Source organism: Urtica dioica, chromosome 4 (genome assembly GCF_054948205.1).
Source record: "Urtica dioica subsp. dioica isolate 48M chromosome 4, U.dioica_male_clone48M_v1_H2, whole genome shotgun sequence".
In the NCBI taxonomy this organism is placed as follows: Eukaryota; Viridiplantae; Streptophyta; class Magnoliopsida; order Rosales; family Urticaceae; genus Urtica; species Urtica dioica.
This window is the reverse complement of record NC_142759.1, coordinates 14,008,503-14,080,214: the sequence shown is the minus strand read 5'-3', so window position 1 is coordinate 14,080,214 and position 71,712 is coordinate 14,008,503. Positions and strand designations below refer to the sequence as shown.

Below are 71,712 nucleotides of genomic sequence, written 5' to 3'. Positions count from 1 at the left end.
TCCAATCGTTCGAGAGTCTAAGAATTTTTCCCCGACTCAATAAGGTGAGAATAATCTCACTACAATACGGATTAGTTTAAAATTAATTACGATGAGTGTGTTATCTGAATTGGTTAATATGTGTTATATGATTGATTGTGTGATATTTCTTATATGCGTGTATGTGTTATTGAGTGAATTGTGATTATTATGTTATGTCTTGTTATGATGAGTTTATGTATGGGTTTAGTACAGCTTTGGCATAACATGTTCTAATTATTAGCATGTTTTTATTTATGTTTATGTCATATGTCATCTTTGTACGTAACATAACTAATCAAGTGATAGGATAAGTAAGAGAGTCGTACCGCCTCGAGCTACGGAGGTATTAAGAGAATTCTCTCGAGCCGACCTACGGGCTCATAAAGGGGAGTTTTCTCATATGATATGTTTATTAGATGGTGCGAACTATGGGAGGTCGCATCCCCGTAGTTCGTTTCCAAAGTGTACACTGAAATAGGTAGGACTACTATAGGGGCACCCCGAATAAAATATAATAAGTTTTATGATACGAAAGACCATGACACCGTTAAAACTAAAACACTAATTAATCGGTCATGCATTGCATTACTCATCTCTTTTTGTGAGTCATAGTTATTCTCGCTGAGCGTTAGCTCATATTATGTGTATTTGTACGTATTGTAGGTAAGTAACAAATGAACAAGTAAGGAGGGTGGATCAGCGGCGTTCGTTGGCTAAGGGGTTGGGTTGTGGTTCCGCTCGCTTATTTAAAAGACTTCCGCTACGAAATTTTCTAAACTCTCGGTTTGAGATTTTATGCTTAAGACACTTTCCAACTTTAATTAGTTTTGCAAAACTGAAGTTGAATTTTTTTATGGTTTTATTTCCACTGAATATTCCAACCATCTACTTTAGTTTGGAATTCCGAATCAAGTATTTCTCTTATTTTCATCAATTGTTTTTGTAAGATTTCAAGTGTTGGTTATTTTCAAAGTTGTTTTATTTTAAAGTCTAAACTTTATAAATAAATGAAATGATGTTTCAAAAAAAAAAAAATACCCATTTTTTTTCTAAGAGAAAGAATAAAGCTTAGTATGAAGGTCCGAAAAGTCGGGTCGTCACATGATCTCAATACGATTGCTAGGAGAATCTATGATGTCTGGTTATGGGGCATTGAGAGTTGGAGACTCTATAGTTCTTCTAGATATCTTCCGAAGGTACTGAATTGACCAGTGCACTTCTAGAGACAAGATAAGAACAAACCATTTAACCTCTTATGTCTCGAAGTCACTACGTATGAATTGCATCATGCTTACCTTAATCCTGAAATGAGACATGTCATTTCACAGCTTACATATTCTCATTTGAGAAAGTCAGAGTTCGGACTCACTATGTGATTCTGAACAGGACCTATTGGTGAAGTACTAAGTTGTGAAGATGTCATGAGTAACTTTGTGAAGTTCTCATAGATATGGAATTCATGTACAAGATTACTGAAATGCAATATATATCACCTCATGCTTTGTTCCTTGAAATGTGAATAAATGAACTGGCTAGTGTCCAAATTGAGTCTTGACTCTTTTGGATGAAACAATGTGACTTGTTAGCTCCTCGTCAATACATTGTTTTTAAATTATTCACAAGCGACAAATGAATTGAGGAAATAACAGCTAGAAGGGTAAAATGGTAATTTTGTAAATCTCGACTAGCTGATGATATTCATGTAGGTTAAACATAGATAATATTCAGTGGATCCACTCATTACAATTAGGTTGAATTCTTGAGTAGAAAATAAATTCATTTGAACCAAGAGATTTTCAGTGTCAACTCTTTAGTGGAGTCAGTTGACATTAAGCTAAACTTGGAAAAGGTTTGTGAACTTTTGAGTCCAAGTATTTAGCTCAAGCTTTGTTCATTTGGATCCATGAGGTCACTGTCACTAATCATATCGAGTAGGAATAGTTAAACTAGAAGCTAAGTCAAAACAAGAACGAGACAAGTTTTACGAAAATTGTCAAAAGCGTAATTTTGTCTTTTTGGACATAGCATGAAATGAATGTCAATAAATTTTTTGACATGGTCATATGATGACCTAAATCACTCGGCCATGATGTGTTCATTGGGCCTTGTAGATTAATTTCATTTCAAAGAATTTTACTTGAAAATTCCTAATGGGTTTTTCTTATGTTGTCATGAACAAGTGAAGAAAATCTAGAAATGCTTTCTAGAAGGCCTTCTTGGCCGCCCAACCCAAAGGAGAAAAAGGGAGATTATTTTGTGCATAAATGTATCAAGATACTTGCCAAAAGAAAAAGAGGAAACAAATTTCCTCAATGAGGATGGTGGGATTTCGGCCAAGGCTAAGGGGGAAGCAAAAGAGGAAACAAATCCAAGGCTTCTAGAAGCCCTATTTGGCCATGTGACTCATGTGGAGAAGGATGCGATTTTGCTCATTAATATCTATAGAAGAGGAAACTACCTTATTGAAGGTAAAACCTCTCCTATAAATAGAGCTCTCATTCTTCACATTTCATTCATCCCAAGTTTTAGAGATTGAGAGCTTCTCTCTTTACCTTGGCCGACTTCTTATCTCTCTCTCTAGTTTTCTTTCGTTTTTGTTTTGGCACCTAAGTCCTCATTTGACCTAGTAATTTTAGCTCTTCGACTTTGAGACTTGTTCTCGAGTCGTCGTGTTTAAAAGTGCCCACTTACTAATTCATTTTCTATCGAGTGATTTTAGTGATAGAAACTGTCGTGGTTGCTCGAGTTGCCGAGGAAAGAAGAGAGACGTGCTACGAGGGGAGACGAACGTTTCAACCTTCCGAAAGCTCATCAACGTTCAAGCTTCTCAAAGGTTAGTAAATTATTTAATGCTCATAATAGTTTTTATTTACATGTACTTGCTCTATGTCTATGTTAGTAAAATCGTTTTACTTGTTTTAAAGAAAATTTTTAAATTTCGCCGCTTGCTCGAAGTGTCAAACTTTTTCTTAACCCTAGATCAATTCCAACAAGATGTGTCACAGACTCACCCACTTCGTGACCGATGTGTCACGAAGTGAGTCAGTCCATGACAGATCTGTCACGAAGTCAGCAAGTTCGTGACACATCAGTCATGAAGTAGGTGAGTCTGTTACCGATATGTCACGAACCAAGATCCAAATAGGTTTGTGACACTCACCTTTCGAGAAATAAAAGTGGTAGGACTCTCCGAGGCCGCCGCAACGCCCGAGGACTCGGCTTTGTTTTTGGTCTATATCAAACACAAAACAAAACACGGCGAAATAATTTTCCTTTTCGAAGCCGTCCTAGGGCTTCTTCGGACACTTTTTGAGGCCTCCTCTACCTTGGTTCCTTTAGACTTCATCATTGAAGATAAAACCTAAAACAAATCAAGTCAGAAACACTGTTACCATAAGAGAAAATTTAGAAGGAATACCGATTCACCAACAATGTTACCATACGAGAAAAATTACGAGCCAAAAAAATAAAATGATAAATTCCCTAAAATAGGTAAAATCTGATAACCAAAACAATTATGCCGAAATGAGCAGTTATTCTAACCCAATTATGTCACGAAGTGAGTGACAGAATTGTATTTCCAAACAAGCTTTACAACACATATTATCAAAATGTGAGCTCACAACATCATGCCAAGAACATAAAGTTAATTAACACAACAAGGCAAACCATAAAAAACTCTTAACACAACAAGTTAATTAATCTCACACACAAACAAACACATACAAAAATTAATCCGGAAACAAATTAATCCGGCAACAAATTCAGTAATCCCAACAATACCGAAATGGGTCGCCGAAACAAACATGCAACTCAACAATCCGGCGACCCATTTCGGATAAAAAATCATACCTAATCTCAACAATCCGGCGACCCAAATCAAACACATACCAAAATATTAATCGCCCAAATCACAATCATACCTAATTGTTGAGCCAAGATCAAACACACACAAACAAGGCCATACCTAATCTCAACAACCCGGCGACCCAAATCAAACGCAAACCAAAATGTTGGTCCCCAAATCAAAATCATACCTAAATGTTAAACCAAGATCAAACACACACACAAATCAAGTCATACCTAAATGTTGGGTTGCGCCTGGGTTGATTTCGCCTGGGTTGCGCCTTCGCTGAGATATGGGTTGCACGTGGGTTGAGTTGCGCCTTCGCCGAGAGCTGGGTCGCCGACCGAAGAGAGAGAGAGAGTGAGGAGGATGGGTTCCATGTTTTTTCATCGAGAAAGAAAGAGAAAGAGAAAGAGAAGGAGAGAAAGAGAGAGTGAAAGAAATCTGTGACCGAGTGAAGAAGATAAAGAGAGAGCGAAATCGTGGGTTGGGTTGAGCGAAATCGTGGGTTTGGTTGAGCGAAATCGTGGGTTGGGTTGAGCATGGAGGTTGAGTTCGACATAGAAGATGAAGAGGTGTGCGAGGGAAGTGTTGAGAAAAAAGAGGGAATTGGTTTGGGATGATTTTTTCGTTTAAATGAATTTTGAGGGTATAATAGTCTTTACCCATTGGTCTAGGTACTACATATGTCAAATTTTGGGTTTTGGGCTATATTTGGTAAGGGACATTCATTTAGTATTATTAGTGTCAATATCCTCAATATTTATTGGGAGAAAATAAAAGATATTTAAATAATATGGAAATGGCCTCTTGACACTTATCGCAAGAATAACGTGTATTACGAAAATAATTTTTCAAATCATAAATATTCTTTTTTCTGGGCCTATTTAATTTTGTTTAGCGTTTATAATTTTATTATTGAAAATATCACAAAAAAAAATATATTTGTAAACAACTAGCCTACTTATAGAGTGGACTTTTAAATTATAGTCCAACTATCTATTTATTTAGGGATATAAATAAATATTTCTCATACTTCTCATTTTCAAAAAAAAAAAAAATTAGGGATATAGCCCATATTTCTCATACTTCCAAAATTGCCCTTGGTTTCATAAAACTTCGTTCTTATTATTTGTTTGTTAATTTCAAATTTTTTCCAATTATTCATCATCGGATTTGAATCATGGAATCGTTCGCCAAATCGGAGACATGTATTTTGCTTTTTCGAATGGTAAATAATATTTACTATCGAATGACCCGACTGTAAATATAATTTACCATTAAAATTATCATGCGATTTACAACTAGGATATTCGACGACTCATTTGGAATAGATGTTTAGGATCGTCGATTTCGTAGATGTTCTTCTATTGTTCTTATATTATATGTTCGTCTAGGTTAGTCATTTAATCATTCTTAGATTATGTTTGTCTAGTGTAGGTGTTTAGGTTCTTTGGTTTCATAAAACTTCGTTCATATTTTTTTGTTAATTCCAAATTTTTTCCAGTTATTCATCATCAGATTTGAATCATAGAATCGTTCGCCAAATCGGAGACAAGTATTTTGCTTTTTCGAATGGTAAATAATATTTACTATCGAATGGCCCGACTGTAAATATTATTTACCATTAAAGTTTCAGAATTTCGGTTATGGTGTTCTATGGGTTAATCGAATTGGAAATATTATTTACCATATTTTATAGTTAATCTAACAGAGAATTGATCAGAGTTGCGGGTTATGATTTCGATTATGGTGTTCTATGGGTTAATAGAATTGGAAATAATATTTACTTACCATTTTTTCCAAGTCTGAGAACGGAGATGTCTTCGTCGGCTTTGGAAGTGGCGAAATCAAAAAATTGGTGGCGGAAAAGGAGGTCGGACGCAATATCGGATGATTGAAGGATTCGAAATCGACGTAGAGTTCGGAGGCAATATCGGATGATTGAAGGATTCGGAGTCGGATGCGAAAATTTTGGTGTGTATTTGATGAGGGGTAAGATAGGAATATAATATTATTTGGTAGTGAATTGAGCTAGTTATCTAATTTAAGTAATAGTTGGGTTAGAATTTTAAGGAAAGTGATCAATTTAGGTTAGATACCTAACCGGCCCAAAAAAGAAACAATATTGTTCAATAATTTAAAACAACTATTCTTATAATTTTTCATTAAATAATTGCAGGCACGGACTTGGGCTGCTCATGTAAAACAGTGGTTGTTTATGTACTTCGGTGCAATAAGACTCCTTCAAAGGATAGACAAAAAATTGCTATCTTTATCACAAATGTAAAGATGGCCATATGGAATATGAGAAACGCTGTCTTAATTTGTTTAAAGAAAAAAAAAAAAGTTGTTAAAACTTGAAAGTATCTTTTGTTATAGCTAATCGAAAGACCTCAAGTCACTTTGGAGAGAAAAAATAATAAAAATTAGGTAATTAGTCAATTAAAACGTTTGAGATTGCTATATAGTCAACATTTCGAAAAACTTAAGTATATAGTCATAAAGATGACGTACCATTCCCGATTTGCCCTTTTATTGAAATAAAAAAAGGTGCAAGTGATATTTACTCAATTTATACGTGTAAATACATGGACGTAACTATTTATTTAAGATTTACTAACATTCACTATATAACAATATAAAACTGTAAATATGGTTATTGTGAGGTGTAATCTTGACTTGGTCAAGATGTTAATTTTTTTATTTGTTTTACTGATTGTTTGTTAGTTTCGGCAAATAATACACGTTCAAACTGTGAACGTTTCTAATGGACCAAGTATTTAGGATCATGGCCAAGAATATAGGGCCACTAACACCATGATTTTTTATCATCTTTGTACGCTTGTTTTTTGTTTATAAATAGCAGTAAAAGAAACTCAGAAAAGTTGTGACTTTACACAGCACCAAAACTCTTTGTTGTTCTGTATATTACTACCTACATATATATATATATATATATATATATATATATATATATATATATATATACTTCTTTTCAGGTTCTGCAACAACAAGTGGTATCAGAGCGTCTTGGTGTTCGATCCAAACCTCTGTAGCCGATCGGTGTTCGATCCGCTTCGGCAATGGCAGGACAAGGAGAAGAAGGCAACAACAGCAAGGCAGTGATTTCATCATCTCCGCCGAAGGCATGACTGAGCAGCGGTGGCGGTGACGAGCTGCGCACCGTGGAGCGGGTCGTCAAGGAGAGCGACGGTGCAGCGCACTTTCCGCTCCTCACGCATACAAATTACGCAGATTGGGTGATCCTCATGAAGGTACAACTGCAAGCCACTAGTACAAAAAGCAGCATTGGGTGCGACTTTTTTCGCACCTAAAGGTCGAAAGTCGCACCCATTGATACCTTTAGGTGCGACTTTAGGTGCGACAAAGTCGCACCCGAAAGTTCGCACCTAAAGGTCATGGGTGCGACTAGTCGCACCCGATGGTCATGACTTTTAGGTGCGACTTTTAGGTGCGGATTTTCGCACCCATATTCGCACCCATTAGTCAGAAAAGATGTGCGAAAAAGTCCGCGGGAAAGCCATTAGGTGCGACTAGTCGCACCCGTTGGTCTACCCGCCAAGTTTTTGGGTGCGACTAGTCGCACCCAATGGCCTTCGCGCTAAGTCTTTGGGTGCGACTAGTCGCACCCAATGGCCTTCGCGCCAATCTGATGCAGTACAGTCCCACATCGAACACGCTTTGACATTTCTGGAACGATTTGAGAAACGGTCCACGCACGCGCGACTTTGAGGGGGCGCACCGGTTGACTCGAGCATCAGTTTTGCTATTGGTGCCATTCGTTTCGAAGCTACGGACGTTATCTACATGGAACGCTTTTCGAGTCTATAAACGAAAACTTTTCGGCTCCTAAAAACGCCATTTACTGCACTTAATTCGAGTTTAATGTTTTGTGTTAATTGTGTGACTTTTCGCTTTCTTATCTTTTGATTTTCTTTGCCTTTTCGGTTTCTCTTTTGGTTTGTATTTACTCCTCGTTTTCAGACCTGGGGAGGCAGTTTAATGGATGAAATATTATTACATGTGATTGTATTGTATCCCTAATCTAGTTTACAATTTTAATTTCAGTAAACTAATTTTAAACTAAACAACCTATTCATGTAATTATTAACAATTAGACTAATTATACTAATTACAATTAATTAAAAACACAATTAAAAGGACTACGAGAGGCTAACCTGTAGAGCACGGCGAGGCTGCGAGAGGCACGACGGTGCTGCGACGGGGAGTTGAAGCGCGCGGGTCTCGAGCAGCTTGGCGGGACAACGGCGGTGCTGCGACTTCTTGGCTGAGAGACTCACGGCCGGACTGAGACTTCTTCGCTGAGAGACTCACGGCCGGACACACATAAACACACCACACACATACATGGGAACATACATAAACACACACCACACACATAAACACACACACCACACACATAAACACACACACACATACCTAAACACTGAGACTTCTTGGCTGAGAGACTCACGGCCGGACTTCGACGGGTCGCGCGAGGAAGAGCGAGACTTCAACCAGGACGTGGCCGGGCCGAGGGTTTTGTTCTGCAATAGAGCACACGGGAACACACACCACACACATAAACACACACCGGTACATAAACACACACCACACGGGAACACACATAAACGAACATACACACACACATAAACGAACACACACACACACACACATAAACGAACACACACACACATACCTGAGAGACTCACGGCCGGACTTCTTGGCTGAGGCTTCGACGGGTCGCGCGAGGAAGAGCGAGGCCGGCTGGTTCAGATCGAGCCTGGCGCGAAGAAGAGCGAGGCCGGCCGGTTCAGATCGAGTCTGGCGCGAGGAAGGAGCGGTCCGAGGCTGAGAAGTGGTGGCGGTCGGAGCAGGCTGAGAGAGAGAGCGGTGGCGGTCGGAGGCTGGGAAGAGTGGTAGTGGTGGCGGTCGGAGTGGTGGCGGCGACAGGGGTGGGAGAGAAGAGAAATCGGAGAGAGAGTTTTTTTTTTACCCTAAAAATAATGTTTGGCTCGGATAAAATGAAAACCCGAGCGGCTGTATAATTTATACAGACTTTTGAATTTGGGTGCGACTTTGTCGCACCCAATGACACCTTTGGGTGCGACTATGTCGCACCCAATGACCTGTGTCAGTGGTTTCGGGTGCGACAAAGTCGCACCCATTGACATTTTCTAAAAAAAGGGGGAAGTTTTGGCCGCCGAAAATTTTAGATCATTTAGGTGCGACTTAGTCGCACCTATAACTTTAGAGAAAGTATTGGGTGCGACTAAGTCGCACCCAATAGTGGTACCACACTTTTGGGTGCGACTAGTCGCACCCAAAGTCAAAAAATTTCGCGAAAATTTTCCAGCGCTTAATTGATTTTTGGGTCCGACTATTCGCACCTGAAAGTCTTATTGGTGCGACTTTTAGGTGCGAATAGTCGCACCCAAAAGTCATCCGCACCGGAAAACTGTTTTTGTAGTAGTGAGCGCAAGGCTTGTGGGATGTCGTTGAAGACGGTCCTGGTGATCACCGCGAAGACAGGCGGGCCATGTCGGTACTACTCCGGGCAGTGCCGCCGGAGCTGATCCGTACCCTTGGCGTCAAGGAGACGGCCAAGCAAGCTTGGGACACACTCAAGATCATGCGGGTCGGTGTCGAGCGTGTTCGGGAGGCTAAGGCCCAGACACGCTGGACCGAATTCGAGAACCTCACGTTCAAAGATGGCGAGGGGGTGGAGTCTTTTGGCATTCGACTCACGGCGATCGTCAACGACCTCGAGGTGTTGGGCGATCCGGTGACCGAGCACAAGGCGGTGCTCAAATTCCTTCGAAGCGTACCGCGCGCATACAAACAGATGGCCATGGCGATCGAATCGCTGGTGGATCTCAAGTCTTTGTCCATCGAAGAAGTCACGGGGCGGCTCCTAGTCGTAGAGGAGCGCGGCGAACTCGACGACCCTCCGCCTTCCGGTGGGCACCTACTCCTCACAGAAGAAGAATGGCAAGCCCGACAGCGACAACGCGAGCGTGGGGACAAGACAAAGTCGTCATCGAGCGGCGGCGACAACGGCGAACGCAAGAAGGGTAACTGCCGCTATTGCGGCATAGCCGGCCATTGGGCTAAGGAATGCCGCAAGGCAATGCGCGACCGAGAGCAGCAAGAGCAGGCCAACCTTGCTCGTGCCGAGTCGGAGGAAGATGATGAACCGGCGCTGCTCATGGCGCAGACCTGTACATTGGCTCATGAAGTTGGCGAAGACGCGCCCAACAAGCTGTTTCTGAACGACACGACGTTCACAACCCTCGACGAGACCACGCACAACACTGTGCACTTTGGCGACTTCTCGGAGTGAACAAGTCGGAACAAGTCAAGCTTACGGGGGAGATTGTGAGGTGTAATCTTGACTTGGTCAAGATGTTAATTTTTTTATTTGTTTTACTGATTGTTTGTTAGTTTCGGCAAATAATACACGTTCAAACTGTGAACGTTTCTAATGGACCAAGTATTTAGGATCATGGCCAAGAATATAGGGCCACTAACACCATGATTTTTTATCATCTTTGTACGCTTGTTTTTTGTTTATAAATAGCAGTAAAAGAAACTCAGAAAAGTTGTGACTTTACACAGCACCAAAACTCTTTGTTGTTCTATATATTACTACCTACGTATATATATATATTTCTTTTCAGGTTCTGCAACAACAGTTATATACTTAATAGACCAAAAAATAATTTATCCAAAAAAAAAAAAAAGAGTTAGTGGGTAGATTCGATCATACAATCAGCTTAGAACAATTCGGCACAATCAATACAGTTATTTTAAGTGACTAAAAATCTTCAATGTGTCGTTTAGTTGCTTTACATATGTTGTAAATAGCCTTATTTTGTTGTACTGTTGTGGTTTCAATACGTTGGACAAGTGTGAAAAATGGTGCGTGCCCTTCATGAGATTGAGTTGTGTTTTTTATCGAGCATAGATGATCGTACGTGCGATCGGGTTGACGTCGTTAATCCTTTTATTTACTCGAAATTGCAAGTATGTTATGTGACTGATGAGATTGCAAACTATCTATTAAAGTGAGGAACGCAACAAAATCTATGGGTCATTTTATAAATATAAAAAAAAATTATGCTAATTATTTTAATATGTAGATAAGCAAAAGACTTTGATTTATTCAACATAATGCTTTTTAAATATTATATCTATATACTTTCCTGTAATTTGTAATGGAGTTGAATTACCTGTATTCATTCAGATAACACATGAAAAAATTGAATTACCTTTGACCTAAAATCTATGTGCAGTTCCCGGTCTTGGCTTGGTTCCTAGTCGAGAAATCCTTTTGTGACTCGAAACTTGATAAAGACTATCTTCAATTGATAAGCACGGCATATCATATGTGATCATGTGCAACGAATTTTAAGCCAAGTGATATTGCGTGCTGTATGCAATATTTGACTGGAGTCTGGAGATGTATATATTTTAAGACTTCGGACAATAAATATATATAAACCACCCTCGTAAATATGCTAGCATTCAATAACGCTTTATAATGGGAGCTACCATCTCATTTCTGATAGCGGGAAAAAAATACCTCGTCCACAAGAGTAACAAAAGCTGATAATCAAGACATACATCCTTGTCGCGACTTGTGAGTCACCACTTATATATCGCCAATTCGCCATACCCAAACCATGCACGAGTCAATATTGCGTATGTATATATATATATATACTATAGACATACATTGGGTCAAAGTCAAAACAGAACAACGCCAGGTTACCATTTTCTGTTGTTCAATCATTATTATAATCCTGATATTATCTTTATATCTTCACAGACCGCTATAAAACAACACCCTCGTCCGCAACACTAACTCACTTACTATCCAAAACTCACAAAAAGAAAAAAACTGAAGAAAATGAAGAATCTCCTCCTGGTCTCGGCCTCCGTGTTGCTAGCTCTGCTGGCGTGCCTCGAGCCCGCCGGTGCCGCCACGTGTCACCCTGACGACCAGGCCGGCCTACTCGGCTTCAAGGCTGGCATCACCGCCGACCCGTCGGGAATGCTTGCCACGTGGAAGGCCGGCACGAACTGCTGCGCGTGGGAAGGAGTCAGTTGTCTGGACGGGAAACGGGTCAACGCGGTGTGGCTCTCCGGCGATCTGAGCAGCCCCAAGGCATTCCTGTCCGGCACGATCTCGCCGGCGCTCTCGAAAGTCAGCAACCTCGATGGGATCTACTTGTTCAGCATGCGAAACCTCTCCGGTCCTTTCCCGGAAGTCTTGTTCCGACTACCCGCTCTCCAATCCGTCTACATCGAGCGGTCCGGGCTGTCCGGTCCTTTGCCGGCCAATCTCGGAGCCTTAGCCAAGCTCAGCGCTCTCGGCCTCACCGGAAACCGCTTCACCGGTCCGATCCCGAGTTCCATATCGAAGCTCACCAACCTGGGCCAGCTCCAGCTCGGAAACAACCGCCTGACCGGCCCGATCCCTGCCGCGATAAAAAGCCTGACAGGCCTCATTAACCTGAACCTCGAACAGAACCAGCTCAGCGGTCCGATCCCCGACTTCCTGGGGTCGCTCCCTCAGCTTCTGTTCCTGACTCTGTCCCACAACAAGCTCTCCGGAAGCATCCCGGCCTCGCTATCTTCCCTGGCCCCGCGGCTAAAGTTTCTGGAGCTGGGCCACAACTCTCTGACCGGGACCATCCCGGCTTTCCTCGGGAACTTCAAGACCCTCGACAAGTTGGACCTCTCCGGGAACATGCTGACCGGGACGGTGCCGAAGAGCTTCTCCAACCTCACGAAGATATTCAACCTTGATCTCTCGCGCAACAAGCTCGTCGACCACTTCCCAGCCCTGAACGTCAAGGGGATCGAGTCTCTCGACTTGTCGTACAACCGATTTCACTTGAACACGATTCCCAAGTGGGTGACCTCGTCGCCGATCATCTTCTCGCTGAAGCTGGCGCGGTGCGGGATCAGGATGAGGCTCGACGACTGGAAGCCCGCGAAGACGTTCTTCTACCACTTCATCGACCTGTCCGAGAACGAGATCATCGGGAGTCCCGTGAGGCTCCTGAACAGCACGGAGTTTCTGGTGTCGTTCCGGGCCAAGGGAAACAAGCTCAGCTTCGACTTCGGGCGTATGAAGTTCCCCAAGACGCTCAGGGACTTGGACTTGTCCGGAAACTCTCTGACCGGGAAAGTACCGGCGGGTGTGGCGGCGCTGAAGACTCTGAACGTGAGCTCAAACCGTCTCTGCGGTCCGCTCCCACGGACGAAGTTCCCGGCGAGCGCTTTTCTGAAGAACGCCTGTCTCTGCAGCGCTCCGTTGCCGCCGTGTAAGAAGGCCTGATATGCTATCCACGGAGATATCTAACTCTGGGAAATAGGCATTATATGTGTTTAGTGATTACTGTGTCAGCTTTGATTGCATTATCTGTTTTGATAAATGGGCAGTACTTAAATAAAATGCCTAATCTTTGTCTGTTGTCTTTTATACGATATGTGTCTTTACTGCTTCATTTGTCGTGGCTATGCCTAATCGACACTTATCGCAAGAATAACGTACGAAAATAATTTTTCAAATCGTAAATATTCATTTTTCTGGGCCTATTTAATTTTGTTTAGTGTTTATAGTTTTATTATTGAAAGAATAAATCTCATTTTTACCCCCTAAACTCGTAACTCAGTTACATTTCGTCCCTTGGACTCGAAAATATTGCAAAACTCATCTCACAACTCAAACACGTGTTACAAGGCTCCACTTCCGTCAGTATCTGGACGTTAAGTTTAACTTTCTAAGTCGGAAATTAGTCTCTTTCACTCTCGTACTCTCATATCCATAAGCAAAATGATATCAATTTGAACGTACGTAAACGTCAACACATCATTGGGACATGACTTGCCCTCGTGGCTCAAGCTGATCTCCCTGATCCCACACCGAGCTAGCTTCAGCGAGAAGATGACCGGCGACGAGGTCGCCCACGCCGGGATCGCGTTCAAGTGTAAGTGATTGTACGACAAGTCCAGAGACGCGATCTGATCCACGTTCATGGTGGGAAACGGGTCGACCAGCTCGTTGCGCGACAGGTCGAGGTTGAATATCGTCTTCAGGTTCGAGAAGCTCTTCGGCACCGTCCCATTCAGCCCGTTCCCGGAAAGGTCGAGAGTGTCCAGTGACTTGAAGTTCCGATGAAATCTGGGATCGTCCCGGTGAGCTTGTTTTGGCCGAGCTCCAGAAACTTCAGGGTCAGGGCTAGGGCTGATATCGACGCCGGGATGTTCCCTCTTAGATAGTTGTGGGAGAGAATGAGATGCGTGAGCTTAAGGAACGAGCCGAAGAAGTCGGGTATCGAACCGGTGAGCCGGTTTCCTTCGAGGATCAAGTGAGTGAGGTTCGTCAGTTTCTTCAGCGCGGTTGGAATCCGGCCGGTGAGGCGGTTATTTCCGAGCTTGAGCTCGCTCAGCGTGGTGAGCTTTGACATCGACCACGAGATTGGACCGATGAAATGGTTCCCGGAGAGGCCGATATCCTCTAGCGGGCCGGTAAAGTCTCCAAAATCTGCGGGTAAAAGACCCGATAAGCCAGTGCTGGTGATGTTGACTGATTTCAGAGTATTAGAATGTCCCACATCGATTGGGTACTGGAGCAATGTGCTCCTTATAAGTGTTTGGCATCCCTCCACTCTTGAGCTAGCTTTTGAGTGTGAGTTAGGCCCACACTTCTAATATGGTATCAGAGCGGGGCCCAATTTCGAATGTGGGACCACCCGTGAATGTTCATTCTCACAAACTTCACGCTCCAGTTGTCCATCCTGGGCGTGAGGGGGGTGTATTAGAATGTCCCACATCGATTGGGTACTTGAGCAATGTGCTCCTTATAAGTGTTTGGCATCCCTCCACTCTTGAGCTAGCTTTTGAGTGTGAGTTAGACCCACACTTCTAATACAGAGCGGGCGGTCGGAAAAGGGATCTCGGGAAAGAGCCGGTGAGGTTCGGGTGGTTGAGCAAGTTGATTCTGATGAGTTGTGTGAGTTTGGAGATCGAGCGCGATATCCTTCCCGACAAGAAGAAGTTGGGTCTGTCTGGATTTCCATACAGACCGATCGATATAACCCGTCTGTCGTCCAGACACACGACGCTCTACCAAGCGCAGCAGTCCGTGCCAGCCTGCCACGTGGCGAGCATTCCCGAGGGGTCCACGGTGATGCATTTCTTGAAGCCCAGTAAGCCAGCCTCGTCGTCTGGGTAACACGTGGCGGCTTCGGCGGACTCGAGGCACGCAAGCAGCGCCAGCGCCGCTGCGGCGGAGGCCAGGAGGAGATTCAGGTGGTGGTGACGTGGCTGATGTTTCATTCTTTTTCTTTTCGAGTTTGATGGTGTTGTGGATGAGTTGATCATGGGACAGTTATATAAGCGAAAATGATGATCATGTTGTTGTGATTATATTATATATTAATAATACCACTTGGCGGTGTTATTTTCCAACTTTGACGCGATGTATATTAAGCGTGTGTGTTATATCAAACGTTGGTTTTTTAGCCAAACGTTGGTTATTTAGCAATATCAAACGTTTAAGTTGGCTATTTTCCTAACGGGCCCAGAAAAAAATAATACAAGTATTCAATCCATCGCTCGAAATAATTTGTTCTAAATAGGAGAGGCGATAGAGAATGAGACTAAAAATCAAAATAAGATAATAGTTTTTGCAAAGTGGGTTCTATGGACAGAATTATATAATTAAAAAAATTCACCAGATGGTATTAGGGTAATTTAGTAAAATAGTCAATTTAAACATTGTGAATTGCTAAATAGCCAATGTTTGGTAAATATTAAGTAAATAGTCAATTTTATATATTTACAAACATAAATATTAAGTAAATAGCCATTGCCATATTAAACCACATCATCATTTATGGCTATATACTTAATATTTACCAAACCTTGGCTATTTAGCAATATCAAACGTTTAAGTTGACTATTTTTCTAATTTATATTTATATTTATTGTATTTATGTAAAATTATTTGAGTCTTTTATTTATTTGGTATTATATTATGATTATACTATAATCTATCTTCTCTTCATGTATCATTATTATTTATTCAAACACTTCATTTTCTCTGAATTTCTAAATCTTCGTATATTTGTTAACTGTACACTTAATAAAAAAAAATTATAGTGATGTTTCATTTGAAAGTATCTGTTGGAGTTGATCTCATCTTCACGGTGAAGCCAAGTCAGCAGTGAAGCCATCAGTGGAGCCACGTCAGCAATCAATTAGTTTGTTAGACAGTTACGTGTATAGGAAGTAATCTGGTGTTGTAAGTTCTATCGTGTAACTTGCTTATGCTATGGTCTATAAATAGCAAAGCAAGGTAGTTTAGGACTAATGGGATACAGAAAAACAAACTTGAGAGTTTGAGAGATTAGAGATTTGGGGAAACACTTTTGAGTGAACTTTGTACGGGTTTGGGAAAGTGAGAATTTCTGAGAGTCTCAAGAACTTGTGTATTGTTGATTGTTTTTCATATAGTGGATCATCGTGACAGAGAGGCTGGATGTAGGCAATTGCCGAACCAGGATAAAAAAAAACCTTCCTTCTGTGTTTAAGATTCATTGATTCAGTTGCTTGTGTTCTAAGTCATATGTTCTTATCTGTTATTGAAAGAACTGGTATATCCGCTGCAACAATTGGTATCAGAGCCTACACTGATCAATGGGATTCGCGAAGATTGAGGTGGAGCGTTTCGACGGAAAAGGCGATTTCAGTCTCTGGCGACAAAGAATGAAAGTCGTTCTTGTGCAAATGCAGATCGCGAAGGCTCTTCAAGGCGACAAGGGTTTTCCAGAAACAACGTCCCCCGAGGAAAAGCAAGAAGCCCTAGATCTTGCTTACAGGACGTTGATTCTCCATCTCGGCGATCGCGTGCTGAGAGAAGTCTCCAAAGAAACCACCGCAACTGGAATTTGGCTGAAGCTCGAATCGCTCTACATGACGAAATCGCTATCGAATTGAGTCCTGCTGAAAGGAAAATTGTTTGGTTTCAAAATTCCAGAGGACAAACCCATTTCTGAGAGCCTTGATGAATTCAATCGTATGATCATCGATCTTGCCAACATCGAAATCAAAATTGAGGATGAGGATCAAGCCATCATGATTCTGAATGCGCTTCCAAAGTCCTACTCGACGTTTGTAGAAGCCATGAAATATGCAAAGGAATCTCTCTCCTTGGAAGATGTTCAAGCTGCGTTGAAGGCAAATGAGAGAGAGTCCAGATCAGACAAAAGACCTGCAGCTGAAAGCTTGAATGTGCGAGGAAGGTCAGAGAAAAATAAATCAAAGCCGAAGAAGAAGCAATCTCAGCAGGGCAAGAACAAAGAGGTACAAGATGAAAAAGATTTCCCTTATAAGTGCTATCATTGTCATGAAGTAGGTCATATGAAGAAGGACTGTCCAAATAAGGACAAAACCTACAAGAAGGAGGGCAAGAATGGAAATGCAGCCATAGCTGAAGATCAAGGCTATGAAAGTGCAGAGGCATTGAACATTTGCACTGAAGACTCGTCCAAGATTTGGGTTCTTGACAGTGGTTGCACATTCCATATGTCTCCAAACAGAAACTAGTTTGAGGACTTCTCTCAAACAGATGGTGGCAAGGTACTTCTTGGGAACAACAAGGCCTGCAAAGTCAATGGAACAGGAAATATTCGGATTCAGCTTCAGAATGGGGATGAAAGAGTTCTTGAGGATGTCAGGTATGTGCCAGAATTAAAGAGGAATCTAATCTCTCTAGGCACACTAGAAGAACAAGGCTATAGTTTCAAATCTGAATATGGAAAACTGGTAGTATCAAAAGACACTTTTATCTACCTGGAAGGCATGAGAAACAATGGCTTGTACTATCTTCTAGGAAGCACAATCATAGGATCTGCATGTACCCTAGATGGCCTGAGAAATGATTGTGACTAGGACATGTCAGTGATAAAGGCATCTCAGAACTAGCAAAGAAATGATATTTTGGCACTGAGAAACTAAGGAAGTTGGAGTTCTGTGAGGACTGTGTTCTTGGAAAATCTGTCAGGGCAAGTTTCACCAGAGGTGTACATAGAACTGATACTGTTCTAGGATATGTTCACTCTGATTTGTGGGGTCCATCTCGGATTCATTCTCATGGAGGCAACATATACTTCATGTCCCTGGTTGATGACTTCTCAAGAAGAGTTTGGGTGTTCCTGATCAAGCACAAAAATGAAGCTCTTCAGGTGTTCAAGGACTGGAAAAACAAGGTTGAAAACCAGATTGGCAACAAGATAAAATTCCTCAGGATTGACAATGGGTTGGAATTCTGTTATGAAGAATTCAACCAGTTTTGTAGAGATCATGGCATCTCAAGGCACCTGACTGTTGCAGGAACCCCTCAGCAAAATGGTCTTGCTGAGAGGTTCAACAGGACCATCATGGAGAGGGTCAGGTGCATGCTGATACATGCCAAACTGCCAAATAGTTTCTGGGGTGAAGCTGCTTCAACTGCTTGCTACCTCATAAACAGATGTCCCTCTACAGCACTTGCTTTGAAAACACCTATGGAAATGTGGTCAGATCACAAGGTAAACTACAAATGGCTCAAGGTTTTTGGCTGCACTGCCTATGCTCATATCAGACAGGGAAAACTTGAGCCAAGGGCTTTGAAATGCATTTTCATTGGGTATCCTGAGGGAGTCAAAGGGTACAGGCTGTTGTGCACTGAAATGGGGCACAAAAAGGTGTTTATCAGCAGAGATGTGGTCTTCAAGGAAGATGATTTTCTGGGAAGAACTATCCACACTGAGAATGAGTCCTTGCTTGGAACTGAAGCCAACACAGATGCTAACATTGAGGTGGAGCTTGGCGAAGCTGAACAACCTCAAGAGAATCACCCTCAGCCTCAAGATGATCATTATCAACCTCAAGAGAATCTATCTTCTCTTGTCATGTATCATTATTATTTATTCAAACACTTCATTTTCTATCTGAATTTCTAAATCTTCGTATATTTGTTAACTGTACACTTAATAAATAAAAAATTATAGTGATGTTTCATTTGAAAGTATCCTATACGTATGTTGCACCCAGAAGACAAATTTAACAAAGTCAGACACACACAAAAATGAATTTAAGGTGCCAACAAATCTGTAAAGTCAAGATCAAAATAGTATGGATCGATTCGTCGCATGCAATACGTAAAGTCGATCTACACATACTCCAACAAGCCATAATTAATTAATGAAAACACACATGCTCGTCGTCGTGAGATTAGTTGCGACAACTTGTATATCGCCATGCCCAACGCCGAGTAATAACACAACTTATCGGGTCCTTTGCCCGAAAACATCGGAGACTTTGCCGGCCCAATCCGCGATCTCGGCCTCTCCGGGAACTGCTTCACCGGACCAATCCCGAGGTCGATATCAAAGCTCACCACGCTGAGCGAGCTCAAGCTCGGAGGTAACCACCTCATCGGCCGGATTCCGACCGCGCTGAAGAAACTGACGAGCCTCACTCACCTGAACCTCGAAAAAAACCGGTTCATTGGTTCGATACCCGACTTCCTCGGCTCGTTCTCTCAGCTCACACATCTCATTCTCTCCCACAACGACCTCAGAGGGAATATCCCAGCGTCGATATCGGACCTAGCCCCGACCCTGAAGTTCCTTCAGCTCGGCCGGAATGCCTTGAAGGGGACGATCCCGGATTTCATCGGGAACTTCACGTCGCTGGACACTCTCGACCTCTCCGGGAACAGGCTGACCGGGACGGTGCCGAAGAGCTTCTCGAACCTGACGAAGATATTCAACCTCGACCTGTCGCGCAACGAGCTGGTTGACCCCTTCCCCGCCATGAGCGTGGAGGAGATCGCGTCTCTGGACTTATCGTACAATCACTTCCACTTGAACGCGATCCCGGCGTGGGCGACCTCGTCGCCGATCACCTTCTCGCTGAAGCTGGCTCGGTGCGGGATCAAGATGAGGCTCGACGACTGGAGGCCCTTCAAGATCTACTTCTACGACCACGTCGACCTGTCGGAGAACGACATCACCGGGAGTCCGGAGTGGTTCTTGAGCAACGCGGAGTTTCTGTTGTCGTTCCGGGCCAAGGGAAACAATCTCAGCTTTGATTTCGGGGGTCTGAAGTTCTCTAAGAGGATGAGGGACTTGGACTTGTCGAGGAACTCCGTGCACGGGAAAGTTCCGGCGGGTGTGGCGGCGCTGATGACGCTGAATGTGAGCTCGAACCACTTGTGCGGTCCGCTCCTGGCGACCAAGTTCCCGGCGAGCGCCTTTCTAAAGAACGACTGTCTCTGTGGCGCTCCATTGCCACCGTGTTAGGAGGCATGCATGATCTGCGGTCGATTGAGATAATAAAGAAATTCAATTTGTGCCTGTGTTTCGTAATGAAAATAAGTTGTATTCTTGTTGCGTTTTTTTTTATTAACTATTGTTATGTGTATTATATGAATATATTTTATTAAACAATTAATTAGCAAAATAGCCAAATCAAACCTTTAAAATTGCTAAATAGCCAAGGTTTTGTAAATACTAAGTCAATAGCCATTGCATTTTAATTACAAGCGCAATTTTACCAAAATACCCATAATTTTCATTCCCGCCCATTACAAAAAAAAAACCTAATCAATCAGTAAATTAAGATTGCGTAAATCAAGGACATTTACTGAACAAATCCATTATCCCACGTATAACCAATTCGACCTCATTTCATTTCAAAGAAAAAAAAAACAAGAAAACGATCGTCCTCGCCCCGTTCATCAAGCGCCCCTCTCCGTAGTGACGATCTCCAGTGCCTCGATCCTCTCTTGCACGAGGCTTCCTCGACGCGAAGGACGGACTTGGCGGTCACTTTTTCCGAGCGACGAACCAGTCCGGCGACAGCAATTTTTTCCGACGAGCCAACTTTTGTCTCCGATCTGCGTAGCAAGTCTTTGCGTCTTAAAGATCCATACCTCTTCCTTCGGACCTGGGGTTCCGTCGTGACAATCTCCAGTGTCGCTTCTCTTGCAAGAGGCTTCCTCGACGCGAAGGACAGATTCGGCGGCCACTTTTTCTGAGCGTCGAACTAGCCTGGTGGCATAGCCAACCTTCGTCTCCGATCTGTGCGCAGCAAGTCTTTGCGTCTTCCAAATCTGGTCAATTCGTGATCCTCGTCTGTAAATAGTTGTAAATAGCTATACATAATAATGTAAATATTTGTTCATTTAGCAATAAAAATCAATATATCGTAAATAAGATAACAACCAATTGGAAACTTTCAAAATTTGAAAATATTTTCACCGTAATTTAGTTCAGATTTACTCATATGTACTCAATATTATAAGTTTATTTACGTGTATTTTACACAAAATATTAATAGAAAAATATGTAAATATTTGAGACTACCAAAGAAAAAAAACACAAAAAAACATCGAACGTCTATATTGGGCAAAAAAATTGAAAAGGAATATTTAGAATAACCACCGTATAAAATAATAACAATTATAAGATACTTTTTAATTTTGAAAATCAATTAATCATGATTTCGAAATCAGTTGCTATAAAATAGGGATTTAATTGACAACCGATTATATGTTTAAAATTTGAAAGAAACTGTGAAAAAAAAATTAAATTTAAACTAAATTCGGAAATAAAATGAGGGAGACAAAGCTGGTAAATAGATTTATTCATATGTACTCAATATTATATGTTTATTTACTTGTATTTACACAAAACGTTAATAGAAAAATATGTAAATATTTGCGACTACCAAAGAAAAAAAAGGGAAAAAAATCGAACCTCTATATTGCGCCAAAAATTTGAAAAATAATATTTAGAATAGCCACCATATAAAATAATAACAATTAAAAGATACTTTCAAAATTTGAAAATCAATTAATCATGATTTCCAAATCAGTTGCTATAAAAAAGGGGATTTGATTGGCAACAGATTTTATGGTTAAAATTTGAAAGAAACTGTAAAGAAAATTCAAATTTAATACTAAATTCGGAAATAGAATGGGGGGACAAAGCTGGAAAGTACAAAATTTCTGATTGGGTCACGTCATCCGAGTGGCTATTTACTTAGTATTTACAAAACCTTGGCTATTTAGCAATTTTAAAGGTTTGATTTGGCTATTTTGCTAATTTACCCTTTATTAAATGCAGAGTAATTCAATAAATATTAAATTTATATCCTTATCCGATTACGTACGACATGATATTGATAGTTATTTATATAATAGTGATAGAAGATGTTTCCTGCTGAAATAAAGGAAAAAAAACGGCCTAAAATTAAGATATATCAAATTCACACGCCTATGAACACTTTATATTAATCATTCCAAGCTTGTTTATCAATTTCGCAAATATTGGTGCATGCAATGCCTTTGTGTTGAGCTGTTGAAATGTAGAATACATTGGGCACTCGTTCGTCAATTTTTTTTCTTTGATAAAATAATGATCTACTTCAAAATATTCATTGGTGATGACATTCGAACATGTAACTCGTCAAGCAAGTGGTTGAGCCAGAGCTTCATAAACTCCATGAGTAATGTAACTCAACTTTGGCATTGCTCTAAGATACCACTAGTTGTTTCTTGCTATGTCATGCAACGAGATTACCAAAGACGGAGAAATCAATTGTAGAACGTCAATCATTTGGGCAGCCAGCCACATCATCAACAAATACTTCGGTTGGTGAATGCATATACTTGCTATAGATGACCGCAAAATAAATATATTTCCGTTTGTGCGCAAGATAGACGGTCATCCCACAAGATGAAATCTCCCATTGTCGACGGGTGGACTATTTGTATTAGTCAACTTAACATTCAGTTCTACAGGAATCGAAGTTTGATATGAGGTCAATTGTATATTTTCCTGAGAAACACTTATCCCTTCTTTGAAGCGAGCTATTTCGATCCCCAAAAACCATCGTAGTGGACCAAGATATTTCATTTCAAAGTTTTGGGTAAGGCGCTGTTTAATTCGAGCAATTTCGAAAAGATAATTCCCGGTATCAAGAATGCCATCTATATTCATAATGACAATAGAATTCGTACCATGAGCATATAGAGTGACCATCGTATGATTGGTATGCGCCTGTTTATAGCCAAACTGAAGCAGCGTATGAGTAAACTGATCAAACACGCCTCCGGAGATTGTTTCAAGCCATATATCGATTTCTTAAGACGAATAACCAAGTTGTAGTCGGAGTTTAAACCCGGGAGGAGCTCCATGAAAACGTCTTCATCCAAGGTACCATTAAAGAGTGCATTTAGGACATCGAAGGTAATGAGAGGGTCAATATTTAGGTTTTCTGCAAGGGATCATAAGACTTGGGTGGTATTGATTTCGGCAATCGGAGGGAACGTTTTTTTAATAATCAATACCATGAGTCCTTGTGTTTCCCTTAGCGACGAGTCTTACTCGAGTAGAATATAAAGGAATGCTTGTTGACGTATGTAGAAAATCAGTTCGTCAACTCGTCTCAGTTCAGTTCATCCCTCAGTACGTAATCCATCTCAGCTCATTCCGAACTGATCTCACCATCTTGGAACCAGCCGGTTCCTTGGAACTCATCTCTCTTTGGGAAAAGTGTTGCATTCATTGTTCATTCTATTTTCTATGTCTTGTTCTATGTGTATATTTATTATTCTCTATTTCCTAGAAGTAGTTATTACGCACATTTATTACACTGATCATGTATCTAGCCTAGTCTAATGTATCAACCATATCTATAAATAGGTGATACAATTCATATCAATATGATAAGAAAATATATTACACTCTATCTCCTCTCCGATTCTCTCTTTCTTTATCCTTTCAACATGGTATCAGAGCCCAGAAAATCAATCACCATGAACACCACTTCGACCACCTTTCAGACCTCGCCCACTCAGTCTCAATCTGAATCCTTCTCCCAACATATCACGAGCCACAAACTCAATGGCCACAACTTCCTACAGTGGTCTCAATCCGTGCTCATGTTCATATCGGGACGAGGTAAAGATGACTACCTCACAGGCGTGGCCACATCTCCTGAGATCTAAGATCCGAAGTTTAAGAGTTGGAAGGCAGAAAATAACATGGTGATGTCGTGGCTCATAAACTCTATGCATCCCGAAATCGGAGAAACCTTCCTCCTTTATCCAACGGCAGCGGAAATCTGGCAAGCAGCTAGAGAAATCTTCTCCAACTCCGAAGATGTGTCCGAGCTGTTTGAGACTGAGAACACTCTCCACGACCTACGTCGAGGAGAGATGTCTGTTACTCAGTTCTTCAGCTCGCTCACGCATCTATGGCAGAAGATCGACCTCTACGAACAGCACCAGTGGACCTGCTCTGAAGACTCAAAACTCTACCGCGGGATAGTGGAGACCAAACGTGTGTTTAAACTACTATCCGGTCGAGTTCGGATACTTAGTACAAAACCACTACCATCGCTCCGTGAAGCCTTCTCCGCGGTCAGACACGAGGAAAGTAGGAGGAAACTCATGCTTGGAGTTATCCAATCGAGCTCAATTCCGGGCTCATCCTCAGACTCGTCCGCCCTCACCACGCAGGGAGACGAAGTACTTGCAGCCCGCGTCTCAACAGAGAGACCTCGCAAACCTCGCCCCTACGGCGATCATTGCAGACGACCTGGAGAAACCTGCTGGAAGCTGCATGGGAAACCACCGAGCTCGAAGTCAACCCGAAACACTAAGGATCCGAACTCAGTCGGAAACTTAGTATCCACTTCGTCCGCTGCCTCGATCTCGACCTCGACCTCGGACTCTCCCTTCAGCAACAACCAGCTCGCTATTCTCCAAAAGCTTATCCAACATGTCCAACTCAGTGGAGAAACCTCGGGCATTGGTCCTCTAGGTAACTCTCCTAGAGCCCTCCATGTAAGCTCAGAGAATCCCACAACATGGATTGTCGACTCCGGTGCCTCTGATCATATAACTGGTAATCGAAGTCTATTCACAACTTACTCCGTTTGTAATAGAAGCATATCAGTCACCATCGCCAGCTGAGCCAAAACTCAAGTCACTGGTGTTGGCACCGTGGTCTTGACGAAGTCTATGAGGCTAGAATCGGTGTTCTTTGTTCCCCAACTACAATGCAATCTCTTATCTGTGCATAAGATCAACAAAGACTCTAAGTGCCGAACTATTTTTGATGAAAGTTCATGTGTGTTTCAGGAACAGGTCACGGGAAGACAGATTGGTAATGCCTAGCTGAGTACCGGACTCTATGTCATCAAGCCAGATCAGCCCGCCATGTGTCAGCTCGCCCAACAATCACCCCAGTATAAAGAGATCATGCTCAATCACCTTAGACTAGGACATCCAAATTTCATGTATCTCAAAAGACTATTTCCTTCTTTGTTTATCAATAATAATATCAATTTCATTCAGTGTGACATGTGTGAGTTCGCTAAACATACTCGAAGTTCATATCACTCCACCTCGTATAAACCATCTCGCCCATTTGTCACAATTCACGGTGATATATGGGGACCCTCAAAAGTTCTCAATATCACTGGAGTTTGATGGTTTCTTCTCTTTGTTGACGACCACACTAGACTCAGTTGGATATACATGATGAAACAAAAATCCGAAACATCCAACCTATTCAAAATCTTTCACAAAATGGTCCAAACACAGTTCGACACCTCCATCCAAATTGTCCACACCGACAACGCTCGAGACTACTTTAATTCCGAGCTCGGCCATTTCTTCAAAACACATGGCATAATTCACTCCAGCTCGTGCGTTCACACCCCATAACAAAATGGGGTAGCCGAAAGGAAAAATCGACACATACTCGAGGTCGCTCGAGCCATCATGTTCTCCTCAAACGTTCCATCTCATTTTTGGGGAGAAGCAGTCCTCACAGCCACCTACCTCATAAACAGAATGTCATCTCGTGTCCTTGGCTACAAAATCTCATCCCAAGTCCTTCTAGAGTCATACCCTCACTCTCGACTCATCTCAACTCTACATGCGAAAGTATTCGGTTGTTCAGTCTTCACCCATTTGTATGACCAAGGTAAACTTGATCCAAAATCTCTCAAGTTCATCTTCCTTGGCTATTCAGCAACTCAGAAAGGCTACAAATGTTATGAACCCCGATCACGTAAATTCATAGTCTCCATGGATGTATCCTTTCATGAGTTCAGTCCTTACTTCGCCAATTCAACTCGTCAGGGGGAGAATAATGGAGATGACTTCCCAAATTGGCTCATCATAAACCCAGAATTTACCTCGCCTCTTAATCCACCCAGTTTGCTCCCAAATCCGACCTCACTTATCCAAAACACGATCACCTCGCCCCAAAGTCCGACCTCACCTGTTCAAGATACTTTCAGCTCGCCCAGTCCGTCTCTGACTCCCAGCTCGTAAGCATCTGAACCCTCTCTATGCGAACTAAACATCATCCAGAGTCTGGTACAAGCTCGCGAGCAAGATGTCTCTCCGAACCTGAACCACGACACTATTGAACAAGGTAACACCTCATCTCGGGATTTACCAATTGCGTTGAGAAAACTTGCTCGGTCGTGTGGTCAATACAGGATGGAGGATTACGTGTACTATGAGAACTTATCTACAGGCTACCAAGCCTATGTGGCGAAGTTAGATGAAGGAAAAATGTCAAACTCCATTGAGGAAGCCCTTCAAAGTTCCGAGTGGCGAGATGCGAGTCATGCCGAGATCCAAGCCCTCGAACAGAATGATACGTGAGATATCGTCGAACTACCACCAGGCAAGCGAACTGTTGGATGTAGATGGCTCTTCACCATCAAACATAATCCAGATGGCACAGTGGAGAGATACAAAGCCCGCCTTGTCGCAAAAGGGTACACTCAGGCATATGGCATCGACTACCAAGAGACGTTCGCTCCAGTCGCAAAATTCAATACCATCAGAATCCTCCTTTCACTAGCAGCCAACTTAGATTGGCCTCTTATTCAGCTCGACGTCAAGAATACTTTTCTAAATGGCGAACTGGAAGAGGAAGTCTACATGCAACTCCCACCGGGATTTGACAATGATCAAGGTAACAACAAAGTCTGCAAACTCAAGAAGTCTCTATACGGCCTAAAACAATCCCCTCGAGCATGGTTCGGGAAATTCACCAATGTACTCAAGCGTTGCGACTACGAGCAGAGTCAAGCCGATCCATCACTATTCTCAAAGATCTCAACACAAAGCAAGCACACCATCCTGAGTGTGTATGTGGACGACATAGTCATCATCGGAGACGACCTAGAAGAGATCAGGAGACTGAAGCAAACTCTGTCATCTGAGTTCGAAGTCAAGGACCTCGGCAGCCTATGATACTTCCTCGGCATGGAGGTAGCTAGATCGGAAAAGGGCATCTCTGTTTCCCAGCCCAAGTACACTTTGGATCTCCTCAAAGAAACTGGCATGCTTGGTTGTAAACCGGTTGACACTCCGATGGATGCCAATGTGAAACTTCTAGCTCGCACCACCAAGGCTGCCACCGACAAAGAAAGATTTCAGCAGCTCATAGGAAAACTCATCTACCTAACTCACACGAGACCAGATATTGGATTCGCAGTGAGTATGGTAAGTCGATTCATGAGTAATCCATCGAAAACTCACATGGACGCAGTTATGAGGATTCTTCAATACCTCAAAGCTGCCCCAGGGACTGGTCTCTCCTTCAAGAAAAGACGAAGTCGTGGTGTCGAAGTGTTCACAGATGCGGACTAGGCCGGATATATTCCAGATAGACGATCAACATCAGGCATGTGCACATACGTCTGGGGAAATCTTGTTACCTGGCGAAGCAAGAAGCAGTCCGTTGTCTCAAGAAGTAGTGCTGAAGCCGAGCTCAGGTCTTTAGCAAGCGGAGTATGTGAAGGCATCTGGCTGAAGAGAGTTCTCGACGACCTCAAGATTATCATCGAAGGCCCAATCAAGCTTTTTTGCGATAATCAAGCTGCTCTCAGCATAGCTAAAATCCAGTCCATCATGACAGAACGAAACATATCAAGATCGACCGACACTTCATCAGTGAAAAGATTGAAGGAAAAATTATCGATATGGAATACATTCCGTCACGTCTTCAGCTCGCCGACATTCTCACCAAAGCCCTTCCTCGAGCAACCTTCTCCGAGCTATGTAGCAAGCTTGACCTCCTCAACATATACAGTCAAGGTTGAGGGGGAGTGTAGAAAATCAGTTCGTCAGCTTGTCTCAGTTCGTCAGCTCGTCTCAGTTCAGTTCGTCCCTCAGTACGTAATCCATCTCAGCTCACTCCGAACTGATCTCACCATCTTGGAACCAGCCGGTTCCTTGGAACTCATCTCTCTTTGGGAAAAGTGTTGCATTCATTGTTCATTCTATTTTCTATGTCTTGTTCTCTGTGTATATTTATTATTCTCTATTTCCTAGAAGTAGTTATTACGCACATTTATTACACTGATCATGTATCTAACCTAGTCTGATGTATCAACCATATCTATAAATAGGTGATACAATTCATATCAATATGATAAGAAAATATATTCAAAATCTCGAAACACTCTCTCTCCTCTCCGATTCTCTCTTTCTTTATCCTTTCAACAATTCTAACTTTGATTTTGTGGGATGCGTTGAGTCGCTCCGCATCCAATTACATTTTTTTTTTATCTTGGCTCGACTATCTATTTAGTAGAAGTTAAACAGACGCACATAACTTTTTCAATTACGGTAACAACGTCCATAGCTTTTTTCTATGTATTCAACGACGAGATATCCTTTTTTTTTTTTTTTGTGTAACGAGACTATGTGTTGTTGACAGATAACGTGCCATTATATTGTGACAAATATTTACTCTATGTAGTCATTGAGTTTGTAGGTATCGTGATCATTGGTGATTTACTCATTATATTTCCTGACAAAAAAAACGGTGCTGCTTTTATATCTATACATGATATGGAACATATTGTTTTAAGAGAAGTAAAATCTAAATAGCATAAATAATGCGCATAAAGGATTTTTTGTGTCATAGTTATAGAATATACATATACGGAGTTAATTTTCTCTATTTCACACAATGTCAAGGGTTCAAATTCGGCGTTTGCAATTTTATTAGAGCCTTAATTTCTCCAATTCATTATTTTCGCACAAAGTTATAGATGATACAATAATGGTTGTCTATAGTCATATAACATATAATAATACAACATACTTTTCCATTACAGAACACAACTACAGATTGAGTGTCTTTATTAGATCTATCTCTTTCTCTCCAACGACCGCAGATCATGCATGCCTCCTAACACGGCGGTAATGGAGCGCCACAGAGACAGTCGTTCTCCAGAAAGGCGCTCGCCGGGAACTTGGTCGCTGGGAGCGGACCGCACAAGTGGTTCGAGCTCACGTTCAGCGTCATCAGCGCCGCCACACCCGCCGGAACTCTCCCGTGCATGGAGTTCCTCGACAAGTCCAAGTCCCTCATCCTCTTCGGGAACTTCATACCCCCGAAATCACAGCTAAGATTGTTTCCCTTGGCCCGGAACGACAACAGAAACTCCGCGTTGCTCACGAACCAAACCGGACTCCCGGTGATCTCGTTCTCCGACAGGTCGACGTGGTCGTAGAAGTAGGTCTGGAACGGCTTCCAGTCGTCGAGCCTCATCTTGATCCCGCACCGAGCCAGCTTCAGCGAGAAGATGACCGGCGACGAGGTCGCCCACGCCGGGATCGCGTTCAAGTGGAAGTGATTGTACGACAAGTCCAGAGACGCGATCTGATCCACGTTCATGGCGGGAAACGGGTCGACCAGCTCGTTGCGCGACAGGTCGAGGTTGAATATCGTCTTCAGGTTCGAGAAGCTCTTCGGCACCGTCCCGGTCAGCCTGTTCCCGGAGAGATCGAGAGTGTCCAGCGACGTGAAGTTCCCGATGAAATCCGGGATCGTCCCGGTGAGCTTGTTTTGGCCGAGCTCCAAAAACTTCAGGGTCGGGGCTAGGGCCGATATCGACGCCGGGATGTTCCCTCTGAGATAGTTGTGGGAGAGAATGAGATGTGTGAGCTTAGGGAACGAGCCGAAGAAGTGGGGTATCGAACCGGTGAGCCGGTTTCCTTCGAGGATCAAGTGAGTGAGGTTCGTCAGTTTCTTCAGCGCGGTTGGAATCCGGCCGGTGAGGCGGTTATTTCCGAGCTTGAGCACTCTCAGCGTGGTGAGCTTTGACATCGACCACGGGATTGGACCGATGAAATGGTTCCCGGAGAGGCCGATATCCTCTACCGGGCCAGAAAAGTCTCCAAAATCTGCGGGTAAAAGACCAGATAAGCCGGTGCTGGCGATGTTGACTGATTTCAGAGCGGGTAGTCGGAAAAGGGCTCTCGGGAAAGGGCCGGTGAGGTTCGGGTGGTTGAGCAAGTTGATTCCGATGAGGTGTGTGAGTTTGGAGATATCGAGCGCGATATCCTTCCCGACAAGAAGAAGTTGGGTCTGTCTGGAGTTCCGTACAGACCGATCGATATAACCCGTCTGTCGTCCAGACATACGACGCTCTCCCAAGCGCAGCAGTCCGTGCCAGCCTGCCACGTGGCGAGCATTCCCGAGGGGTCCGCGGTGATGCCCTTCTTGAAGCCCAGTAAGCCAGCCTCGTCGTCCGGGTGACACGTGGCGGCTCCGGCGGACTCGAGGCACGCAAGCAGCGCCAGCGCCGCTGCGGCGGAGGCCAGGAAGAGATTCAGGTGGGGGTGACAGGGCTGATGTTTCATTCTTTTATTTTTTCGAGTTTGATGGTGCTGTGGATGAGTTGATCATGGGACTGTTATATAAGTGAAATGATGATCATGTTGTCGTGATTATATTATATATTAATAATACCACTTGGCGCTGTTATTTTCCAACTTTGACGCGATGTATATATTAAGCGTATGTGTTACTCGGCGTTGGGCATGGCGATATACAAGTTGTCACAACTATTTAATCTCACGACGAGCGTGTGTGTACTGCGTATTCATTCATTATTGGCTTGTTGAAGTATGTGTCGCTTAACTTTACGTATTGCATGAGACAAATTCATCCTGTATTCTTTTGTTCTTTACGTTAGTGGTTTTAAATAAATTTGTGGGCACCTTAATTTAGTAATATGATACTTTCAAATGAAATAGCACTTTCATTTTTTTTGTTATAAAAAATAGTGTACAGTCAACGAGCTCTATAATAAAAAACGGTATAATCTATTTAAGAACACTTAAATACTTATTTTATTTACGATAAAAATACTTAATTTTAAATTTCAGCTACACCGTCAAACAAAATCAGTTAAATTTGACGAAATCTAAGGGGCAGCCTCAGATTAAACATTTTTTTTCTTCATAGAATTATGTAAAATTAATAATATAAGTGTAGCAAAATAACCAAAATAAAACTATAAAATTTGTTTTTAACCTACGTTTGACAATTTTTAGGGATATAGTCAAATGACTTATGTGACAATAATTAAAGTCTGATTTGCCCTTATTTTTTAACAAATTCGTCACTTTCTCTCTCCTATTTTTTTCAAATAATTTTTTTTGCATCAAAACTTCAAAAATTCGTATTTTTCTCATACGAACTCGAAATTGAGTGATTCCAAATCCTACGGATTCGTAGAGCCGAGACCTTCAAAAATAGATCCATTGTGTTTGATGAAAAATCATGTTTAATACCATAAATGTAGAAAAATCATGTTACTAACTTAAATATGGAAATAACTGAAATTTATCCAAAAAAATAAATGGAAACGTAACGACATCAGCGGCGATTCGACCAGCCCGTCTTCGACAGGTTTCGCAGCTTCTTCTAGCCCATCATCAGCAAGGTCACTGAAGTCTACCGTCCTCTAGTGCGGAACCGACTCTCTCCAGGCGACCAGCCCAGCGCGGTCACGAAACTGAAATACACACACTGAAACACATAGTTACACACACATACACACAATCAATTCATTGTTAACTATCAAAAATCCTAAATAGAATAAAAAATTGAAACCTCAAAAACTCAATCACACGCACACACAACTTTGGTTGAACGGGGCTGTTGAGCGAGGTGCAGGCTGTTGGCGACCTCACGGGATTGTCGGGAGAGGCGCGGGGCCGTTGGGCTAGGCGATCGACGCGGATGAGGAGGGAGAGAGATCTAAGAGTTAGAGCGGAGAATGAGAGCGAGGGACGAAGAATTTATCGGGTTGTCGAGGTGGGGGTTTCAAGGGTCTCGAGGCGGGGTTGCTTCTGACCGAAGATTGTGACGGGGATGAAGAGCTTGAGGCGAGGGGCAGCGAGGGATGGGACAGTGAGGCACGGCTCAAACGACGGCGGGGCTGAGGGAACTCACCAGTGGTGGTCGGAGAGAAAGGACGACGTGGTGGTAGGTTTTGGTGGTGGTGGTGGTGGTCGGAGAGAAGAAAAGATAGGAGGCTCGGTGGTGTAGTAGTTATTTGGTGGAGGCTCGGTGGTACAGGTGATGTGGTGGTTGTGGTGGTGGCGTGGATAAGTGCGGCGGAGCTTCACCGGAGGCGTGGTGGTCGAAGCTTCAATGAAGAGAGAGGGTGAGAGAGGTTTCAAGAAAAAAGAGAGAAATAGAGAAGGAAAGAATCTCGCCGGAGGCGTAGATGACGGCGAGAGGCGGCGGAGGGAGCGAAACCGGTCAGAGATGGAGAGAAGAGATGAATTTGGTGTTTTGGACGAATTTGGTATTTTTGGGCGAAGAAGACTTAGTCGCATATTTAAAGTCAGACCTAAAAATTAGAAGCGACTAGTCGCTTCTAATTTTTATGTCACTCTTAACGACGTCGTTTTAGTTTAAAAGTGAAAATTTTGGCAGAGAAAACAAGGCGCCAAAAAATTTGGGGGCGTGGAAGCGACAAATCACTTCTAATTGCTGAAAAAATATTCGCTTTCAATCTCACAATTTGGACTTTTTCAACACAGAATGCTTATATTTCTAATTGTAAAATGTCACTTCTAAAAGTCATTTTTATAGTAGTGTAATTAGAAGCCCTCAAAACATAAATGATGACCATATTTTTAATTTTTTTTCATACAGATTATAATACTATTTCTCTATTCAATTCTCCATCTCACATTCATTCATAAGAATCCTTAAAAGATAAATTCGAGACGATGAGCAAAGTGAGTCAAACTTCGAGACTTTTATGCGTAAGTAATAGGTCAATTTGGATAAATAAATAAAAACTAAAAGCATATGGATTATTCTGTTGGGCTCAATGGGAAGCTTGGATATTATTATCATCCAACTTTTCCTATCTCGTAATTGAATTCTGTTTTGGGTACGAAACGACATACGTGTAAGCGACTTTCAGTTGTTGCTATGAGTAGAAAAATAGCACGCATTCTTTATATCTTTAGAATGATAAATTTCTATGTCCGTTTCATATTTTTCCCTAAATAAATACCCACATTTACATATGCATATGATTTAACACTAAAAGGGCAATATTGGTTCGGCCACTAACACTAAATGAGGAATAGAAGTCGAACTTTCGCTAAAAAAAAAAAAAAAAAAAAAAAAAAAAAAAAAAGTGGGACAACTATGTTCAAATCTTCTCTCTGTAAGGTGTCCTTTGTGCCATAAAATCTGGAATGTTGAGAAAATATGGAATTGATAGACAAATAAATCCATCGTTGAAGCATAAGACATAGGTATATAAACGCCAAGTTGTTGGTAGGTTATTCGCGTGGTTTCAATACGTTGGACGAGTGTAAAACATGGTGCCCTTCATGAGATTGAGTTGTGTTTATTATTGAGCATAGATGATCGTACGTGGGATCGGGTTGACGAAGTTAATCCTTTTATTTACTAAAAATTGCAAATATGTTATGCTACTGATGAGATTACAAACCATCAATAAAGTGAGGAACGCAACAAAATCTATGGGTCATTTTTTATATATAAAAAAAAGATTTTGCTAATTATTTTAATATGTAGATAAGCAAAAGACTTTGATTTATTCAACATAATGCTTTTTAAATATTATATCTATACTTTCTTGTAATTTATAATGGAGTTGATTTTGAGATAAATAAAATTAGCTGTATTCATTCAGATAACACATGAAAAAATTGAAATACCTTTGACCTAAAATCTATGTACAGTTCCCGGTCTTGGCTTGCAGTTCCCGGTCTTGGCTTGATTCCTAAGTGCCCAAATTGTGTGTCCGTGATTAACCTAATAAAGACTATCTTCAATTGATGTAACTAAGATGAAAAAAAATAAAAAAAATTACACGGCATATCATATGTGATCATGTGCAACGAATTTTAAGCCAAGTGATATTGCGTGCTGTATGCAATATTTGACTGGAGATGTATATATTTTAAGACTTCGGACAATAAATATATATAAACCACCCTCGTAAATATGCTAGCATTCAATAACGCTTTATAATGGGAGCTACCATCTCATTTCTGATAGCGGGAAAAAAATACCTCGTCCGCAAGAGTAACAAAAGCTGATAATCAAGACAAGCCTAAATCTGGTCAAGCTACAAACCTTGTGAGTGTGTGTATAATATATATTATATACATACATTGGGTAAAAGTCAAAACAGAACGCCGCCAGGTCGCCATTTTCTGTTGTTCAATCATTATTATAATCCTGATATTATCTTTATATCTTCACAGACCACTATAAAACAACACCCTCATCCGCAACACTAACTCACTTACTATCCAAAACTCACAAAAAGACGAAAACAGAAAAAAATGAAGAATCTCCTCCTTGTCTCGGCCTCGGTGTTGCTAGCTCTGCTGGCGTGCCTCGAGCCCGCCGGCGCCGCCACGTGTCACCCTGACGACCAGGCCGGCCTACTCGGCTTCAAGGCTGGCATCACCGCCGACCCGTCGGGAATGCTTGCCACGTGGAAGGCCGGCACGGACTGCTGCGCGTGGGACGGAGTCAGCTGTCTGGACGGGAAACGAATCAACACGGTGTGGCTCTCCGGCGATCTGAGCAACCCCAAGGCCTTCCTGTCCGGCACGATCTCGCCGGCGCTCTCGAAAGTCAGCAACCTCGATGGGATCTACTTGTTCAATGTGCGAAACCTCTCCGGTCCTTTCCCGGGAGTCTTGTTCCGACTACCCGCTCTCCAATTCGTCTACATCGAGCACTCCGGGCTGTCCGGTCCTTTGCCGGCCAATCTCGGAGCCTTAGCCAAGCTCGGTGCTCTCAGCCTCACCGGAAACCGCTTCACCGGCCCGATCCCGAGCTCCGTATCGAAGCTAACCAACCTGGGCCAGCTCCAGCTCGGAAACAACCGCCTGACCGGCCCGATCCCCTCCGCGATAAAAAGCCTGACAGGCCTCATTAACCTGAACCTCGAACAGAACCAGCTCAGCGGTCCGATCCCCGACTTCCTGGGGTCGCTCCCTCAGCTTGTGTTCCTGACTCTGTCCCACAACAAGCTCTCCGGAAGCATCCCGGCCTCGCTATCTTCACTGGCCCCGCGGCTAAAGTTTCTGGAGCTGGGCCACAACGCTCTGACCGGGACCATCCCGGCTTTCCTCGGGAACTTCAAGACCCTCGACAGGCTGGACCTCTCCGGGAACATGCTGACCGGGACGGTGCCGAAGAGCTTCTCCAACCTCACGAAGATAGTCAACCTCGATCTCTCGCGCAACAAGCTCGTCGACCCCTTCCCGGCCCTGAACGTCAAGGGGATCGAGTTTCTCGACTTGTCGTACAACCGATTTCACTTGAACACGATTCCCAAGTGGGTGACCTCGTCGCCGATCATCTTCTCGCTGAAGCTGGCGCGGTGCGGGATCAGGATGAGGCTCGACGACTGGAAGCCCGCGAAGACGTTCTTCTACCACTTCATCGACCTGTCCGAGAACGAGATCATCGGGAGTCCCGTGAGGCTCCTGAACAGCACGGAGTTTCTGGTGTCGTTCCGGGCCAAGGGAAACAAGCTCAGCTTCGACTTCGGGCGTATGAAGTTCCCCAAGACGCTCAGGGACTTGGACTTGTCCGGAAACTCTCTGACCGGGAAAGTGCCGGCGGGTGTGGCGGCGCTGAAGACTCTGAACGTGAGCTCGAACCGTCTCTGCGGTCCGCTCCCACGGACGAAGTTCCCGGCGAGCGCTTTTCTGAAGAACGCCTGTCTCTGCGGCGCTCCGTTGCCGCCGTGTAAGAAGGCCTGATATGCTATCCACTGAGATATCTAACTCTGGGAAATAGGCATTATATGTGTTTAGTGATTACTGTGTAAGCTTTGATTGCATTATCTGTTTAGATAAATGGGCAGTACTTAAATAAAATGCCTAATCTTTGTCGGTTGTCTTTTATACGATGTGTGTCTTTACTGCTTCATTTGTCGTGGCTATGCGTCGACGATATTTATCGCAAGAATAACGTGTATTACGAAAATAATTTTTCAAATCGTAAATATTCTTTTTTCTGGGCCTATTTAATTTTGTTTAGCGTTTATAATTTTATTATTGAAAATATCACAAAAAAAAACACTATTTTTAAATAATTTAAAACAACTATTCTTATAATTTTTCATTAAATAATTGCAGGCACCGACTAGGGCTGCTCATGTAAAATAGTGGTTGTTTATACTTCGGTGCAATAAGACTCCTTCAAAGGATAGACAAATAATAGCTATCTTTATCACAAATGTAAAGATGGCCATATGGAATATGAGAAACGCTGTCTTAATTTCTTTGAAGAAGAAAAAAATAGTTGTTAAAACTTGAAAGTATCTTTCGTTATAGCTAATCGAAAGACCTCAAGTCACTTTGGATAGAAAAAATAATAAAAATTAGGTAATTAGTCGATTAAAACGTTTGAGATTGTTATATAGTCAATATTTCGTAAATCTTAAGTAAATAGTTATAAAGATGACGTGTCATTCCTGATTTGCCATTTCATTGAAATAAAAAAAGGTGGGGATATTTACTCAATTTATACGTGTAAATACATGGATGTAACTATTTATTTAAGATTTACGAAACGTTCACTATATAACAATGTAAAACTATAAATATGACTAAATACTTAATGGACCAAAAAATAATTTACCAAAAAAAAAAGAGTTAGTGTGTAGATTCGTTCATACAATCAGTTTAGAACAATTCTCACAATCAATACAGTTATTTTAAGTGACTAAAAATCTTCAATGTGTCATTTAGTTGCTTTACATATGTTGTAATTAGCCTTATTTTGTTGTATTGTTGTCGTTAATGTTACCGAGTTGTGTAGAAGAGTAAATTATAAGTACTCGGTTTGTACGTACGTAATTCATTTGAATTTGAGATCGTTAGTATCAAATCTCCAATGTCTTCTTATTTTCTCTTCTCTATTACATTTGTTGTTACGTTATAAATTGGCTTTATTTTTTTAGAGCAAGTTGTATGGAAAGATATCGGTCTTCATACTCCAGCTTCTGGTAAGGCATCATTCCTCATGTGCGCAGACTGTAATTCTGGCAAGTTTTCGGTTTTGCCAGATTGCCTTGCTGGTGCTTTTATTGTGCAATATTCTTGCGGTTATGGGTAAGGAAACCCTAGATACACTTCCAGGATTGTACAGCTACTATAAAAGTCTTGCGCTCCCCCCTTAGCAGTTTTGACGCTTTATCAAAATACTTAGAGCTCGTAGACGTGAAAGACCGGGGGATTGGGAGGCTTTGTGTTTTGATAAGAGCGGTGTCATTCATCAAATACTATTCGAGAAGATTGAGTGTTTGAGTGATTTGGGTTCTGTGTTTACGTGATTGAAGACTCACGTGCGTTTGAAGACTGAAGTCGTCCGAGCATAGGTGTTTGCTCGAAGAGTGGAATTGAGGAGGATCTCAAATTCAGGGGGAGTCCCTGATCTAGGTATTCACTCGTGGTAATAGTTTATAGGGCTTTGATTTTGTGGTGTAATCATGTAAGACCTTGCTTGTACTATTGACTACTATATAGTGAAATCTTTTCCACTGACAGAGTGCCCCCAGACGTAGGTGATGTTGCCGGTGTTGGCGATGTTGACCGATTTCAGAGCGGGCAGTCGAAAAAGGGATCTCGGGAAAGAGCCGGTGAGGTTCAGGTGGTTGAGCAAGTTGATTCTGATGAGGTGTGTGAGTTTGGAGATCGAGCGCGATATCCTTCCCGGCAAGAAGAAGTTGGGTCTGTCTGGATTTCCGTACAGACTGATCGATATAACCCGTATGTCGTCCAGACACACGACGCTGGTTATTTAGCAATATCAAACATTTAAGTTGGCTATTTTCTTAACGGGCCCGGAAAAAAATAATACAAGCATTCAATCCATCACTCGAAATAATTTGTTCTAAATAGGAGAGGCGATAGAGAATGAGACTAAAAAGCAAAATAAGATAATAGTTTTTGCAAAGTGGGTTCTATGGACAGAATTATATAATTAAAAAAATTTACCAGATGGTATTAGGGTAATTTAGTAAAATAGTCAATTTAAACGTTGTGAATTGCTAAATAGCCAATGTTTGGTAAATATTAAGTAAATAGTCAATTTTATATATTTACAAACATAAATATTAAGTAAATAGTCATTGCCATATTAAAGCACGTCATCATTTATGACTATTTACTTAATATTTACCAAACATTGGCTATTTAGCAATATCAAACGTTTAAGTTGATTATTTTTCTAATTTATATTTATCTTTATTGTATTTATGTAAAATTATTTGAGTCTTTTATTTATTTGGTATTATATTATGATTATACTATAATCTATCTTCTCTTTTCATGTATCATTATTATTTATTCAAACACTTCATTTTCTATCTGAATTTCTAAATCTTCGTATATTTGTTAACTGTACACTTAATAAAAAAAAAATTATAGTGATGTTTCATTTGAAAGTATCCTATACATATGTTGCACCCTGAAGACAAATTTAACAAAGTCAGACACACACAAAAATGAATTTAAGGTGCCAACAAATCTGTAAAGTCAAGATCAAAATAGTATGGATCGATTCCTCGCATGCAATACGTAAAGTCGATCTACACATACTCCAACAAGCCATAATTAATTAATGAAAACACACATGCTCGTGGTCGTGAGATTAGTTGTGACAATTTGTATATCGCCATATGCCCAACGCCGAGTAATAACACATACCCTTTTATAAAATACATATATACATCGCGTCAAAGTTGGAAAATAACACCGCCAAGTGATCAAGTTCTATTATTAATATAATCCCAACATGATCACCATCATCTTCACTTATATAACAATCCCATGATTAACTCAGCCATACAGCACCATCAAACTAAAACAATAAAAATAAAAATGAAGCATCAGCCACGTCACCACCACCTGAATCTCCTCCTGGCCTCCACCGCAGCGGCGCTGGCGCTGCTTGCGTTCCTCGAGTCCGCCGGAGCCGCCACGTGTCACCCAGACGACGAGGCTGGCTTACTGGGCTTCAAGAAGGGCATCACCGCGGACCCCTCGGGAATGCTTGCCACGTGGCAGGCTGGCACGGACTGCTGCGCGTGGGACAGCATCATTTGTCTGGACGACGGACGTGTGATCTCCATCGGTCTGTACGGAGATCCCGACACGCCCAGAATATTCTTGTCCGGAAAGATCTCGCGCTCGATCTCCAGACTCACACAGCTCATCGGAATCCACTTGGTCAACCACCCGAACCTCACCGGTCCTTTTCCGACTACGCTCTCTGCAGTTAGTCGACATCGTCAACACTGGCTTATCGGGTCCTTTGCCCGAAAACATCGGAGACTTTGCCGGCCCAATCCGCGATCTCGGCCTCTCCGGGAACTGCTTCACCGGACCAATCCCGAGGTCGATATCAAAGCTCACCACGCTGAGCGAGCTCAAGCTCGGAGGTAACCACCTCACCGGCCGGATTCCGACCGCGCTGAAGAAACTGACGAGCCTCACTCACCTGAACCTCGAAAAAAACCGGTTCATTGGTTCGATACCCGACTTCCTCGGCTCGTTCTCTCAGCTCACACATCTCATTCTCTCCCACAACGACCTCAGAGGGAATATCCCAGCGTCGATATCGGACCTAGCCCCGACCCTGAAGTTCCTTCAGCTCGGCCGGAATGCCTTGAAGGGGACGATCCCGGATTTCATCGGGAACTTCACGTCGCTGGACACTCTCGACCTCTCCGGGAACAGGCTGACCGGGACGGTGCCGAAGAGCTTCTCGAATCTGACGAAGATATTCAACCTCGACCTATCGCGCAACGAGCTGGTCGACCCGTTCCCCGCCATGAACGTGGAGGAGATCGCGTCTCTGGACTTATCGTACAATCACTTCCACTTGAACGCGATCCCGGCGTGGGCGACCTCGTCGCCGATCACCTTCTCGCTGAAGCTGGCTCGGTGCGGGATCAAGATGAGGCTCGACGACTGGAGGCCCTTCCAGATCTACTTCTACGACCACGTCGACCTGTCAGAGAACGAGATCACCGGGAGTCCGGTTTGGTTCTTGAGCAACGCGGCCAAGGGAAACAATCTCAGCTTTGATTTCGGGGGTCTGAAGTTCTCGAAGACGATGAGGGACTTGGACTTGTCGAGGAACTCCATGCACGGGAAAGTTCCGGCGGGTGTGGCGGCGCTGATGACGCTGAACGTGACCTCAAACCACTTGTGCGGTCTGCTCCCGGCGACCAAGTTCCCGGCGAGCGCCTTTCTAAGGAACGACTGTCTCTGTGGCGCTCCATTGCCACCGTGTTAGGAGGCATGCATGATCTGCGGTCGATTGAGATAATAAAGAAATTCGATTTGTGCCTGTGTTTCGTAATGAAAATAAGTTGTATTCTTGTTGCGTTTTTTTTTTTATTATTATTAACTATCGTTATGTGTATTATATGAATATATTTTATTAAATGCAGAGTAATTCAATAAATATTAAATACTGCAGAGGGGAATTAGTAGTTCTTTTATATCCTTATCCGGTTACGTACGACATGATATTGATAGTTATTTATATAATAGTGATAGAAGATGTTTCCTACTGAAATAAAGGGAAAAAAAAAGGCCTAAAATTAAGATATATCAAATACACACGCCTATGAACACTCCATATTGATCATTCCAAGCTTGTTTATCAATTTCGCAAATATTGGTGCATGCAGTGCCTTTGTGTTGAGCTGTTGAAATGTAGAATACATTGGGCACTCGTTCGTCAATTTTTTTTCTTTGATAAAATAATGATCTACTTCAACGTTGCTTGGTGTGATCGAGTTGCACTAGATTGTGAGATATAGAGATGCGTTATTGCACAAAATATTCATTGGTGATGACATTCGAACATGTAACTCGTCAAGCAAGTGCTTGAGCCAGAGCTTCATAAACTCCATGAGTAATGTAACTCAACTTTGACATTGCTCTAAGATACCGCTAGTTGTTTCTTACTATGCCATGTAACGAGATTACCAAAGACGCAGTAAATGCGTCATCATTGTAGAACTTCGAAACACAGAGGAATAGAGTAACGTGATCATCGGTGGTTATAGCGATGTTTTCTCTCTGTACTAGTTGTGTCTGTACAAACGCGATTCAGTTGTAAACCCTCGTTTCTCCTAGGTTTTTCCGGCTAATCGGAGTGTGCCTTTGTGCATCTTCTCATTGCTACCTCGGAGTTTGTCTGGGGGTAGGGGGATCTGTCGATTAGGGTAGATAGATTTGGGGATCCGGCGCGATGGAGGCCCAGACCGTGTCGCTCTGTTTCGCTGGAAGCTGAGATGAGATCTCAAAACGAACCAAATCACGATGGCGAGTGCTTTGTGCTCTTGGGGAGGTCGCTCTCAACGAAGAAGATCAGCCGTAACACCATTCTTGCGGTCCTGAACAAGGCCTGGGATAAGTTTGAGCGGTGGTCGTTATCGGAGATTAAGGAGGGAGTGTTCAAGTTCTCGTTCAAGAAGCAGAGCTACAGGGATGTTGTTCTCAACCGACGCCCCTGGACGATACGCGTTGCCCAGTTCCTCTTTGAGGTGTGGCCGGGATACCTCTCGCTTGAGGAGGTCCAGTTCAAGAGCTGCCCTTTTTGGGTCCGGTTGGCGGGGCTCCCCCCGTCGATTATTTCGGAAAGGACCCTCGTGCGCTATGCGAGCCTGTTCGGGGAAGCGGTGGACTGCAAAGTGGGTCGGGAAGCCAAGTTTAGGGCGTTTGTGAGATTCCGAGTCAATGTCGAGATCTCAAAGCCCATTTGTGCGGGTTTCTTTCTTGACAAAGCCAATAAGGAGGCGGTGTGGGTACAAGCCAAATATGAGAATATCGGATTGATGTGTTTCCGGTGTGGGGTCCTTGGTCACGGGGCGGAGGAGTGTAACAGAGGGTCTGATTCTATTCTCTCTAAACCGGGCTTCAAAGCTGTCCCAATTTATGGTGAATGGATAAGCGTGGCCTTGCTGGGTCCCATGTAAACAGGCTGGGGGCCCTTCCTTCTTCTTTGGGCGGGCCAAGAGATGTGAAGAAGTCCAATAAGGGGAGAAAGGCCCATACCCATGTCCCAAAACCCTCGGCACCCAAGGAGATCGCTCAAAGCAAGGCTGCGACTCTTGGCCCGGCAACGTCGCTTCTTCTTGCGATGGAATCCAATAGATCGTCCTCCTCAGGGTACGCCTCGGTGGTGGAGAAAGGTGGGTCACAGGTGGCGCCGAGCCTCGGCGAGGGAGTCCGCTTCAGCCACGAGGGGGGGGGGAGGAAGGAAGCCCCGGGATTTTTATGTCACAATTGAGAGCAAAACGTCGCCGGGAAGGGGATACCCATTCCATTGGGGATCCGACGGAGCCCATCGCGATTTCACAAGCTATGATGCCGGTCCTCTTCGGTGACAACTGGAGGGCGAGGCTAGCTGCGGCGGGCGTGTTCGTGGAAGCCCAGGAAGGAAGCATTAGTGAACGAGGCTTTTCAATCCAACAACCAAACTCATCGGCGGCCGGCCAGAGGCGGGTTGACCGACAGCCATGAAAACCATATGTTGGAACGTCCGAGGGTTGGGTAACCCTCGGGCGATGGGCCGCTTGCGGAGGCTGATTCGCGAGCGGAGGCCGGATCTCCTTTTTTTCTCGGAAACGAGATTAAAAGGAGCTCGGGTCGATAGGTTGAAGTGGCGGCTTGGGTTTCCGAATGGGTTTGGTGTTCATGCTATGGGATTGAGTGGTGGTTTGGCCTTATTGTGGAATGGAAAGATCGATGTTACGATCCGGAGCTTTAGTAAAGGTCACATTGATGCGTTTATTGTTGACGATCGAGACACGGCGTGGAGATTTACCGGCTTCTATGGCGAAGCTAATGAGGCGACTCGTCATTTGTCGTGGGAGCTGCTTCGGCGTCTCCACACCGGTGACAACACCCCGTGGATGTGCGCCGGGGACTTCAACGAAGTTCTTTTTTATTATGAGCATGTCAATCGGTCACGGAGAAGGGCAAGTGATATGGCTCGATTCGGCGAGGCGTTGGAGGACTGTGGGTTGGTTGACTTGGGGTTCCAAGGTGAGCTCTTAACTTGGAATAACATGCAATTAGGTGATAAAAATGTGCAGTGCAGGTTGGACCGGGCGTGTGTGAATGCGGAATGGAAGCGGCTTTTTCCGGCCGGCTTCGTGGAAGTTCTAGATTTTTGGGGATCCGACCATCGGGTTATAGTCATCGAGTCGGAGGTGAGGATGCCGGTTGGTGGGGGCTGTAACGTGTCAAGACCCAGGTGGGCTTTCGAGCCTGGATGGATAGCTAGTGAAGGCTGCGAGGCGGTGATAAAGAAAGTGTGGGGAGGCTACCCGGGTTCTTGTGCTAGAGGGCTTTCATCATACCGTGAAGCGCTACGGGAGTGGGCGCGAGTCTCGTTGGGGCACTGAGGGAAGCGGATCCGAGAGCTCTCGAGAAAGCTTGAACGCCTCAACAGCCCGTTGCTTGCGGGGGCGTCGCGTGATGAGGCGAACCGGGTGGGTAAAGAGCTGGAAGAGCTCATACTTGTTGAAGAATATTATTGGAAGCAAAGGGCTCGAGCGGATTGGCTTAAAGGGGGGGACAAAAATTCCGCCTATTTCCACACGAGAGCGTCGAGGCGGAAGAGCCAAAATACCATCCGAGGAATTTTCGACGAGCTTGATAGATGGGTTAGCTCGGAGAAGGAGGTGCGATCGGTCTTCGAAAGCTACTTTCAGGGTATTTTCCAGTCCAATGGCGCATCAGAAGAGGATTTTCGCAGTATTACGAACGAAGATGTGGCTGCCATTCCGAAGGCCAACAGGGCTGTTTTGGAGGAGGCTTTCTCCAAGAGCGATGTCACTAACGCTCTCTTCTCGATGGGTCCCCGGAAGGCCCCGGGCCCCGACAGGTTCCACGCGCTCTTTTTCCGAAAATTCCGGGCCCCGTTGGACCGGACGTGACAAGGGAGTGTTTGGGGATTTTGAACGAGGGATCTAGGGCCAAGGAGTGGAATGCGACAAACATCGTTCTCATCCCCAAAGTGAAGAATCCGGTCAAGGTGAAGGACTTTCGGCCCATTAGTCTGTGCAACGTTGTCCTCAAGATTGTTACTAAGGCTGTGGCGAATAGAATTAAGAATGTGCTTCCGCTTATCATCTCCGAAGCACAAAGTGCGTTTGTCCCGGGGAGGCTAATCACGGACAATGCGGTGATAGCTTACGAACTTCTCCACTCCTTGAGGTCAAGAACCAAGGGAAAGAAAGGGGTTTTTGCTCTCAAGCTCGATATGAGCAAAGCTTACGACAGGGTCGAGTGGGGATTTGTGGTGGCTATGATGAAGAGAGTTGGTTTTGGACCGAGAGTGGTGCGTGTTGTGCTCGAATGTATCTCCTCTCTGACTTTTTCAATGGTTATCAACGGCAAAGTTGGAGGATCATTTACCCCGGGACGGGGGCTGCGGCAAGGATGCCCTATATCCCCGTACCTCTTCCTCTTGTGTGCGGAGGGGTTGTCCGCCCTTATTCGTGGACAAGAGAGAGACTGGGTCTCTTGATGGGTTTCGCCTGTAGACCCACGGCGCCACCGGTGACACACCTCCTATTTGCAGACGACAGTCTCCTTTTTTGCGAAGCGAGCGCCGCCTCTTGCCGGGCAATACGGGATATTCTGGTAATCTGTGAGAGGGGCTCGGGGCAAACGGTGAATATGGAAAAATCGCTCATGTGTTGTTCTCGCAATACTACGGAGGGTGAGACTAGCCTTCTCTCAACCGCGATGGGTATTCCCGTGGTGGAGGAGCTTGAAAGCTATCTCGGGCTCCCGACTCATGTGGGTAGGAACAAGGTGGCGGTGTTTAGCGCTCTTACAAGCCGTGTTCACAAGCAACTTCGAGCGTGGCGGTCTAAGATTTTTTTGGCGGGTGGTGGGGAGGTCCTTGTGAAGGCGGTTGTTCAAGCTATACCTACGTACATGTTGAGTCTCTTCAAGCTCCCAACGACAATAATTAATGAGCTCCATAGACTGATTGCCCGGTTTTGGTGGGGGGGTTTGGAGGATAAAAGAAAGGTTACGTGGAGGCGGTAGGAGCTCATCGCTATGCCCAAGGGGGAGGGGGGTTGGGTTTCAAGGACCTTGGCGACTTTAACCGTGCGCTCGTGGGTCGCCTTACGTGGCGCATCATCAAGTACCCGGAATGCTTGATGGCCCGGATCCTCAAAGCTAAGTATTTTCTTTTTGGGTCGGGGCTCGACTTTGTGTGTCAAGACCATTTCTCCTTTCTTTGTAAGAGCTCGACTTTGGGCTCGGAGCTTGATGGCTTCCCATGGAGAGTCGAAGATTTGCTGAAAGATGATCGGTGGAACCAGGATATTATTGAGGCTATTTTTGTCCCCTACGATGCCGAGCAAAGTGTGAAGATCCCGCTTGGGGAGGTGGATTCTCGGGATAGGCTTGTGTGGCATTTTAAAGAAGACGGAAACTACTCGGTGCGATCCGACTACCGTCTTGCGCGATCGGGGCTGCGTAAAGGATCGTCGAGTTCGGCCGGTCTGGAACCGCGGTGGTGGAAGAGGATGTGGGGCCTCAACATCCCGCCGAAGGTCAAGCACGTGGTGTGGCGAGCGTGGTTCGAGGCCCTCCCGACCTTTGGCTGCCTGAAGAGGAGAGGAGTGGACTGTCCCCCGTTTTGCATCTTTTACGGTGCGCTTCCGGAGAACTCCATCCACGCGCTCTGGGAATGCGAGCGCGCACAAGCCATCTGGGGGAGCTCACTGCTCCACAAATGGGCGGACAAAACAGGGGCGATCCCGTTCCAAGACCTCTGTTTGCGTGCGATGGAGGGGTTGACCGAGAGGAACTTTGAGCTTTTCTGTGGGCTTATTTGGGCGGTGTGGTCTGATCGGAACCTCCGACTTTTTGAGAACGTCACAAAGTCTCTGGAGGCATGGGTCGGTGAAGTGGCAAACTGGTTGGCGAGTTTCTGGAAGGGTGTGGTTAGTTCGGGGACGCCCGGCGCGGCCAGAACGGTGCGGCGGGAAGTGTGGATCAGGCCAAATCCCGGGGAGCTTAAACTTAATGTTGACTCGGAATGGGATGCTAGCTCCGGTGTTGCAGCGGTGGGTGGTGTGGCGAAGTGATCGGTGTTGCGGCGGTCTCGGTCGGAGGGGTGGACTCGGCTTTGACAGCCGAGTGTTTAGCGCTGCGATGGGATCTCCGTCTGATCATGGCTCAGGGGTGGCGTGTGGCTGCTGTGGAATCCGACTGTCTTCGTGCAACTCAATTGGTGATTGGGGAGCAGGTCAACGGATTGCAGGGGCCTATCATTAGGGACATCCTTGCCTTGTCGGAGAGGCTCGGCTCTACGGGGCTGTTTAAGTGGATCCCAAGAGATTGTAATGGTGCGGCTAATTGTATAGCCTGTTGTTAATGGTGCCCACAAGAAGAGTTGTAGTGTGTATTTATGTACATTTGATGTCATATAGTCTTACGAAGACTCTTGCTTGTAACTGCTTATTTATTAATAAAAGTTGAAACGTTCATTCAATCTTCCTTGTCTGAAGTTTTATGATCAAACCTTAGCCTTTTAGTCCATAAACAAACTTAACAACTTACGAAGAGACAAATGTCACTAGTACAATTGATAGCATCAGGTGCGACAAAAGTCGCACCTGAAAGCATAAATGTCGCACCTGAAAGTATCATCAGGTGCGACTTTAGATGCGACAAAGTCGCATCTGAAAGTGCGCACCTGATGATATTAGGTGCGACTAGTCGCACCTGAAAGTCATTACTATCAGGTGCGACATTTTAGGTGCGACAAGTCGCACCAAACGTCGCACCTAAATATCCCTCAAAATAAGAAATTAAAGCGTGAATTATAGTATCAGATGCGACTAGTCGCATCTGATACTTTCGCGGGAAGAGTATCAGATGCGACTAGTCGCATCTGATAGTAATTCCCCGCGAAATATTTGGCGGGTGTTAGTACAATCCGATGCGACTAGTCGCATCCGATACTCTTCCCGCGAAAGTATCCGATGCGACTAGTCGCATCCGATTGTCTGTAGTTATTTTTTTTAAAATGCTGATTCTATTAGAATCAGCCATTTAAATATATAAAAATTAAAATTTAAAAAATTAATTAAATAATTTTTTTTGTTATATTAAATAAATAATTTGAATAATATTAATTAGAATAAGTATATAAATAATAATATTAAATTCATAAAATTTGATAATTTACATTCAATAAATTAAAAAAATTACAATTTATTCTTTTTGTTTCCCTTTTTCATTCGAAGTCTGCCAATTCTGGAATGCACGGCCTCCTCTTCCGCCAGATCTTGCTCGTGCGCCTTGGCGGCCTGATGCGCTGCCGCTCGAACGATGTCGCTGAAATTCTACCGAACCTGGCGTCTGATCAGCATTTGGCATGGAAGCGGATGGCGGCGTCTGAACATTCGGCATTGAAGCGGATGCCGGCGTCTGAACATTCGGCATTGAAGCTGATGGCGGCGTCGTGGCAGGGTGCATCATCGCGGGGGATGTCTGCATGGGAGACGGATGCTGCTGTGTGTAGGCAAAGAACTGTCGCTGAAACGCCTCCATCTGAGCTTGTTGTGCGGCCAACGCTGCTTGTAGCTCGCTAATCACTGGATCTGGAACGCGCGTCGATGAAGAACCTGAGGACGAGCTGTCGTCCTGAGCCTGAGCCAAGAGATACGAGGATCTCGGGATCGAGGGACCTATCCCGACATACCAATCTCGACGTTGCCCGAGAACAGTATCCATCGCAAACTGCTCCGCCTGGTCTATGTCAAACATTTGGCCTGACTCCGCTGCTTGTCGCTGCATATCCTCGACTTGAGTCATAATTCGCGCCTTCAAACATATGTTAAAAAAATTATTAAGATTATCGAAACTTGATTATTAAGTAATTAACACAAGTAACTTACAAATGCTTGTTGCGCCCAAGCTGTCGTCCAATTGCCTTGATCGTCTTGATGTTTTTTCTCCCACGTGTTTAACGCCGAGGCCAAAGTCCCATCTTCCCTACTCTGCAGTTCTTATGAAAATATGAGTAATGTATTTATTGCAAAAAAAATTACAAAATTAGAATAAACTTACGTTCAAATGTCGATGAGCCAAAAAAGAAATCGACCCTCGTGTGGACTTCGTTTTCTTGTTCTTGGAATTGTCTCTGTTGCGAGTAGACTTTTTCTGCACATATTAAATTGCGTTATAATTCGATTTCATAGAAGATAACATAATTTTTAGAATTATACATTACCTTCCAATCGTCAGTTGCGAACTCCTCTATCACCTTCTCCCAATCGTCTTTTTGATATCCTTTTGGGATTTCTTTCTTGGCGACATTCATTTGCCCACAACATTTTCCTAAGAAAGTCCCTGATAATCTAGACTTTTGGTTGCGCCTCATACGCTTTGCATCGCGAATGATAGTCTGGTCAATCTGATGACGATAGCAATCCGCCGGAAGCAGCTCATCCGTCTCATCATCCTTGTACACGAAAGTGTACTCGGAATGAAGTGCGCTCAGAATATTGCCCAACATCTGGGGCGTCACTTCGTTCCAATCACGAAGTGTGACCGGGATATGGACTTTCACCAAAGCGCCGACGCGGTTGTTGAATACTCCTACCTTTTTTATTGTTTTTCTTACGTCCTGGTAGAAAGTTTGGTTGATTGGGTCGTACCTAACAACTTTCGCACCGGGTACCCCATGCGCTGCTTTTGCCGAAGTAGACCCGGTTGTTGGTCCCCTTGTTTTCTTAGGACCTTGGGAACCCGGTGTCTCTAGCGGAGACTCATCTCCACCTGCTCCTGAACGGTGTAGCGGAGACTCATCTCCACCTGCTCCACCTGCATCTGACATCCTGTAAGATGTGAACAATATTAGTAAATAAATATTAGTTTTCTGTTTAAAAAAAACGTGGACGGCACCACGGATTTTATTATTAACAAACCTCACATATGGCGGAGGAAAACCGTGGTTACATTATATAGTAAATAAACATACAAAAAAGATATTAATCATTCATCATCATCTATGCCTATAATGTTAATATCATCTTCTATATCGACATCAACATCTTCTCCCTCAAAAACGACATGTCTCTCATTTTCATCATCGTCTTCTTCATCATCGTCAACGACAGTCACTAACTCAGCTTCATCGATTTCGTGTCGATGATTCAAACGCTCGATGTTTGACAACTCTATAGTCAATGGGATCGAGGCTGAGTTGGAGGGGTCAACTTCAGGAATGTCCCAAATCCCTCGATGATTGCATTCCTGGACGATTTCCCAGTCGCCGCCTTTAATAAGATCTTCGATGTAAAAAACTTGTTTCACTTGAGTCGCGAGTACGTACGGCTCCTCTTTAAACCACTGTTTCGCAGTATAAGCACTCGTTTCTCCAGTAGTCTTATCGGTGTGCACTAGTCGGTTTGCATGATACTTGTCACCGTACCAAATGCATTTGAACAATACAACACTACAGTTATGCCTATAGTTCACGACGATGACGTCTTCCATTCGACCATAGTAAGTGAAATCATCCACAAGTACACATACACCGCTATTTTGAGTGACTCGTTGATTATCGCGACGACGAGTGATGAACTTCACGCCATTTACAAAGCAGCTCGGATATTGATAGGCGACTTGAAGGGAACCGATAGAAAGCGAATAGAGCTCGTCAGACACATCAGAACCACTAGCTTTCATATCAAAAATCTGATTACGAAAGAAAGCATTGATTAGCACTTGTGCGTTTATCAAAAAATTGCATTGATATTGTGTTATTACCTTCTTCTCAAACCAAATTTTGAACCTCTTTCTATGCTCCGCTTCAATATCGCGAACTCCGGATTCGCTCAAGAGATCCAAATGCTCGCTGTTATTAAAAACATTACTTCAATAGAAATATATAAAAAAGAATGAATTGAAACACATTCCCAACGATAACTTACGTCAAATATGGATCCACTTCAGGACAGTTGGTATAGATGTACCACTCCGCGTTCTCTTTCTGTTCATCGTCTAATACTATCGGTTTCATCATCCCATAAGGCACACACATCTCGGATCGAAAAACAGAGAGCTCTTGCACTTGAACTTCATCTACACTTTTTTTATCTTCAAGATACCTTGCAACGAACGTCAGAGCTTCTTCTACAACATAAGCTTCCGCAATAGAGCCTTCTGGTCTAGCTCTATTTTTGACAAAATGTTTTAATGTCCCAAGGTATCTCTCAAATGGGTACATCCACCGCATATGCACCGGGCCGCCATACAACGCTTCATCTGGTAGATGAATCGCCACGTGAATCATGATCGTGAAAAAAGCTGGTGGAAATATCATCTCAAGCTTACACAAGATCTCGATGATAGACTCTTGCGCATTTTCAAGATCTTCTACTCTCAAGGTTCTCGAACTTATCAGCTTGAAAAAGTTGCAAAGCTCGGAGATCGTCTGATGTATTTCTTTTGGCACAAAAGGACGAATACCAACAGCCAACAACCTCTGCAAGATCACGTGGCAATCATGCGACTTCAAACCTGTGAGTTTTCCATCAGCAGTCACATTTTTCTTCAAATTCCCAGCAACCCCATCTGGAAATTTGACAGATTGGAGGAACTCGGTAAATCGCTGCCTCTGAACAAGGGTTAAGGTGTAAGATGCTCGCGGTTTGTACCACGAATCCCCTTGTTTTTTCAAGTGGAGAGCGGTCTTGATGCCCAAGTCCATCAAATCAAACCTCGCCTTATCTGTGTCGTAGTTCTTCTTTTCTAAGCTGAGCAAGGTTCCAAGAAGATTCTCGCACACGTTCTTCTCTATGTGCATGAAGTCCATGTTATGCTTCAACTCCAAATCTGACCAGTACGGCAACTCGTAAAAGATGCTTTTCTTGGCCCAATTTAGTTCGCACTCGGCTCGCTTTCGTTTTCTGCCCACAGAGCCAGCATGTTTGCCAGTTGTCGTGCAAGAGACACTAGCCAACTGAGCGAGTATGTCTTGCGGAGTCAACTTCTCGGGTTTACTGCGTTTCTCGTGGCGATCCTTGTAGTGATCGGTGCTTTTTCTCAATCGGTGACGCATACGCAAGAATCGACGATGGTCGTAGTAGACGATCCTGTTTCTGACTTTCAAAGACGGCGTGTCAAGGTTGCACGTCGGGCAAGCGAGATACCCTTGGCCACTCCATCCCGATAAATAGGATCGAGCTGGAAAATCGTTAATCGTCCAAAGTAGCGCGGCACGCAATCGAAACACTTCATCGTTGGCGCCATCTCGAACGCGGAATCCGGTCTCCCACAGTTCTTTCAACTCTTCGACAATTGGCTGCAAAAACACGTCCATGTCCTTTCCTGGTGAGTGAGGCCCCGGGATCAAAAGCGTCAGCATCAAGTACTCTTTCTTCATGCATAACCAAGGCGGCAAGTTGTACGCAGTTAGTACCACAGGCCACATGCTGTACGATAAACTCATTTCTCCGAACGGATTGAATCCATCCGCAGCTAGTCCAAGCCGCACGTTTCGAGGCTCTGCAGCAAAGCCTGGGTATCTCTCGTCCAGGTTTTTCCACGTCGTACCATCCGCAGGATGTCGTAGAACACCTACTTCCCTGACGCGATCTCTTTCGTGCCACTGCATCAAAAGCGACGTGTGTCGAGACGCGTACAACCGCTTCAATCGATCTTTCAGGGGAAAATATCGCAAAATCTTTTGCGGTATCATTTTCCCAGTTGGCTTCCATCTGCTCTCGTTGCATACTGGGCACACGTCGACTTCCGCGAGTTCTTTTCGAAATAGGACACAATCGTTAATACACGCATCGATCATCTCGTATCCCATGCCAAAACGCTTCAGCTTCGCCTTTGCCTCGTAATGTTTCTCCGGAATTCGATTACCAGCTGGATGAGACTTCTTCAAGAGCTGCAAGAGTTCTGTAAACGACTTGTTCGTCCAATGGTTCGTGACTTTGAGGTGCATCAACGAAACCAAGAACGACAAAGAAGAAAACTCTTTGCATCCAGGGTACAATTCTGCTTCCAACTCGGCGAAGAGGTCTTCCACTTGCTCCTCTGCACGCACCTCGCTCTGGGTCGGCTCCGTAGCATCGTCGAAATCCTCGTGATCCCTGATATCCTCCACAGCACCGTGCAATCCTCCTATTCCTCTCTGATCTGTTCCTCCTATGGAATCTTCTTCATGAGGAAGGACGGCACGCTCGAGCTCGCCGTGATGATACCATTTTGTGTAGCCTGGGGTAAACCCCTTGTTCAGCAAATGGTTCCTGACAACCCCGATGTCGTGCCATCTCACGTTGTTACAAGGTTTGCAAGGACACCGATATTTGCCATTTTCGTTAGGGAATCTTCTTGCAGCGCGAATAAACTCGTTAACACCGGTTTTGTACTGCAATGTCACCCGATTATTCTCCGTGATCCAATCTCTACTTGGATTGGACATTTCGCTGAATGAGAGCGAGAAATGAAAGTTTGGAAGAGTTATTGATAAAGGACGACGGAGAACACAATGAAAGAGAGATTATGAATTCTATGTTAATTATTTTGAGCTCGGATTGAATAAGTTGGGAGTTTTTAAACTAATTCATTCGAAACTCTACCGAAATTTCGGCAGAGTTTCCCCTATTATACTGACAAACCAAAAAACCTGCAAAATTATTTAAAAACGTACACAAACCATCCAGAACTATCCAAAATATCACAAACTATCAAAACATGTCACAAACTATTTTTCTTATTTAAACTTACAATTTCATTTCATGTTAAAGAAACTAAAACTAATCACAAATTCATTAACTTAATTTTAACCTAAACTTCATTTTATATTAAACATGTCACAAAACATCAAAACATGTCACAAAACATTGTAATTAATTACAATTTCTTTACAATTACAATTAACATACTAATCAAAATTAAATTAAAGAACCTAAACATATTACTAACTATGTAATTAAAATTTACAATGATTAACTACAATTATATTAACTAACATTTACATTTACATACTAACACTTAACATTCTAAATAATTACATACTAACATATCTATTTAATTAACTAACATTTACATACTAATTTCTTATTTAAACTTACAATTTCATTTCATGTTAAAGAAACTAAAACTAATCACAAATTCATTAACTTAATTTTAACCTAAACTTCATTTTATATTAAACATGTCACAAAACATCAAAACATGTCACAAAACATTGTAATTAATTACAATTTCTTTACAATTACAATTAACATACTAATCAAAATTAAATTAAAGAACCTAAACATATTACTAACTATGTAATTAAAATTTACAATGATTAACTACAATTATATTAACTAACATTTACATTTACATTTACATACTAACACTTAACATTCTAAATAATTACTTACTAACATATCTATTTAATTAACTAACATTTACATACTAATTAACTAACTAACTAACATTTTATATCAACTAACCTAATTAACTAAACTAACAACACAAACAATTTTTTTTTTAAAAAAGGCTAGACTTACTTGGACAGCTCGGGACAACAGGGGACGGCTCGGTGAAACGGCGGAGGAGGGATCGAGGCAGCGACGGTTCGGTGCAGCGGGGAGAGAGACTCGTCGAGGATAGGGACTCGTCGAAACAGCAGGGACGCGCGAGGCAGCTCGGGACAGCAACTTGACGAGGCTGAGCACGGGACAACGCATCAGTTCAGTCAAAGGGAAAATAAGAGAGAGAGAGAGAGAGAGGCAGTGAGAGATAGCTTACCGGGATTGCAGTGACACCGAGGCTGAGCACGCGTCGAGGCAGCGGGGCTCTCGGGGCAGAGACGCCGAGGCTGTCGAGGTCGGAGAGAGTGAGAGGTGAGGCAGAGAGAGAGCCGGGGAGTGAGAGGTCGGAGAGAGTGAGACTGAGGCAAAGAGAGAGCCGGAGAGAGTGAGGCAGAGAGAGAGCCGGAGAGAGAGAGTGAGGCAGAGAGAGTGAGGCAGAGAGAGAGCCGGAGAGAGAGAGTGAGGCAGAGAGAGAGCCGGAGAGTGGTGGCGCACGCGGCTTGGCGGAGGAGCTGCTGGCCGCCGATCGAAGCTCGGCTTGACGGAGGAGCTGCTGCCGGCGGAGCGTGGCTGGTGTCGCAGATGAGGCAGAGAGAGAGAGACGCGGCGGAGGTGGTGGAAAGGGCGGAGCGCGGCGGAGGTCAGAGAGAGAGAGAGGGTTTTTTTTTTAAGTGCAGGGCTTTTTTTTTTGAAGTTCAGAGAGTTTGAGCGGCTGGAGAAGAAGGACCGCGACCTGGGTTTTTAAACAAAACCCTAATAATCAGGTGCGACAGAATCGCACCTGATTATTATAATCAGGTGCGACTAGTCGCACCTGATAACTCATCAGGTGCGACTAGTCGCACCTGATTATAATAATAATAAAAAAAAAATTTCATTCGCCACGTCAGATTAATGAAATAAAAGAGGGGGATTTGAGGCCCGCCTAAAATTTAAAACTATCTGATGCGACACAGTCGCACCTGAAAATTTCATCATATTTTCAGGTGCGACTAGTCGCATCGGATTGTCAAAATCAAAAGACAATTTGAGCGAATTTTTTCGGCTTCTGATTGACTATCAGATGCGACTAGTCGCATCTAAAAGTTATTTAGATGCGACTTTTAGATGCGACTAGTCGCATCTGATAGTCTTGCGCATCAGAAAATCAATTTTGTAGTAGTGTGTAGATTTGCATGAACAAACTCTTCGTAGTTTGCTTAAAACCATATATTCGCAATCTAAGGGTCAAAGGACTATTGACCTCAGTACGATTGTTATGAGAATCTATGATGTCTGGTTATGGGGCATTGAGAGTTGGAGACTCTATAGTTCTTCTAGGTATCTTCCGAAGGTACTGAATTGACCAGTGCACTTCTAGAGACAAAATAAGAACAAACCATTTAACCTCTTATGTCTCGAAGTCACTATGTATGAATTGCATCATGCTTACCTTAATCCTGAAATGAGACATGCCATTTCACAACTTACGTATTCTCATTTGAGAAAGTCAGAGTTCGGACTCACTATGTGATTCCAAACAGGGCCTATTGGTGAAGTACTAAGTTGTGAGAATGTCATGAATAACTTTGTGAAGTTCTCATAGATATGGAATTCATGTACAAGATTGCTGAAATGCAATGTATATCACCTCATGCTTTGTTCCTTGGAGTGTGAATAAATGAACTGGCCAATATCCAAATTGAGTCTTGACTCTTTTGGATGAAACAATGTGACTTGTTAGCTCCTTGTCAATACATTGTTTCTAACTTATTCACAAGCTACAAAGGAGTTGAGGAAATAACACCTAGAAGGGTCAAATGGTAATTTTGTAAATCCCGACTAGCTGATGATATTCATGAAGGGTAAACACTGATAATATTATGTGGATCCACTCATTACAATTAGGTTGAATTCTTGAGTAGAAAATAAATTCATTTGAACCGAGAGATTTTCAGTGTCAACTCTTTAGTGGAGTCAGTTGACATTAAGCTAAACTTGGAAAAAGTTTGTGAACTTTTGAGTCCAAGTGTTTAGCTCAAGCTTTGTTCTTTTGGATCCATGAGGTCACTGTCACGAATCACATCGAGTATGAATAGTTAAACTGGAAGCTAAGTCAAAACAAGAACGAAAATTGTCAAAATGGTATTTTTGTCTTTTGAGACATAGGATGAAATGAATGTCAATAAATTTTTTGACATGGTCATTTGATGACATGCATCCACTCGGCCAAGTTGGTTTAATTGGGCCTTGTGGATTAATTTCATTTCATAAGGATTTTATTGAAAATTCTTAATGGGCCTTTTTTTCATGTTGTCATGAACAAATGGAAAAGCTTCTAGAAGGTCTTTCTAGAAAGTGTTGGGCGCCCACTACCCAAAGAGAAAGGGAGATTATTTTGTGCATAAATGTATCAAGATACTTGCTAAAGAAAAAGAGGAAACAAATTTCCTCTATGAGGAAAGTAGGATTTCGTCCAAACAAGCAAGGAGAGAGCAATGAATAAAAGAGGAAACAAATCAAAGGTGTCATAAAGGCACATGTTGGCCGTGTGACTTGGATGGCAATGGGCAATAAAAGATTGCTCATAAAGGCTTGGAAAATATGAGGAAACTACTTCTTTCCAAGGCCAACCATTCTCCTATAAATAGGACCCTCATTCCTCTCATTCTATTCATTCCACATAAGTTAGATATTGAGAGCTTCTCTCTCTAGACCTTGTGGCCGATCCTCTCTCTCTCTCTCTCTAGTTATTTTCAGTTTTGTTTTGGCACCTAGGTCCTCATATGACCTAGTGTTTAGCTCTGCGACTTCAAGACTCGTTCTTAAGTCGTAGTGTTTAAAAGTGCCCACACATTAATTCCTTTTCTCTCGAGTGATTTAGTGATAGAAACTTTCGTGGTTGCTCGAGTTGCCGAGGAAGGAAGAGAGACGTGCTGCGAGGGGAGACGAACAACCTTTTTCCAAAAGCTTCTAAACGTTCAAGCGTCTAAAAAGGTTAGTAAACTTCTATGCTCATATTAGTTTTTATTTACATGTGCTTGCTCTTTGTCTAGGTTAGTAAAAACTGTTTTACTTGAAAAAGAAAATTTTTAAAATTCCGCCGCTTAGCGAAGCGTTAAACTTTTTCTTAAACCCTAGATCAATTCCAACATAGCCAAGACCCGCTTGAGTGGGGTCACTTCCGATTTTGTATCTGTCATCTGCCCTGCGTGGCTTGACCTTTATATTCAGCGAGATGCTAAAACTCTGTTATGATCTTAATGAATGAGTTACCCCCTCAAAAAAAAAAATTTGTAGGACGTCAATCATTTGGGCAGCCAGCCCACATCATCAACAAATACTTTGGTTGGTGAATGCAAATACTTGCTATAGATGACCGCAAAATAAATATATTTCCGTTTGTGCGCAAGATAGACGAGTCATCCCACAAGATGATGAAATCTCCCATTGTCGACGGGTGGACTGTGAGTCTAAGCATTGATTGTTGGAAATTTGAATGATTTGGATCGGTTACAAAAGTGCATTCATTTGGCACTAAAGGAGAAGATTGAAGTACAATAAAGGCCAAACGTTTTGGGCTGTTTTCTCTTCTTGAATTTTATTGTTTTTTTTTATTGTCTATTATGGGCATTAGTGATTTGTTTAAAGCCTACGGTTTTGGGCTGATTCATCTTCTTTTGTTTTCATATAAATAGAGTTGTTTGCAAAGGTTTGAAAACTACAACACTCAGACTTGTATAGTTTTTCTTCTTCAACATATATACAAAGAAAATTGCCCCAAAAATATTGTTCCCATATTTTATTCTTTTCCTTTCTTCATCATTGTTCTTTGAAGATCCGATATTCGGAATCAACATTTGGTATCAGAGCCTAACCGAAGAACATGTCATCGACGAAATCAACCGGAGATGCGATGGCAACGAAGATAGGAAGAGAAGGGAACGTGACGCTCTCGTATCCGTTACTCACAAAGAGTAACTACTCAGTGTGGGCGTTGAAGATGAGAGTGAACTTACAGGCACAAGGAGTGTGGGAAGCCGTGGAGCTCGATGAGGTTGACAAACGGAAGGATAGAATGGTGGCCGAGAAGGATTCTGCCAAGCAAGCTTGGGAGACGCTAAAGGTGATGCACGTTGGAGTGGAGAGAGTCAATGAGGCAAAAGTGCAAACCTTGAAGACACACTTCGAGGCGATTCGCATGAAGAACTGGGAGTCGGTGGACGATTTCGCCATAAAATTGACATCCATTGTGACTGGTATCCGCTCGTTGGGAGAGAAGGTGGAGGAGATCTCTGTCATCAAGAAGTTCCTTAGAGCCGTACCACAAAAATACATGCAGAGCCGGGTGGGTGTGCTAAAGATAAGTGATGAGCACGAGAAACCCGTTCACCGTAGAGACACGCCACGTAAGCTACCCCGTAGCCCCGGGCGAGGAAGTATATCCCCAGCCCCGCCAAGAGCACGCCCAGATCCGATATCAGGATCTGAGCCCGCTCGCGAGGGCTATATATTGAGGCATACGGGACGTAGTGGCACGCGAAATTGTCGTACGGGCGACCCGAGACGTTGAAAACGAGGTACAACGGCCATCCGAGAGTCAAGGTCACCGCTAGAGAGAGGAATCTCCCGGGCGGGTTGTTGAGATACTTGGAGAACCACGCGAGGTTGGATTTTTCTTCAAGCTCGTCGAGTCGCAACGGCAACGGTGGAGATAGCCGAGGTCGTGGCCGAGGTCGAGGTCAGGGACGAGGTCGAGGGAACAGCTCACCTCAATAAGAAGACACCAAACCCCGTAAAGACAAGAGCAAGGTGAAGTGTTACGCTTGTCAAAATTACGAGCACTACGCGAACGAGTGCCAAAACAAGGAGCCCGATGAGGAGGCAAACCTCACAAGTCTCTATGACGAGGAGCCAGCGTTGATGTTCGCTGATGGGTTGGCGAATCCATTTCCCGAAGACGAGGAGTCGAACCTCGACTATGGAGATGACCAGGAGCTCGCACAAAAATCGGCCGAGGAGATACTCGATTTGTTGATGCTCAATGAAGAGAAGGTCATGACGAACCTCCTCGCAAGTGGCGAGGAGTACAATCACACCGACGTGTGGTACCTCGACAACGGAGCAAGCAATCATATGATGAACCATCAAGAAAAGTTCAATGTGCTCGACGAGAAGATCACGGGAAATGTGAAGTTTGGAGATGGTTCACTCGTCGAGATCAAGGGCCGAGGATCCATCCTATTCCAATGCAAGAATGGCGATCAGCGACTAATAACCGTGGTATATTACATTCCAAAATTGAAAAGTAATATCCTAAGTCTCATTCAGATGACAGAAGAAGACGATACGATCACCTTAGCCGGCTCGTTCCTGAAGATGTTTGATCGAAATGGCATCCTGTTGATGAAGGTGGAGAAATCGCCAAATCGGTTGTACAAGATTTCCCTAGAGACGAGCAATCCCGTGTCTCTATTGGCGTCGCTAGCAGATCTGGCTTGGTTATGGCATGCGAGACTTGGGCACGTAAACTTTTATGTGCTCAAGATGATGGGGGAGAAGGAGATGGCCAAAGGGATGCCCAGGATCACACACCCCAACCAAGTGTGTGAAAGTTGTTTGGTCTCAAAGCAAACAAGGCTTCAATTTCCCGCCCAAGCCAACTTCCGAGCCGAGCATCCTCTATAGCTTGTGCACACGGATCTGTCTGGTCCGATCACCCTACCATCATTCACGGATAACAAGTATTTTCTTATACTTGTTGATGATTATAGTCGCTGGATGTGGGTGTACATGCTCAGAGAAAAATGAGAAGCATTTGAAGCATTCAAGAAGTTCAAGAGACTCGTGGAGAACAAGTCCGAGCACAAGCTGAGGACTTTGCAAACTGATCGAGGGGGAGAATTCGCATCACAGAAATTTGCGGAGTTTTGCAAAGAGGAAGGAGTCGAATGTCACCTCACAGCACCGTACACTCCACAGCAAAACGGCATGGTGGAGAGAAGAAATCGCACCGTGATGAGTACTGCGAAGAGCTTGATCATGAGCATGCAAGTATCGATAAACCTCTGGGAGAGGCGGTGCGACATGCGATTTATCTCTTGAACCGCTTGCCGACAAAGGTGCTAGGAGATTGCACCCCTTACCAGGCATGGACCGGTAAGAGTGTTTGGGTGTACCGCACATGTGAAGATTGCGAGACCACATCTCAAGAAGCTCGATGATCGAAGTCAAGCCATGGTGTACCTCGGTGTCGAAGACGGAAGCAAGGCGCACAGGTTCTTGATCCAGGTTGCGGGAAAATTTGTGTGATCAAAGATGTCGTGTTCGAGGAGGAGAAGAAGTGTGAGTGGTGCAACGACAACAACGAGCTCGTACAAAATTCCGTGGAGTTCGGAATCCTACAAGATGACGACGACGTAGCGGAGTTGGAGAACGCAACAGCTACACCGAACTCTCCTTATCAACAAGAGAGCTCGGGTGGGTCCACAACCAAAGATGGTCCCATCAAACTCCATTCCCTCGCCGATGTCTATGCGGAGGCACCACTAGTAGAGATGGATCTTGATGAATTGTTGTTGCTCACCACTGAAGAGCCAACGACATATCACGAGGCAGCAACCGAAGAGGCGTGGAATGAGGCCATGAAGAAAGAGTTCAAGTCCATCGAGAAGAACAAGACATGGGAGCTCATCGACTTGCCACCCGGTCACAAGACCATCGGGTTGAAGTGGGTTTTCAAGTTGAAAAGAGACAGCAAAGGCAACATCCTCAAGCACAAAGCGAGATTGGTAGCGAAAGGCTACGTGCAGAAGCAATGAGTTGACTTCGAGGAGAGCTTTGCACCGGTGACGAGACTCGACACCGTCAGGCTGATTCTAGCTCTCGCATCTCACCGTGGATGGGAGATCCACCACTTGGACGTCAAATCAGCATTTCTCAACGGTGACATCAAAGAAGAAGTCTATGTCGCTCAACCTGAAGGCTTCATCATCATGAATAAAGAGCACAAGGTGTACAAGCTATCCAAGGCTCTCTACGGACTACATCAAGCACCAAAGGCGTGGAACACTTGCCTCAACAAGAGAATGATGAGTCAGGGCTTCGTGAAATATGCTCAAGAGCAGGATGTGTACACGAGGAATCATGAAGAAGAAGTACTCATCGTTGGTGTATACGTCGACGGCTTGATCGTGACAGGATCAAGCATCAAGGGCGTTGAGGAGTTCAAAAAGCAGATGATGAAGGAGTTCGAGATAAGTGATATCGGGTTGCTCTCGTACTACCTCGGTATCGAGGTAGACCAGAAGAAAGATCTCATCGAGGTGAAGCAAGCGGCTTATGCGAAGAAGGTGTTGAAACAGTTCGCGATGGCGGATTGCAACACGAGCAAGTATCCGATGGAAGCAAAGCTGCAGCTCAAAAAGGATGCGGAAGGAAACTTAGTGGATCCGACAGAGTATAGGCGGGTCATCGGGTGTCTCAGGTACTTGACGCACACTTGACCCGATATCTCATATGCAATTGGCATAGTGAGTCGATACATGGAGGAGCCTACTACTCTACACCAACAGGCAGTAAAGCACATTCTCCGTTACGTGAAGGGAACGACGAGATATGAGATTCAGTTCAAAAGAGGATGAGAAGTTGAAGAACTCGTCGGTTTCACTGACAGCGACCTGGCCGGTGACACAGATGAAGAAAAAGCACCAGAGGGATGGTGTTTTAACTCAACGGGAATCTGATCACCTGGAAATCTCTGAAGCAGCGAACTGTTGCTTTATCTTCATGTGAGGCGGAGTTCATGGCAGCTACTATGGCGTCGTGTCAAGCACTTTGCCTGAGAAGCTTGTTGAGCGAGGTGACCGGATGCGAGCCGAGACCGGTAACCCTCAATGTCGAAAACAAGTCCGCAATAACATTGATGAAGAACCCGGTTTTTCATGGACGCAACAAACACATAGACACTCATTTCCACTTCATCCGTGAGTGTGTCGAGAACCGACAGATCGTCGTAGAGTTCGTAAGCACCAGAGAGCAACGTGCGGACATTCTCACCAAGGCTCTAGCAAGAGTCCAATTCGCTGAGATGCGAGAGCTACTCGGCGTGAAGAATCTCGAACCAAATCAAGCTTATGGGGGAGATCGTGAGTCTAAGCATTGATTGTTGGAAATTTGAATGGTTTGGATCAGTTACAAAAGTGCATTCATTTGGCACTAAAGGGGAAGATTGAAGTACAATAAAGGCCAAACGTTTTTGGTCGTTTTCTCTTCTTGAATTTTATTGTTTTTTTATTGTCTATTATGGGCATTAGTGATTTGTTTAAAGCCTACTGTTTTGGGCTGATTCATCTTCTTTTGTTTTCCTATAAATCGAGTTGTTTGCAAAGGTTTGAAAACTACAACACTCAGACTTGTATAGTTTTTCTTCTTCAACATATATACAAAGAAAATTGCCCCAAAAATATTGTTCCCAAATTTTATTCTTTTCCTTTCTTCATCATTGTTCTTAGAAGATCCGATATTCGGAACCGACATTTGGTATCAGAGCCTAACCGAAGAACATGTCATCGACAAAATCAACCGGAGATGCGACGGAAACAAAGATAGGAAGAGAAGGGAACGTGACGCTCTCGTATCCGTTACTCACAAAGAGTAACTACTCAGTTTGGGGATGAGAGTGAACTTATAGGCGCAACGAGTGTGGGAAGCCGTGGAGCTGATCAAACACGCCTTCAGAGATTGTTTCAAGCCATATATTGATTTCTTGAGACGGATAACCAAGTTGTAGTCGAAGTTTAAACCCGGGAGGAGCTCCATGAAAACGTCTTCATCCAAGGTACCATTAACGAGTGCATTTATGACATCGAGCTAATGAGAGGGTCAATATTTAGGTTTTCTGCAAGGGATCATAAGACTCGGGTGGTATTGATTTCGGCAATCAGAGGGAACGTTTTTTTAATAATCAATACCATGAGTCCTTGTGTTTCCCTTAGCGACGAGTCTTACTCGAGTAGAATATAAAGGAGTGCTTGTTGACGTATGTAGAAAATCAGTTCGTCAACTTGTCTCAGTTCGTCAGCTCGTCTCAGTTCAGTTCGTCCCTCAGTACGTAATCCATCTCAGCTCACTCCGAACTGATCTCACCATCTTGGAACCAGCCGGTTCCTTGGAACTCATCTCTCTTTGGGAAAAGTGTTGCATTCATTGTTCATTCTATTTTCTATGTCTTGTTCTCTGTGTATATTTATTATTCTCAATTTCCTAGAAGTAGTTATTACGCACATTTATTACACTGATCATGTATCTAGCCTAGTCTAATGTATCAACCATATCTATAAATAGGTGATACAATTCATATCAATATGATAAGAAAATATATTACACTCTATCTCCTCTCCGATTCTCTCTTTCTTTATCCTTTCAACATGGTATCAGAGCCCAGAAAATCAATCACCATGAACACCACTTCGACCACCTTTCAGACCTCGCCCACTCAGTCTCAATCTGAATCCTTCTCCCAACATATCACGAGCCACAAACTCAATGGCCACAACTTCCTACAGTGGTCTCAATCCGTGCTCATGTTCATATCGGGACGAGGTAAAGATGACTACCTCACAGGCGTGGCCACATCTCCTGAGATCTAAGATCCGACGTTTAAGAGTTGGAAGGCAGAAAATAACATGGTGATGTCGTGGCTCATAAACTCTATGCATCCCGAAATCGGAGAAACCTTCCTCCTTTATCCAACGGCAGCGGAAATCTGGCAAGCAGCTAGAGAAATCTTCTCCAACTCCGAAGATGTGTCCGAGCTGTTTGAGACTGAGAACACTCTCCACGACCTACGTCGAGGAGAGATGTCTGTTACTCAGTTCTTCAGCTCGCTCACGCATCTATGGCAGAAGATCGACCTCTACGAACAGCACCAGTGGACCTGCTCTGAAGACTCAAAACTCTACCGCGGGATAGTGGAGACCAAACGTGTGTTTAAACTACTATCCGGTCGAGTTCGGATACTTAGTACAAAACCACTACCATCGCTCCGTGAAGCCTTCTCCGCGGTCAGACACGAGGAAAGTAGGAGGAAACTCATGCTTGGAGTTATCCAATCGAGCTCAATTCCGGGCTCATCCTCAGACTCGTCCGCCCTCACCACGCAGGGAGACGAAGTACTTGCAGCCCGCGTCTCAACAGAGAGACCTCGCAAACCTCGCCCCTACGGCGATCATTGCAGACGACCTGGAGAAACCTGCTGGAAGCTGCATGGGAAACCACCGAGCTCGAAGTCAACCCGAGACACTAAGGATCCGAACTCAGTCGGAAACTTAGTATCCACTTCGTCCGCTGCCTCGATCTCGACCTCGACCTCGGACTCTCCCTTCAGCAACAACCAGCTCGCTATTCTCCAAAAGCTTATCCAACATGTCCAACTCAGTGGAGAAACCTCGGGCATTGGTCCTCTAGGTAACTCTCCTAGAGCCCTCCATGTAAGCTCAGAGAATCCCACAACATGGATTGTCGACTCCGGTGCCTCTGATCATATAACTGGTAATCGAAGTCTATTCACAACTTACTCCGTTTGTAATAGAAGCATATCAGTCACCATCGCCAGCTGAGCCAAAACTCAAGTCACTGGTGTTGGCACCGTGGTCTTGACGAAGTCTATGAGGCTAGAATCGGTGTTCTTTGTTCCCCAACTACAATGCAATCTCTTATCTGTGCATAAGATCAACAAAGACTCTAAGTGCCGAACTATTTTTGATGAAAGTTCATGTGTGTTTCAGGAACAGGTCACGGGAAGACAGATTGGTAATGCCTAGCTGAGTACCGGACTCTATGTCATCAAGCCAGATCAGCCCGCCATGTGTCAGCTCGCCCAACAATCACCCCAGTATAAAGAGATCATGCTCAATCACCTTAGACTAGGACATCCAAATTTCATCTATCTCAAAAGACTATTTCCTTCTTTGTTTATCAATAATAATATCAATTTCATTCAGTGTGACATGTGTGAGTTCGCTAAACATACTCGAAGTTCATATCACTCCACCTCGTATAAACCATCTCGCCCATTTGTCACAATTCACGGTGATATATGGGGACCCTCAAAAGTTCTCAATATCACTGGAGTTTGATGGTTTCTTCTCTTTGTTGACGACCACACTAGACTCAGTTGGATATACATGATGAAACAAAAATCCGAAACATCCAACCTATTCAAAATCTTTCACAAAATGGTCCAAACACAGTTCGACACCTCCATCCAAATTGTCCACACCGACAACGCTCGAGACTACTTTAATTCCGAGCTCGGCCATTTCTTCAAAACACATGGCATAATTCACTCCAGCTCGTGCGTTCACACCCCATAACAAAATGGGGTAGCCGAAAGGAAAAATCGACACATACTCGAGGTCGCTCGAGCCATCATGTTCTCCTCAAACGTTCCATCTCATTTTTGGGGAGAAGCAGTCCTCACAGCCACCTACCTCATAAACAGAATGTCATCTCGTGTCCTTGGCTACAAAATCTCATCCCAAGTCCTTCTAGAGTCATACCCTCACTCTCGACTCATCTCAACTCTACATGCGAAAGTATTCGGTTGTTCAGTCTTCACCCATTTTTATGACCAAGGTAAACTTGATCCAAAATCTCTCAAGTTCATCTTCCTTGGCTATTCAGCAACTCAGAAAGGCTACAAATGTTATGAACCCCGATCACGTAAATTCATAGTCTCCATGGATGTATCCTTTCATGAGTTCAGTCCTTACTTCGCCAATTCAACTCGTCAGGGGGAGAATAATAGAGATGACTTCCCAAATTGGCTCATCATAAACCCAGAATTTACCTCGCCTCTTAATCCACCCAGTTTGCTCCCAAATCCGACCTCACTTATCCAAAACACGATCACCTCGCCCCAAAGTCCGACCTCACCTGTTCAAGATACTTTCAGCTCGCCCAGTCCGTCTCTGACTCCCAGCTCGTAAGCATCTGAACCCTCTCCATGCGAACTAAACATCATCCAGAGTCTGGTACAAGCTCGCGAGCAAGATGTCTCTCCGAACCTGAACCACGACACTATTGAACAAGGTAACACCTCATCTCGGGATTTACCAATTGCGTTGAGAAAACTTGCTCGGTCGTGTGGTCAATACAGGATGGAGGATTACGTGTACTATGAGAACTTATCTACAGGCTACCAAGCCTATGTGGCGAAGTTAGATGAAGGAAAAATGTCAAACTCCATTGAGGAAGCCCTTCAAAGTTCCGAGTGGCGAGATGCGAGTCATGCCGAGATCCAAGCCCTCGAACAGAATGATACGTGAGATATCGTCGAACTACCACCAGGCAAGCGAACTGTTGGATGTAGATGGCTCTTCACCATCAAACATAATCCAGATGGCACAGTGGAGAGATACAAAGCCCGCCTTGTCGCAAAAGGGTACACTCAGGCATATGGCATCGACTACCAAGAGACGTTCGCTCCAGTCGCAAAATTCAATACCATCAGAATCCTCCTTTCACTAGCAGCCAACTTAGATTGGCCTCTTATTCAGCTCGACGTCAAGAATACTTTTCTAAATGGCGAACTGGAAGAGGAAGTCTACATGCAACTCCCACCGGGATTTGACAATGATCAAGGTAACAACAAAGTCTGCAAACTCAAGAAGTCTCTATACGGCCTAAAACAATCCCCTCGAGCATGGTTCGGGAAATTCACCAATGTACTCAAGCGTTGCGACTACGAGCAGAGTCAAGCCGATCCATCACTATTCTCAAAGATCTCAACACAAAGCAAGCACACCATCCTGAGTGTGTATGTGGACGACATAGTCATCATCGGAGACGACCTAGAAGAGATCAGGAGACTGAAGCAAACTCTGTCATCTGAGTTCGAAGTCAAGGACCTCGGCAGCCTATGATACTTCCTCGGCATGGAGGTAGCTAGATCGGAAAAGGGCATCTCTGTTTCCCAGCCCAAGTACACTTTGGATCTCCTCAAAGAAACTGGCATGCTTGGTTGTAAACCGGTTGACACTCCGATGGATGCCAATGTGAAACTTCTAGCTCGCACCACCAAGGCTGCCACCGACAAAGAAAGATTTCAGCAGCTCATAGGAAAACTCATCTACCTAACTCACACGAGACCAGATATTGGATTCGCAGTGAGTATGGTAAGTCGATTCATGAGTAATCCATCGAAAACTCACATGGACGCAGTTATGAGGATTCTTCAATACCTCAAAGCTGCCCCAGGGACTGGTCTCTCCTTCAAGAAAAGACGAAGTCGTGGTGTCGAAGTGTTCACAGATGCGGACTAGGCCGGATATATTCCAGATAGACGATCAACATCAGGCATGTGCACATACGTCTGGGGAAATCTTGTTACCTGGCGAAGCAAGAAGCAGTCCGTTGTCTCAAGAAGTAGTGCTGAAGCCGAGCTCAGGTCTTTAGCAAGCGGAGTATGTGAAGGCATCTGGCTGAAGAGAATTCTCGACGACCTCAAGATTATCATCGAAGGCCCAATCAAGCTTTTTTGCGATAATCAAGCTGCTCTCAGCATAGCTAAAATCCAGTCCATCATGACAGAACGAAACATATCAAGATCGACCGACACTTCATCAGTGAAAAGATTGAAGGAAAAATTATCGATATGGAATACATTCCGTCAGGTCTTCAGCTCGCCGACATTCTCACCAAAGCCCTTCCTCGAGCAACCTTCTCCGAGCTATGTAGCAAGCTTGACCTCCTCAACATATACAGTCAAGGTTGAGGGGGAGTGTAGAAAATCAGTTCGTCAGCTTGTCTCAGTTCGTCAGCTCGTCTCAGTTCAGTTCGTCCCTCAGTACGTAATCCATCTCAGCTCACTCCGAACTGATCTCACCATCTTGGAACCAGCCGGTTCCTTGGAACTCATCTCTCTTTGGGAAAAGTGTTGCATTCATTGTTCATTCTATTTTCTATGTCTTGTTCTCTGTGTATATTTATTATTCTCTATTTCCTAGAAGTAGTTATTACGCACATTTATTACACTGATCATGTATCTAACCTAGTCTGATGTATCAACCATATCTATAAATAGGTGATACAATTCATATCAATATGATAAGAAAATATATTCAAAATCTCGAAACACTCTCTCTCCTCTCCGATTCTCTCTTTCTTTATCCTTTCAACAATTCTAACTTTGATTTTGTGGGATGCGTTGAGTCGCTCCGCATCCAATTACATTTTTTTTTTTTATCTTGGCTCGACTATCTATTTAGTAGAAGTTAAACAGACGCACATAACTTTTTCAATTACGGTAACAACGTCCATAGCTTTTTTCTATGTATTCAACGACGAGATATCCTTTTTTTTTTTTTGTGTAACGAGACTATGTGTTGTTGACAGATAACGTGCCATTATATTGTGACAAATATTTACTCTATGTAGTCATTGAGTTTGTAGGTATCGTGATCATTGGTGATTTACTCATTATATTTCCTGACAAAAAAAACGGTGCTGCTTTTATATCTATACATGATATGGAACATATTGTTTTAAGAGAAGTAAAATCTAAATAGCATAAATAATGCGCATAAAGGATTTTTTGTGTCATAGTTATAGAATATACATATACGGAGTTAATTTTCTCTATTTCACACAATGTCAAGGGTTCAAATTCGGCGTTTGCAATTTTATTAGAGCCTTAATTTCTCCAATTCATTATTTTCGCACAAAGTTATAGATGATACAATAATGGTTGTCTATAGTCATATAACATATAATAATACAACATACTTTTCCATTACAGAACACAACTACAGATTGAGTGTCTTTATTAGATCTATCTCTTTCTCTCCAACGACCGCAGATCATGCATGCCTCCTAACACGGCGGTAATGGAGCGCCACAGAGACAGTCGTTCTCCAGAAAGGCGCTCGCCGGGAACTTGGTCGCCGGGAGCGGACCGCACAAGTGGTTCGAGCTCACGTTCAGCGTCATCAGCGCCGCCACACCCGCCGGAACTCTCCCGTGCATGGAGTTCCTCGACAAGTCCAAGTCCCTCATCCTCTTCGGGAACTTCATACCCCCGAAATCACAGCTAAGATTGTTTCCCTTGGCCCGGAACGACAACAGAAACTCCGCGTTGCTCACGAACCAAACCGGACTCCCGGTGATCTCGTTCTCCGACAGGTCGACGTGGTCGTAGAAGTAGGTCTGGAACGGCTTCCAGTCGTCGAGCCTCATCTTGATCCCGCACCGAGCCAGCTTCAGCGAGAAGATGACCGGCGACGAGGTCGCCCACGCCGGGATCGCGTTCAAGTGGAAGTGATTGTACGACAAGTCCAGAGACGCGATCTGATCCACGTTCATGGCGGGAAACGGGTCGACCAGCTCGTTGCGCGACAGGTCGAGGTTGAATATCGTCTTCAGGTTCGAGAAGCTCTTCGGCACCGTCCCGGTCAGCCTGTTCCCGGAGAGATCGAGAGTGTCCAGCGACGTGAAGTTCCCGATGAAATCCGGGATCGTCCCGGTGAGCTTGTTTTGGCCGAGCTCCAAAAACTTCAGGGTCGGGGCTAGGGCCGATATCGACGCCGGGATGTTCCCTCTGAGATAGTTGTGGGAGAGAATGAGATGTGTGAGCTTAGGGAACGAGCCGAAGAAGTGGGGTATCGAACCGGTGAGCCAGTTTCCTTCGAGGATCAAGTGAGTGAGGTTCGTCAGTTTCTTCAGCGCGGTTGGAATCCGGCCGGTGAGGCGGTTATTTCCGAGCTTGAGCACTCTCAGCGTGGTGAGCTTTGACATCGACCACGGGATTGGACCGATGAAATGGTTCCCGGAGAGGCCGATATCCTCTACCGGGCCAGAAAAGTCTCCAAAATCTGCGGGTAAAAGACCAGATAAGCCGGTGCTGGCGATGTTGACTGATTTCAGAGCGGGTAGTCGGAAAAGGGCTCTCGGGAAAGGGCCGGTGAGGTTCGGGTGGTTGAGCAAGTTGATTCCGATGAGGTGTGTGAGTTTGGAGATATCGAGCGCGATATCCTTCCCGACAAGAAGAAGTTGGGTCTGTCTGGAGTTCCGTACAGACCGATCGATATAACCCGTCTGTCGTCCAGACATACGACGCTCTCCCAAGCGCAGCAGTCCGTGCCAGCCTGCCACGTGGCGAGCATTCCCGAGGGGTCCGCGGTGATGCCCTTCTTGAAGCCCAGTAAGCCAGCCTCGTCGTCCGGGTGACACGTGGCGGCTCCGGCGGACTCGAGGCACGCAAGCAGCGCCAGCGCCGCTGCGGCGGAGGCCAGGAAGAGATTCAGGTGGGGGTGACAGGGCTGATGTTTCATTCTTTTATTTTTTCGAGTTTGATGGTGCTGTGGATGAGTTGATCATGGGACTGTTATATAAGTGAAATGATGATCATGTTGTCGTGATTATATTATATATTAATAATACCACTTGGCGCTGTTATTTTCCAACTTTGACGCGATGTATATATTAAGCGTATGTGTTACTCGGCGTTGGGCATGGCGATATACAAGTTGTCACAACTATTTAATCTCACGACGAGCGTGTGTGTACTGCGTATTCATTCATTATTGGCTTGTTGAAGTATGTGTCGCTTAACTTTACGTATTGCATGAGACAAATTCATCCTGTATTCTTTTGTTCTTTACGTTAGTGGTTTTAAATAAATTTGTGGGCACCTTAATTTAGTAATATGATACTTTCAAATGAAATAGCACTTTCATTTTTTTTGTTATAAAAAATAGTGTACAGTCAACGAGCTCTATAATAAAAAACGGTATAATCTATTTAAGAACACTTAAATACTTATTTTATTTACGATAAAAATACTTAATTTTAAATTTCAGCTACACCGTCAAACAAAATCAGTTAAATTTGACGAAATCTAAGGGGCAGCCTCAGATTAAACATTTTTTTTCTTCATAGAATTATGTAAAATTAATAATATAAGTGTAGCAAAATAACCAAAATAAAACTATAAAATTTGTTTTTAACCTACGTTTGACAATTTTTAGGGATATAGTCAAATGACTTATGTGACAATAATTAAAGTCTGATTTACCCTTATTTTTTAACAAATTCGTCACTTTCTCTCTCCTATTTTTTTCAAATAATTTTTTTTGCATCAAAACTTCAAAAATTCGTATTTTTCTCATACGAACTCGAAATTGAGTGATTCCAAATCCTACGGATTCGTAGAGCCGAGACCTTCAAAAATAGATCCATTGTGTTTGATGAAAAATCATGTTTAATACCATAAATGTAGAAAAATCATGTTACTAACTTAAATATGGAAATAACTGAAATTTATCCAAAAAAATAAATGGAAACGTAAATATGATTCTTGGCGACATCAGCGGCGATTCGACCAGCCCGTCTTCGACAGGTTTCGCAGCTTCTTCTAGCCCATCATCAGCAAGGTCACTGAAGTCTACCGTCCTCTAGTGCGGAACCGACTCTCTCCAGGCGTCCAGCCCAGCGCGGTCACGAAACTGAAATACACACACTGAAACACATAGTTACACACACATACACACAATCAATTCATTGTTAACTATCAAAAATCCTAAATAGAATAAAAAATTGAAACCTCAAAAACTCAATCACACGCACACACACCTTTGGTTGAACGGGGCTGTTGAGCGAGGTGCAGGCTGTTGGCGACCTCACGGGATTGTCGGGAGAGGCGCGGGGCCGTTGGGCTAGGCGATCGACGCGGATGAGGAGGGAGAGAGATCTAAGAGTTAGAGCGGAGAATGAGAGCGAGGGACGAAGAATTTATCGGGTTGTCGAGGTGG

The 71,712-nt window shown here is 43.8% G+C and overlaps 6 protein-coding genes and 4 pseudogenes across 6 annotated transcripts; 6 read left to right on the top strand and 4 right to left on the bottom strand.

Annotated features, from left to right (window-relative positions):
- The first annotated feature begins 9,431 nt into the window (after window positions 1-9,431).
- On the top strand, window positions 9,432-10,235 carry LOC149400670 (uncharacterized). The gene has a single exon (XM_089610480.1). The coding sequence runs from the start codon at window positions 9,432-9,434 to the stop codon at window positions 10,233-10,235; it is 804 nt and encodes a 267-aa protein (XP_089466606.1).
- A 1,510-nt stretch (window positions 10,236-11,745) lies between these two features.
- LOC149400669 (uncharacterized) lies at window positions 11,746-13,545 on the top strand. Its single transcript, XM_089612380.1, has one exon. The coding sequence runs from the start codon at window positions 11,805-11,807 to the stop codon at window positions 13,239-13,241; it is 1,437 nt and encodes a 478-aa protein (XP_089468506.1). The 5' UTR covers window positions 11,746-11,804; the 3' UTR covers window positions 13,242-13,545.
- A 163-nt stretch (window positions 13,546-13,708) lies between these two features.
- Window positions 13,709-15,244, bottom strand: LOC149400668 (uncharacterized; annotated as a pseudogene).
- Window positions 15,245-29,149: 13,905 nt separating this feature from the next.
- LOC149400667 (uncharacterized) lies at window positions 29,150-30,742 on the bottom strand (annotated as a pseudogene).
- A 3,674-nt stretch (window positions 30,743-34,416) lies between these two features.
- Window positions 34,417-36,335, top strand: LOC149400666 (uncharacterized). Its single transcript, XM_089613791.1, has one exon. It carries the CDS (start codon window positions 34,641-34,643, stop codon window positions 36,075-36,077), a length of 1,437 nt encoding a protein of 478 aa, XP_089469917.1. The 5' UTR covers window positions 34,417-34,640; the 3' UTR covers window positions 36,078-36,335.
- A 2,868-nt stretch (window positions 36,336-39,203) lies between these two features.
- Window positions 39,204-40,623, top strand: LOC149400665 (uncharacterized; annotated as a pseudogene).
- Window positions 40,624-44,876: 4,253 nt separating this feature from the next.
- Window positions 44,877-45,407, top strand: LOC149400664 (uncharacterized). Its single transcript, XM_089610478.1, has one exon. It carries the CDS (start codon window positions 44,877-44,879, stop codon window positions 45,405-45,407), a length of 531 nt encoding a protein of 176 aa, XP_089466604.1.
- Window positions 45,408-45,523: 116 nt separating this feature from the next.
- Window positions 45,524-46,749, top strand: LOC149400663 (uncharacterized). Its single transcript, XM_089610477.1, has 2 exons — window positions 45,524-46,315; window positions 46,423-46,749. The coding sequence occupies exons 1-2, from the start codon at window positions 45,524-45,526 to the stop codon at window positions 46,747-46,749; spliced, it is 1,119 nt and encodes a 372-aa protein (XP_089466603.1).
- An 842-nt stretch (window positions 46,750-47,591) lies between these two features.
- LOC149400662 (uncharacterized) lies at window positions 47,592-48,475 on the bottom strand. Its single transcript, XM_089610476.1, has 3 exons — window positions 48,450-48,475; window positions 48,278-48,379; window positions 47,592-48,203 (listed from the first exon to the last, which is right to left on the bottom strand). Exon 3 carries the CDS (start codon window positions 48,192-48,194, stop codon window positions 47,592-47,594), a length of 603 nt encoding a protein of 200 aa, XP_089466602.1. The 5' UTR covers window positions 48,195-48,203; window positions 48,278-48,379; window positions 48,450-48,475.
- A 20,221-nt stretch (window positions 48,476-68,696) lies between these two features.
- Window positions 68,697-70,325, bottom strand: LOC149400661 (uncharacterized; annotated as a pseudogene).
- Window positions 70,326-71,712: the final 1,387 nt, after the last annotated feature.

Coding starts and splice junctions, on each gene's coding strand:
- LOC149400670 (XM_089610480.1), top strand. CDS start 9,432: ATGTCGGTACTACTCCGGGCAGTGCCGCCGGAGCTGATCCGTACCCTT.
- LOC149400669 (XM_089612380.1), top strand. CDS start 11,805: ATGAAGAATCTCCTCCTGGTCTCGGCCTCCGTGTTGCTAGCTCTGCTG.
- LOC149400666 (XM_089613791.1), top strand. CDS start 34,641: ATGAAGAATCTCCTCCTTGTCTCGGCCTCGGTGTTGCTAGCTCTGCTG.
- LOC149400664 (XM_089610478.1), top strand. CDS start 44,877: ATGGGTTTCGCCTGTAGACCCACGGCGCCACCGGTGACACACCTCCTA.
- LOC149400663 (XM_089610477.1), top strand. CDS start 45,524: ATGGCCCGGATCCTCAAAGCTAAGTATTTTCTTTTTGGGTCGGGGCTC. Junction 46,316..46,422: donor CGAGTTTCTGGAAGGGTGTG/GTTAGTTCGGGG, acceptor ATGGGATGCTAG/CTCCGGTGTTGCAGCGGTGG.
- LOC149400662 (XM_089610476.1), bottom strand. CDS start 48,194: ATGACTCAAGTCGAGGATATGCAGCGACAAGCAGCGGAGTCAGGCCAA.